This window comes from Lactuca saligna, chromosome 4 (assembly GCF_052625555.1).
Source record: "Lactuca saligna cultivar CGN05327 chromosome 4, ASM5262555v1, whole genome shotgun sequence".
Classification (NCBI taxonomy): Eukaryota; Viridiplantae; Streptophyta; class Magnoliopsida; order Asterales; family Asteraceae; genus Lactuca; species Lactuca saligna.
The window spans coordinates 129,841,961-129,914,049 of record NC_136420.1 but is presented as its reverse complement, the minus strand read 5'-3'; positions in this window follow the sequence as shown (position 1 = coordinate 129,914,049).

Genomic DNA, 72,089 nt, shown 5'->3' with positions numbered 1-72,089 from the left:
CATTTGGTTATTACATTGGTGTATTAGGCACTATAGTCTCATATATTTTGAATGACTCTTACAAAAACGATGTCTATAATTTGAATATAACGTAATATCTTATGATGTTTATTAAATGATATTATCTTCGATTGAGCACTTTTTAATTGAAATCAACTTTATTATAGTTAAAAATTTTGGCTCCATTTTTTTTTCATTAGTTCTAGAATATGATTTTTTATATTAACTTAAAATATGTCACTATCTTAAAATGGATTGAGAATTAGATTTTTTTTTTATTTACTTAAAATACAACACCATTTTCTATTCAATAGTAAAACTAACAAAAGTCGTTAAATATGTATTTTTATGAAGCTCAACATAAATAGACAACCACAAATGATAATCCATATCTAATCAATCATCAACTAATTAAATTAGATACTAATGTGTAAATAAAAATTACATTTAAAATTTTAAACTAATAGTAAAAAAAATTCATTATTTATTAATGATAAAAAAATCTGTAAATCAAAAAATATACATGCTATTTAATCACATACAGGTTTTATATATGGCTTATTCACAATACATTAAACCATATATAACCATATTAAACTACATAATTATCCCACTGCGCAACGCGCGAACATTCGCATAGTATAATTATATAATGAGTAAAATAATGATACGTCAATCCATTAAACTCTATTAATTTTAATGCATTGTGGATGCCCTTAAAGTGTAAAGTTTTTTCTCATTAATAATAGGAAATTATAGGTTACTTTTAACGAATGTTAATTATCTCAACATGACGTCCATAAAATGTTATTTTGTTATCTTTTTAGCAACGTGTTACTTCGCAGTCACGCAAACCATTGCCCGTCTATCATGTTTTCTTAGGGTTCATCCGAACGTGGCTTATAAGAAAGTCGACATTGTTAAGTTATTGGTTAGCCTTGTAGCCACTAGTCCATGAGGGTTAGCTTTTTTGTTTAAATATATATTTGACTTAATATTTGAAAGGATAGATTTTAGTTTAAAAGTTATTTTATAAATAAATTGCTTAAAAATAATTTGTGTAATTTGTAGGAATGATTCTTACGGTTTGGGATAATTTGCACGTTTAATCCCTAACTTAATTTTTTTTTAACTCGGAGGGTTCATACTGTTTGTTTTTGTTGCGTGTTTGATCATTTCTTACCTAAAAATATTACTACGCCATTGATCTTTTAATTTATTTAAATAAACACACACTTAACCCCACTTCCACATCACCTTACCTTACCTATCCATCTTATTTAAATAAATTAAAAAATCAAAGACAACATAGTTTGTTTAGGTAAGACATGGTCCAAACGCACAACAAAAATAAACTATAATGACCTTCCGAGTTAAAAACAGTAAGTTAGGAACCAAACATGAAAATTACCTCAAACTATAAGGACCATTCGTGTCACAATTTACTCAAATAATTTATCAAAAACATAATTTACACTTTAATTTATAAGATATGATAGGTGGTTTTTTTATTCAACAAACAATTAACTACAACAAATTCGAAAAATAAATTAGTATATACCACTAAATATAACCTAAAACCTAACTCACTAAACCCTAGAAACACCACACTGACTTGACCGTCAGAGCGTCTTTCCGGAAGCTCCTCCAAGGAAATGGTTGACAGCCTCTCTTGTTGTGACCACGCAGGATGATTGGGACATTCATCCCGGAGAACGATCAAGGAAGAGCTCGAGGTCACATCATATATATATATATATATATATATATATATATATATATATATATATATATATATATATATATATATATATAGGGAAAAGTGAATATATCCTTAAGGGTATGTAAGCTTAGATACCGAAACCCATCATAATTTGTTATTTTGTATCATATATTCATGATAATGCTCTTAAACTTCAATCCCTAACTTGATTTGCTTTCAAGATTTTTGAAATTTCACTATTATTTTCTTTTTACATCACATCTTTCTACCGAAGACCTTCCAGAGTATATATATTATAGTTGAAAATGAAAACTAGGTAAGTGGACGATAATGGTGAAATTTATAAGAATCTTTGGAAGTAAATCAAGTTAGGAGTTGAATTTGAAGAACTGTGGACGATTACAATGCATTATATGATACAAAATGACGTAGTATGATGACTTTGGGTACCTAAGGTTATATACCTTTAAGGGTATATTTACTTTGTCCATATATATATATATATATATATATATATATATATATATATATATATATATATATATATATATATATATATATATATATATGGAAAAGTGCATATACCCTTAAGGGTATATAAGCTTAGGTACCCAAACTCAATATACTACATTGTTTTGTATTATATATTTAAATTGTAATTGTCTAATTGTTTTTATAATTCAACTTATAACTTGATTACTTCTAAGATTTTTATAAATTTCACATTTATCTTCCTCTTACATACTTTTCATTTTCAACTATAATATATATAGCCTAGTAGGTGTTCGGCAAAAAGATGTGATATAAGAGGAAGATAATAGTGAAATTTCGAAAATCTTCAAAGTAAAGCAAGTTAGGGGTTGAAGTTTAAGAACATTATAATGAATATATATCTAACAAAACTACTAATTATGATGAGTTTGGGTACCTAAGCTTATATATCCTTAAGGGTATATTCACTTTTCGGGTATCTATCTATCTATCTATATATATATATATATATATATATATATATATATATATATATATATATATATAATAACATTGGGTATTTACAATATATTATAACACTGTTTGAAAATAAACTTATTAAGGTAATTAACTTTTCGGTTTGTTTACATCTGAATAATTATTTTTTTATTGTACACATCTACGTAACAGACTTTTTGAAAGTGTTCATATATGACCATTATGAACGACTGCAAAATGTTACATCCGGTCATAATGGTCATATGTAAACACTTCCAAAAACTTTGTTATCCAAATGCGTACAAAAAAAATAGTTATCTAGATGTGTACAAAAAAATAGTTACCTAGGTGTGAAAATAACTAAAAGGTAAGAGTAAATTACACGAATGGTCCATGTGGTTTGGGTAATTTTTGCGTTTGGTCCATAACTTATTTTTTAAGTCAAATAATCCCTACTGTTTATTTTTGTTGTGTGTTTGGTCCATGTCTTACCTAAAAAGTCTATTGTGCCCTTTTTAATTTATTTTTTAATTAATTTTCTTATTTTTTATTTAGTTTTTATATATTTAGAAAAAAATAATAGACTCTACATATATGTATCTCCTCACCCTGAACATAAAACCACGTTTGAGAAATTTAATTTGGGTTCCATCAGTCACCATCCCATATTTCATCCTCCTCAACTTCAATTTTCTTTCCATCTTTAGTGACATCGACATCTTCACCATCTCTTCTATTTCATCAACTATTTTTTTTTTTGAAGACATCGGTGTCACTGCAGACAGAAAGGAAATATAGAAAGTGTTCACATAAATAAGAAAATAAACAGTATAGATCATCCGAGTTAAGGGAGTAAATTAAAAAATAAATTAAAAATGGCACAATAGTCTTTTTAGGTAAGACAGAGACCAAACGTACAACAAAAATAAATAGTAGGGATCATCCGAGTTAAAAAAAAAAGTTATGGACCAAACACACAAATTACCTAAACCACAGGGACAATTCGTGTAATTTACTCTTACCTTTTCGGTATGTTCACATCTGGGAAACTATTTTTTTTGGTACACATCTGGGTATATCCAGTCATAACCAGTCATATGTGAGCACTTCCAAAAACTTTGTTACCTAGATGTGTAAAAAAACATGTAACTATATTTTTTTTATATACATCTAGGTAACAAACTTTTTAGAAGTGTTCACATATGATCATTATGATCAGTTATGACCGGATGTAAAGCCAGTCATATGTGAACACTTCGAAAAAGTTTGTTATCTAGATGTGTACAAAAAAAATAGTTACCATATGTGAACAAACCGAAAAGTTAATTACCTTAATAAGTCTACTTTCCTAACACTATTTTAGTGTTACTGTCACCTCACATGCCACATCACTTGTCGTGTCATAACACCAATTGAGAATATGATCGCAATGTTAACAAAATGTTATATCACTCATAAATTTCAATGTTATCATTTTATTTTTTGTATTTTTTTCAAGGTTATTTTATTAAACCAAAATACATATAATCAATCAAATCTTCTCGAAATTACATAATAGAACATAATATGTAAAAACTTAAAAATACATAACATTTAAATTGGACAAAACTGTGCAAATGGTCCTTGTGGCATGTCGAAAATTATCACTTTCGTTCAAAAAGGTCTGGACTAGCACCAGTGGTCCAAAACTTTCATTTTGTTGCGTCTTTAGTCTAATATGTTCTGATTTTTTTCAAAATGACAGATCTACCCATGTTAATATATTTTTATCTATTTTCTTATTTGTTTTCCTGATTTTCAGATTTAAAAAAAAAAACAATAAAAATAAAAATAAAAATAAATCTCTCTATCTCTCTCTAAAAAAACAAGAAAATAAATCTCTCTCTCTCTCTCTCCCTCTCTCTCTCTTCTCTTCCCAAATATTTCTCCTTCCCTCTTCGTTTATTCTTCATGGCTCTCAAGAACATTTCATAAAGCCTAGAAAACGGTGCCATTGTCGGAAACCAGTGTCACCGACGGAAGCACCGTCATCCAAAATCATTGTTGACGTCACCACCGTCTTTGTCGTTGGCGCCACCGCCTTCAGCCCCACCTTCAGCCCCCATCGTCTCTGTCACCAGCAACCTCCAACAAATCTGAAAGTCGCCATCACCTACAACAAATACTAATTGATTCCCACCACCGGGGACCCTTTTGTCACTTTCTGGGTTCGTCTTCTCCACCGAAAACCTTATCCATAACCCTGATTTTTGACAAAACCCATCACCAACTTCCGAAACTCTAGCGCTGCCACCTTATCTCATATGGATTTGGGTTTTCAGTGAAGAAAAAGGATGTCGGCGATCTAAAAACCTAACTTGTCGGATCGTAAAACCCTAACTGGTCGTCGGATTTGAGAGAGACGACACTCGTCAGAGAAGGATCGTTTCCAGACGAAGCTATCATTGACTTGTGAAGACAGGGACGTTTACAGAACTGGAACGTCATCAATCTTAAGGGTTTCTAGACGAAGCCACCTCCGAGAATCTGAAATGCATCCTTACAAAGCCTGAATCGACAGATCTGGTGGCGACGATTCAGATCCTCCTCCGCCCAGATCCTCCTCTGTCCAGATCTGGAAGCTAGTTTGTGGGATACCACCGTCAAAAGCAAACATATTGTCTCTCTCCGCCTTTCATCTTCTCCTCTGACTTCATTGTTCCTCAGCAAAACCTAACTCGAAGCAAACGTTCATTTGCAGATATTGTGACATCCCTAAAATTACGGTCAGAAAAGACTGGTTTAATTTATACTTTTAAAATAATTTCAGAGTAATCCTTTGATTAAAAGAGTTTCAGAATTTGTTCCCAAAACGAAATATGATAAAATAAGGTTTACCAAAGCAGTTCTTAAATAAATGTATTTTCGGTATATAACAAAACTCGGGATGTCATGTTCCGATACATACCAAAATCATAAACATTACAATACAGAGCTTATAACGGTTATTTAAAATAACAAGTCTATAATCCAAAATATCCTGATAAATCATCCAACTTATGCTCTGGTGCCACTACATGTAATACAAAGAAAACTGAGTGGGTCAGGCATGGGAGCCTGGTGAGCATATAGGGTTTTCAACCCATAATAAATAATTAATTTAATTTCATCAATCAACAGTAACCCAATTACCCATTCCCGTTATTCTCACTTTACACCCCTAAACACCTTTCACAAGGACCTAGTCTAAGAATATTCATCGGGGTGATAACACATGTTTCGGGGGTTTCCCAGTAATATATGTCAAATAAGGCAACCATGTAGGGGATGGATTATACAATTGAACACTAAGTTCACAAACATCTATAGGTGGAGAGTCTGCTAGCGTTCCACAGAACTGTCTAGAAAAGTCAGTGGTCGTCATCTAAACTCCGCTAGATGACTGAATCAGAATCAACGACGAGATCTCTCATCATTTTATCACACAACAACTTAACTCATCTACCAATATTATACCCAACATATATGTTGATTATATATATATATATATATATATATATATATATATATATATATATATATATATATATATATATATATATATATATATATATATATATATAAACATGTATAAAACATTATTTCAACATCATCTCAATTAAACAAAACAACATAACTACACATAATACGTATTTTTATAAAGAATACTTGTGTTTATAAGATAGAAGAAAAGAATATACACTCACTTCAAATAAGGGTTAATATCACAAAAGCCCTAAATTTTTAACCTGTAATTAGAAAAAAACCTTAATATTTTTTTTATTATTGTTATGGCTACAACTTTTTCACATAATTATTACTCTAGCCCACTTAACGAGTTTTATGGTTAACTTAGTTAATTTTTTTGCAAAATCAGTCCTAAAAGTTCATATTTGGTCCCTGAGGTTTGGAAAAAATTACACCATATTATTTTTTAACTTTATTTTTCATTTTTTGTATACTTTATCTATTTTCGTTTTTTTAATAAATATATATACATTCTTTATTTTCTTTTTCGTATATACTTTATTCATTTTCATTTTTTAACTTTATTTTTCATCAATTTGGTTTTTTTTTTTTTTAGCTTTTATACCTTTTGTTTTCTATTTTATAGTGCATATATATAGTATATTAGAGTTTTTTTTTTGTTTTTTTTTTTCATATTTCTTTTCGTATTATGTTTTAATTTTTTCATCTTTTTATTTTTTTTCTTATTTGTTTTCCAGTTAAGAAAAAAAATATAATCCTTGAGAAGCTTATCTTCATGTGCACTCCATGCACCTTTCTTCAATCCTAAACCATTACTATTGCTTGGTGTCATTTCTTTTGTGTTAATTATGCGAATGTTATCCGTGTGTGTGTGTGTATATATATATATATATATATATATATATATATATATATATATATATATATATATATATATATATATATATATATATATATATATATAAACGTGAAGTTCAAGTTGTGGTGAATATTTCTCTATTTACGCCTTAATAACGTACAAAACTTCATGCATAAAACCTAATATACCACCTCTTTAATGATTAAATTGGAAAACAAATAAGAAAAAATATAAAGATGAAAAAAATTAAAATATAATACGAAAAAAAATATGAAAAGAAACTATAAAAAAAAAAAAAAAACCTCTAATATACTCTATATATACACTATAAAATAGAAAACAAAAGGTATAAAAGGTAGTAAAAAAAATCAAATTGATGAAAAATAAAGTTAAAAAATGAAAATAAATAAAGTATATACAAAAAAGAAAATAAAAAATGTATATATATTTATAAAAAAACGAAAATAGATAAAGTATACAAAAAACAAAAAATAAAGTTAAAAAATCATGTGGTGTAATTTTTTCCAAACCTCAGGGACCAAATATAAACTTTTAGGACTGATTTTGCAAAAAATTTAACCAAGTTAACCATAAAACTCGTTAAGTTGGTTAGAGTAATAATTATGTGAAAAAGTTGTGGCCATGGCAATAATAAAAAATATATTAGGGTTTTTTCCAATTATGGGTTAAAAATTTAGGACTTTTATGATATTAACCCCTTCAAATAAACAACAATATATAAACACGTATCACATATTTCATAGAAAATAATTCGTATTTATATGTTAGAAGAAGGTAACTACACACTCACTTATTAAGATGATGCTCGGACAGCGCTACGGCTCTTCAAGTAATATTCTTCGATGAATCTGGGATATCTTCACACACCGGACTTCTCGCTGGCAGAGGTTCGGCTCGGAAACACTTTTCTTCTCGGGATTTTCGGAGATTCGGGACTCGCTTTGGGTCTCGGGATGATACTGGGGCTTTGGGGGCTTAAAATAGGGCTTAGAGAGAGTATTAGGAGTGGGAGAGTAAGAAAGTAGCAACCTAAATCGGCTGTCCTTCGATTTCTATTTATAGGGCCAATTTTCTGGGTTCATGTAGTGAGTTTCAAGTGCTCACTTCATGATCTCGATCTTTGCGTTCGTCGTCAAGCCACTTGGGTCTGCTAGCTCTGAAAGGGTCATATCTCTGGATTCACGTCATGAACACAATGTTCACGTGGTGAACCCTAACATAGAGTCGGGTTTCGTGCACCGAACTTTAGAAATTCATATCTTTTGCATACGATCTCCATTTTTGATGCTCTTTATATCCACACGTAGATGAGATTATGCTCTACAACTCTCGTTTAGACTCCGTTGGCTAATTTTGACTTTATTTTTAATATATTATTTTTAGTAGGCTGGAATAGGAAAACTTCGTTAGAAATTCATAACTTCTTCGTCTGATGCCCGTTTTCGTCTTTCTTTTTACCGTTGCACTACTATCAACGAGATATTCGATTCTCGTTTAGATTGTTTTGAATAGAACTCACTTGATCTTGAAATCGAACTTCAGGCTGCATACTACTAAGTCGAAACTTCGGAAAATCATAACTTCCTCATACGAAGTCAGATTTGGGCGTTCTTTTTATGCACGCTCTTGATTTAACATATTCTACGACTTTCGTTTAGATCACTAAGGTTAGATATCGCTCTATCTTAAACTCATATTTTACATCATTCAGCGTCGTGCCAGTTCTGTCGCGAAACTTCGACAAGTCATAACTTCTTCGTTATAACTCAGATTTCGGCATTCAATATATATTCGGAAACCTCGTCACAACCACTAAAACTTCTTTCATTGATATTGAGCTTATCTAACATTTCATTTTGACGCTTATTTTATCCTTAATTCAATTAAGTCACATAATTAAGCACAAAACACATAATATTCCAATAATACAATTTTATTATTTCGTGATGAGTTACAAGGTTAACCTAGACTATTACATCACCAATAATGCCTTGCTTGGAAATGCGGGCATTACAATTCTCTCCCCCTTAGGATGATTCTATCCCCAGAATCACACATCAACAAACAAATGCGGATAGCGACTTAACATGTCACTCTCCGTATCCTAGGTGAGATTTGGCCCACTCTTATGCTTCCAACGGACAAGCACTAATTCGACCATCTTGCATCACAATTTCTTAGTCTTTCGGTCAGCGATGGCCTCACGTTCTTTAAGTAACCTCTTGTTTTCATCCAATTTTAATTCAGAAATTGGAATTATCTCAGGAACTTCCCCCGTGAACTTCCTCAAATAACATACATGGAAAGTGTTATGAATACCTTCCAGTTCTTCGGGTAATTCAAGCTTGTAAGCTTGGTTCCCAATCCTCTGAAGAACTTTAAACGGTCCAATACACCTTGGACTCAACTTTTCCCTTTTACCAAATCTTATAAGCCCCTTCCACAGCGAGACTTTAAGCAAAACCGAATCTCCAACTTCAAAAGTCATCTGTCACACCCCAAAACCGGAACGACGGAAACGTTCGTAGGCGGAGGACATCATCTACAGTATCATAACAATGCAAATAGTAAACAAGAAACAACATCATCCACTGAATTAATAATATAATTTGATACAAGTGTGTTCTTTGATAGTAATAAGACACCAAAAATGAATAATCAAAATAAAAGATAAGTCTTGAACATTCTCTGTCTTCTCAAAACCTGGTCATCTGTACCTGTCTACTGGTGACCTGAGAATACAAGTTATTTTGAAAGCGTAGATAAGCATTTAAGCTGGTGAGTTCATAAGTAATTAGTGTCAATGTTTGTGTAACTTTGAAGAAAACGTTTGTAAATGTTCAATGTAAATGTTTGTATCTGTTTGAAAACTCCTAGAAAATCCTATATTATCTACTAGTATAAAAGGTAGTCTTCTACCAAGACCCTACTGTTTTGTATGTTTGTTTCTCTGTAAAAGTGGATGTTTTTCCCAATTATGACTATCATTACCAAAATATAGTTTTATATTACCCTTTATTTGAGAAGATCACAATTTGAATATAATGGGAAAGTGTATGTGTACTGCAGCATTATTTGTATTAACTACTGTAGTAATAACTATCTTAAAACCAATGGTTTAATTAAGGAAAAATGCGATAAGACTGTTACCATACTAATACGACTATAACACGACGATGAAAGACGTCGGAAGAAATGATATTTAGCACCCGTAGACTTGCAAGTCCCACTGTAGCGAATAACAAAGGTGTAGGATAGTCAATCCAGTATAGATCTATACGCAAATTCACGCTCTCCCTCCAGGAGATTTTGGTTAGAAAACGTGACACAATGAAATGGTTGTTGTGTCATGAAGTAGTATCTCACGTTGTGTTATATCTGAGCCTTGTTATAGTATACTTGTTATAGTAATAGTATTCTATGTATAGTATTCTCTGTATAGTATCCTTTGTATAGTATTCTCTGTTATAGTATTCTCTGTTATAATATTCTCTGTTATAGTATTCTCTGTTATAGTATTTGTGTATGATAGTATTCTCCTAAACTATACCTATTATAGTTTACAAGTGATTTCTGTAATTGAATAAATGAATGAATGTATACCTTTGCTACCCAAAGGTACTGAACTGATTGATAGTACTTTTATATCTACATATGTATACATAATATATATCTAATATTTAGACGACCTTCGGACAAAATAACCGATACCCTAAGTCCACATCCAAACAAGGAAAAGAAAATAAGGCAAGTTAGCAGTCCTATGTCCTTTAAGCACTATTTATATAACTATATATATATATATATATATATATATATATATATATATATATATAGATATGCTTTTGACAATATATAAGTTTAAAAAAGATTTAATAATACATTTAAAGAGTTCTAACAATAAATAATAACGACTTGATGTCAGTTTATAAAATGATTTAAAAGCAGTTTGTTTGATAAGACAGTTTGAAGTATATGAAATCCTTTGTTTGAAACACTGTTTGATGTATGTGAAATCCTTTGTTTGAAACATACTTATAAATCACATGTGATTGATTATATAACTAACATGTTTTCTACTTGTATTCCCCCCCCCCCCCCCCCCCAATAAAAGCATTTAAAATCTTTTAGAAGATAAGTTAAGGAATATGAACTCACCTGTAGTGAGTGATGCGAATGAAAGATCGGTATAGGATGCTAAGTGTCAAGTGAAGACTTGAACACACACGGATCCTATTTAGCATATAATGACACATATATGCATCTAATTAGTGTTTATAACATCTAATCATGAAATGGAACAACCCTAGGGACTAGGAAACACTTGTTATGAAGTGTTAAACCACTTAAGGTTGCATATAAGGGGTGTAGGGCCTTACATAGGAGTTTACGACCCAAATGGTAAAACCCCCATGAGTTTACGGCCCATGGGTTTATGACCCAATGATTTTACGGCCGTAAACTCATGGTATTGTGTACCATATTGTGTGTTAAGGTCTTATGGTATTCCTTGAAGTGTTCTAGACTCAAGTCCAAGGCTTAGGAAGGAGTGGTGGCACAATTGCACACTTAATTAGGGTTTACGACCAAGGGAGATGCTTTTGGCCTTAAACACCTTTTGTTCTTGATTTCCTGATGTTTTCAAGGTGTTTAACATGTGATTCAAGCATATATCAAGCTAAGGAAAGAGTACTTGCGATATGGAAGCTTGATAGGGTGATTAAGTTCCAAAAACACTAGTGTGTGTTCTTGGTGAAATGATGAACACTTGAAGATCTACCCAAAAGAAGAGATTTCATGGATGAAATCAATGATCCATACTAGATAGTGAAAGGAATCAATAATTCAAGGGAAGAAACACTTACAATCTTGCAGATCTAAGAAAAAATCGGATGGTACTTGAGAGAGAATGAGTTCTTTGGCTTGAAATGGTAAAAGTGAGAAAAAAATGACTAAGTGTCAAATATATACTATAGAGTTTAAGGCCTTAAACTCCAATCCTTGTAGTTTTCTGGCTTGAATGTTGCACAGTGAACTCTAGAGTATACTTCCTAACATTACCTCTTAAAGGTACTAGGCTTAGAACACTCAAACAGACTCTAAAAAGTGCTAAAGATAGCAAAAACAAGTCTGAATTTGATTGAATTGAATGGTTGTACAAGATAGCAATTTCGGATTGTCACATCATCGGTCTTTGCTTTTTGTCAGCATAGCTGTTTTGATGATCCTGAGCGGCTAACATTCTTTCCCTGATTATTTTTATCTTTTCAGCGGTCTGATGGACCATCTCGGGTCCCATAAATTGCTTTTCTCTAGCTTCAAGCCAACAAGACGGCGTACGACACTTCTGTCCATACAAAGCTTGATAATGTGTCATCTTTATGCTCGAGTCGAAACTATTATTGTAGGAAAATTATACCAGAGGTAAATGTTCATCCTTATTACCTAGGAATTCCAGGGTACATGCTCTCAGCATATCTTCAAGTGTTTGTATCGTTCTTTCACTCTGAGCATCAGTCTGCAGATGCTAAGTCGTACGTAAACACAACTTGGTACCCATTTCCTCTTGTAGACTTTTCCAAAATCTTGAGGTGAAACGGCTATCACGGTCCGATACAATCGTTAACGGAACACCGTGAAGCCTCATAGTTTCCTTCACATAAGAATTCGCAAGCTTTTCAATAGACCATTCCTCATTGGCTGCTATGAAGTGCACACTCTTAGTGAAGCGATCAACGACCACCCAAATCATGTCGTGACCGTTCTTTGTTCTAGGCAATTTAGTGACAAAATCCATGGCAATGTCTTCCCATTTACCCATGGGTACAGTTAATGGTTCTAAACTCCCATATGGTTTCTGATGTTGTGCCTTAACTCTAACACATGTCACACACTCGGCCACATACTTTGCAATATCAAGCTTCATCTTCGGCCACCAGTAATAGGGTTTCAGGTACCTATACATTTTAGTGTTGCGTGGATGAATCGAGTACATGGCTTTGTGAGCTTCTTCCATCAGAATATTTCTTATTCCTCCTGTCTTAGGTATCCAAATCCGAACTTGGAACACCTTCAGTCCATGAATTTTTATACCGAACACTAACGTTTTACCCAAACGTTCCTCCTTTCGGTCATTCTTTTCTGAAGCTTCTTCTTGAGCCTTCTTCATACTTTCCACAATTGTTGAGACAACTTCTATTCTCAATTCTCTTGGCCTCTTTCTCTCAAGATTGACGTTCCGACTAAGCGCATCAGCGACAACATTTGCTTTACCAGGGTGGTAAAGTATCTCACAATTGTATTCCTTAAGTAACTCTAGCCAGCGTCATTTCCTTATATTCAATTCTTTCTGATTAAGGAGATATTGGAGACTCTTATGATCAGTAAAAAGCTTGCCCTTCGTGCCATAAAGGTAATGCCTCCATATTTTACCGCTGTGACAACCGTCAAATTTCGGTCAAGTCAAAGTCAACCGAAGTCAACAAGTCAAACCCTTTGACTCAATTTGCCCGTGAGTACTAGAATTTACATTATGAAACTTCTACATAACTCTCTATTCTAATGAGAAATCATAAAGCAAAAAGTGCGAACACCTAGATCTCCTTAACCTAAAACTGTGGTACGTGGCGAGCCCAAACCGATAAAACAATGTTGCATACTCATCGGGAGTGTGTAAGATCCTTAAACAAGGCTTAACAGGGTTTACGAACCATGCATTGCGATGCCGGACACTCACAATTGTCACACATGGAACCTCTCTCAATCGTTTTCACTCTATCTCTCTCTATGTCAAATCTCTCCAAGTATGTGAAGTATCTCTCAAATATCTCTCTGTATGAGAAATCTCTCCAAGAATGTCAAATCTCTCCCAAATCTCTCCAAGTATGTGAAATCTCTCTCAAATATCTCTCTGTATGAGAAATCTCTCCAAGAATGTCAAATCTCTCCCAAATCTCTCCAAGTATGTGAAATCTCTCTCAAATATCTCTCTGTATGAGAAATCTCTCCAATAATGTCAAATCTCTCCCAAATCTCTCCAAGTATGTGAAACCTCTCTCAAATATCTCTTTGTATGAGGAATCTCTCCAAGAATGTCAAATCTCTCCCAAATCTCTCCAAGTATGAGAAATCTCTCCCAAATCTCCCTCAAATAGTTCCCGTAACTTTTTAGAATCATTCGGGTCATTCCGACCCTTAACCGGGTCAAAAACGGCTTAAAACGGGGCGAAAACGAGAAAAATAGGCTTTAGGAACCGAAACCAAGAAGAGAGGCCTCTTAGGACCAGAACCGCGCCTCTGTTGGCTGAGGCATGCGAGACCGAGCCTCGGTCTCTGCTCTCTCTTCCCTCCTCTCGGTCTCTGCTCCTTCTCTCCTCTCTGTCTCTACCCGCCTCTCGGTCTCTGCTCTCTCTTCCCTCCTCTCGGTCTCTGCTCCTTCTCTCCTCTCTGCCTCTACCCGCCTCTCTGTTCTCTTCTTCCCTCTCGGTTCCTCTCCTCTCTCTTCTCCACTCTCGGTTCCTGCTCTCTCCCTTCTCCCCTCTCGGTTTCTACCCTCCCTCCTCTCGGTTTCAGCATCAGAAGGCCGAACCTCGGCCAGATTTCGGAAATTTGTCACTTTTAGCCCCTTTTTGATATTTTTAACATTTTAAGCCCGTTTTTCGTGATTTTAAAGCGGGATTTTCTCCAGAAATTATATTTTAACATAATAAACCCTAAATATTCATAATTTAAACATATTTTGATGAAAATCATTATCTAAATAATAAAAAATCAAATGGGTGAATTATTAAAGGTGGAGTGTTGACTTTCCCTTATCCAATGTCACAAGCAACCACCCCACACCCACTCTATGACCAGCCATACCTCCCCACCTTACCTAAGTCACATCAATGCCCATTGCACTCATTTTCCACCCATTCCCATGTTTTTAGAGCTGGAACAAACATCCTCTCTCCTCATTTCTCTCATTTTCTCTCATTTCACTAAGTATCAAACACCACTTTTCTCTCAAACTTTTTCTCCACCAAACTCGAGATTCAAGGCTGATTATCAAGTGTTCTTCCACATTTGGTAAGCATAATCCATTCTCCTTATGATTATCTCACTTATTTCCACTCAAATCATGGATATCTTACACAAACTCCATCATATTTGTGTTAGAGCTTCGAATCTTCAAGTGATTCTTCAAGTGTTCTTGGCTTGAACACTTCTCTTCTTCAACATTTATCTACTGAAATCACTCAAGGTGAGTTCATACCCCTACATTTTCATGTTTTCTCAAGTTTTCAGGGGGGGAATACAAGTTAAAACACTAAGAACATAACTAAAATTTTCTAACAGCCTTCATCAGAAAAGGTCAACTCCATTCACGGACTGTTTTTGGCATCTTAAACATTTTTGTTTACAAAACTGTACAAGGTGCAAATAGTTCAAGTTTTTAGCTTTAAAATGACTACTTTCACATCTCCATACGATTTTTCTACAATTTATGGTGATTTTTACAAAACTGCCTATCATTTCAAACAACAACCCGGACCAGTATGTGATTATGGACTTTTTCACCCAAGTTGGAGGTCCTTAAAAATCGTGTGAAAAATTATGAGTAAACTAGACACATTTTGTGAACTTTCAGAATTTACGGATCTAGTTTTTGACTTCGTATGATTTTTCTATGATTTTTCCAAAACAGGGCAGAATGGCTAAAGTTAGCCAACAGCATGTAAATATCATAACACTTTGTATTATGTTGAGCAAAGTGTATAATCATAAGTTCTAATTATTGAATGTGTTTCTTTGTTAGTTTATCATCATGAACTGAAACTAAGTCATTCATAATAAATATTATTCATTCATTTTAGAACACGTATATTAAACTATAAAAAGTATAGTTTGATAAATTCATAACACTAATACATTTCCATAAAAGAGTTCATACATATTACATACATTTTAGATAAACTATAATAGGTATAGTTTATGATACATCACTCAACACACTCGTACAGGAAGGGTACATTCATACAGAAAAGATTTATATTCACACACATTTCACGTAAACTTGTTAACCTATATTGTGAGACTCTCTCTCTCTCTCTCTCTCCCCGTACGTCCAAGTGCGGGATATAATTCCTGGTAGTTATAATCAGAATCTCCTTGAGGGAGAACGTGATACTTGTATATAGATCTATATTGGGTTTGACACCCTACACCTTGCTGCTAGCTACAGTGGGACCTGCAGGTCTACGGGTGACAAATGTCATTTCAGTTTTCGCGACGCCTGAGAACGTCGTGGCAGGTTCACATAGTCATAGTATGATTATAGCGACTCACATAGGATATAACAATCCATAAGTTTACGGGATTTTATTTTTAAAACCTAAATGAGTTTTATGTCGATTTAAAATCACTTTTTATCTCTATGAGTACAGATTTTACTGTACACTTTTGGTTTTGGTAGTTACGACTACACATCATTTGAAACCACATTTATACCTTTAAGTATGGTCAATACTTGGTATTACTCGGTCCTCTAATTTAGGACTACATATATATAATGTATTAACAAACATGAGAACGTACAGAAATTTCATTTAATTCAAAAGCGTCCATGTCCATTTAAATACATAACATTTTCTATTAATAAGAAAGGTTACTTATACATTTTGGTCTCCAGTCATAAGACTACATTACACAGATTTTAAAGAAAATATCGGATTTTCTGGATACATATTCTAACGCTTTTACAAGGAAAACGATTTACTTTTCTAACGAAATCTCTTATGAACTCACCAACCTTTGTGTTGACACTTTTCAAAACTACTTGTATTCTCAAGAATTCAGTGAAAACAGGAAATCAACAACGTTTTGAGGATGGGACGATAAATCGTCAAACAGGTCATTTTGTATCATAATGTAATTGATGTGAATCATGTAAACATGTGCTTTGATGTAACGTTTTCAATTATATTTGTGTTGGTTGTATTTACTTTGAGCACTATTATACTCATTGTTGTGATACTCTACATGAAGTCATCCACCCCCGGACGTTTCCGCCATCCTTGGTTTGGGGGTGTGACAGATTGGTATCAGAGCATTGTTTATAGTGAACTCAGTATATCAAACCACATAAGATATACAAACTATAAATGCATTGGGACTAAGTCTCTGATTTAAAGTTTCAAAACAACTATACTTTTAGAAATAAATAGTTTCTTATTAAAGGTATACATGCATACATACATATTAAGGTCAGCACCACTCTAGAATAAAACAAAAGTAATGATTGTTGAATATCACAGGTAAACTCAGGGATGTATGGTCAGTCTTGGGAATGGCATAGCCTGATCAACTATGCTGGTCCGAGGAGTGATTAGCACATGCCCAAGAATAGTTGTGATATGGCAACAAGTCTAAAACTTACCAACACTACCACAATGAGAACATTAGAACAGAACATGAGTTTAAAATACTATAGGAGTATTTTGTGATATCATAACTTATATGAAAACTAAATAGATCCTTAATAATAGGTTTATAGTCCCTAAGTGGATACTTTAAGGTTATATATAACCTAGAAATTATAGACTTAGAATTTGTGGTCATTACTTTACTTCCTTTTCCTTGTTTGGATGTGGACCTAGAGTGGGATCACTTATTCAAAGGTCTATCGTATCTTGTTATATGTAATTAGTATGCACTATGTCATTATAGAAGTAACTAATAAGTATTACCCCCTATAAGTAATTGAGAATAGGGATATACGCATAGTACTTATCTCCTCCACTTCTATTCTCGCAAATACGGCATAGCAAAAATCCTACTTATCGGACGACCCTTACTTTCCTAATCCGAACTCGAGGAATGGTGAATGGTTATGAGAAGAATCATAAGCGGGACCGGAGGTAATCAATCCTCCATGCATAGCAAGGGTTCCGCGAACCGTTTCGACTATATCGAACCTGTACCCTTTTGGAAAATCGTGATCGAGGGTTGAATGTCGACAACAATGACAACAACCACCATGAGGAGACCAACGAGGGTGCTATGACCTCAACCACGGGGGACTGACGGACAGAGCCCTCCCGGCAAAGACCCGGCGGATCGCGATCATCGGGGATTAAAACAGGAAGACCACAATCTGAGTCCAGAAAACTGCGCGCTACTATAAACCCCACCATCTCATGTACCGGTGACTCAGAATTATACTATTATTCCCGATACCAACTCTCTTTTTAGGACCTTATCGCCACTCGTGAAGAGGAAAGAGAGTAAAAAGGTAGGACACACAGCATTCAAAGAAAGGATGATTGTAGCCAAGCGTTGATTGGCAAAGCTACAAAACTACATCGACCTTGCCTCAGGTATCACAAGGGATGGATCATCGTAAGTAGAGTTCATACCGCTCACCAGACCTGGTAAATTAGCTTTATAAGTATGCGCTGGTGCTACTCTATTGTAGGTAAAATCACGACACTACAAACTAAGTGGTCATACTAATCGAGAAATCTATCTACTATCAAAGCCCGCCCATGCACAAATGTGAAGTAGACCTGCATCGAGGTCAAAATTTTCACTGAAACCATGATTTCTAGAGTCATATTAACAAGATGGGCTTAGGATGTACCTATCCGACTCGAATGTCTATCTAGCCTTAATTATATAACTAAGCATACATCAATAGGTCGTGATAAGGACCTAGCTTGGGTCAAGTATAAGGTTTCACTTGGATACAGAGCTACTAAAATACATGAGTTTATTATACAAAGAATCTCGTTATAAATTGTTTTCAGAACACCCTAAACAACCGAACTTTGATACAAATCGATATGAGATAAACTTAGTTAGAAAACTCGCGACATATAGCCATTCTAAAAAAAAACTCATTATCGTCTCACCTTTAAAAATTTTGTTGAGAAGTTTCTTCTTCATAGACCTATGGGTGCACTCATACCAGCACTAATGCACCGGATCCCATCAAAATTCCTCAGCCAAGTGTGTTCGGGCAAACATGATTCTAAGAGGAGTAAAGCTTAACGTCCATATGAAACCTACTCCTACCTACTGCCATAACTCCATCTCGGGAGCGTTAGCAGAAACACTAAGAATAGTACAGTAATGTGCAAAAATTTATATGCGTAAATATAAATTGTAAGGATGCACTTAAGACAATCATTTCCACTAACGAAGTCGTTTTTCAACATGAAACAGAACTATGTCTTCACCAAGAGGCAACAAACCCACTAGCAAGGCGCCAACACTGCAGATAGACGCTGCTACTTTTCAGGCTGCAGTCACGGCAGCCATGGCAGCCGTCATGGCGCAATTCAATACTAACAACGTCAGCAAGGGTGGAAGCGGTACTAACAATACAAATTGTGGTAATAATCAGGGACACCAATGGGTACCTACCAACAAAAATACCTTAGGCCACGAATCTACGAACAAGAAGAAAAAGTTTTGGGACATGAAAGAGCGCCACCAATCTAAAGGATACACTAAAAGACAACAACCTAGGGCCTCCCCTACCATTACAACAGCAGTCATGACGCATGCCTCGACAAAGTGCAACAAATGTGGCTTTCATCACCATGGGGCTTGTCGAGAGATGCACTGTAAAAACTGCAACAGGAAAGGGCATACCGTCCGTTTCTGTAGGGCCTCGGCCCATCACCTCCCTTCAATCAACTGCACCAAGGTAGGCCCAGTATGCTACCTATGTGGTGAAATGGGACACTTCAAGAGAGAATGTCCAACTGAGAAGAATGACGAAGGAACAGGAGGAATGTGATGAACACCCCAACAGGAGCAGCAAGGGAACCATGTTAGGACTTTTTTAATGTTCCCAACGATAAAACGTTTAAGTATTATATGTTTGTAATGAATTTGGTACGCTTATTAAAGTAACCTTCCTTCTAAAAAGTAGCTAAAATATTTTCTCTCTCATACAAATCAAACCAAAGACATTCATATGTGACCTTAGGAGCATTACCTGTAAGTTGTGATGACCTTGTCCATACATCGGGGTTAATTAAAAATCAAAATACTAAAGTCTTGAAACAGATAATTCCATCCTGACTCCGATTCTATGTCTAGTATTAGGGGTTGAGTGGGGTCACCCACTCGACGATTGCACGATATCAATTTACATACGACGATCATATACCGCTCGATCATGAGGAGACCTGTCAGGAATCATGATATCAAGTATCATTACTGGCTATCGAAAACACACCCACTACCAGTGCTAGACACTGTGGTATGAATCATCTGCAATAATCATAACATTTAACAAAACGGAACACACAGAAAAGAAATACAGGACACTCTATCACTCTAGTGATCTCTTCCTTCGAATACAACTTATCTCATGTTATCTAAAAAGATAGTGTTGTCGTTATTCAGTTTTGATTGATATAGCCCTCGTCTTCCCGATTTAACGACTACAAAAGGGCCCTTCGCCTAACCCCCCGAATATCGAAACTATCGTCTCTCATAAACATCCAGCACGGACCTTTGGGTCATCTCTCGCTGTGGAACTCCAAAACACGCACCAGAGGAGTGTTATACTTCCCAAAGCCCTATCACAAGTATTTACAGGAGACCTTTCGGGAAGGTCATGCATACAACAGACAAGGTTAAAGCAAGGAAGCTTGGGATGGATACAACCAGGTGCGAATCTTGCCATGAACTTCAGGCCAAGGTTGCCCAGAATGACTAGTAAATGTCCTACCATTCAAAAAGGCCTAGTCGCGTAAACCAAACCCACATACTTCCTACCGAGCTACAAGAGCTGTCAGGTCAAACCTGTCGAACTACTCAACAATGAAATTGAAGAACCAAGCTTCTCACCCTGAAAAGCTCCGGTCTTATTCTTCAAATTAGAAAGACAAATTGCTCATAATTCCATCGATTTCAGAGGCCCCGACAACATCTCTAATAGAAACCTTTACTATCTGCCTCGCATAGACGAATAGGCCGACCAACCTCAAGGGACGAGGTACCCTTCAGGATTTGGACTTGAGATCAGAATATCACCAGTCACGAGTATTGAAGAAGGATGTCCGAGAACAATCCTCTAATTTCGATGCAGACGCTGAAAGTTCGTAGTGATAACCCTCGGATAGGACCAAACCCACTCGTTGGATTCATGAACGTAATAAATAGGATATACCATTCTTGCTAGGATCAGTTCATCATCGTCATTACAAATGACTTATTTATCTACCCTCGTAGTAAGAAGGAAACCAAGGAGAGCAGCTACAACAAACCACGGAAGAAATACGATCAGAGAAGTATTACCCGAAGTTCTCTAGATACGAGTTTTGGAATTGAGGAGTTCAATTCGCAAGACACATCGTTACCAAGGTGGAAATTCATAAGGACCCTTTCAATTGATCAAAACCGTTGAGAAACAGTCAGCACTGAAGGCGTTAGCATAAATACGCCAAAATTCTGGGTCTCGCTGATCTACCGTCTTAGTTCCTTTGGAACTTCTCGAAAAATACGGACCCCCTCCCAACTTTGACCCTAAAGGGAGCAACCCTTGACAGGAAGAGAAGCAAGAGGAAGAAACCTTTAGAACTCCAGTATAACCGACCAAATTCCTCTAGAAACACTCACTCTGGGAAGGCTTAGTACGCTTCGAAAAGCATGGAAAGCCAATACCCCAAATAATTGTGTCTTTCGAGATTCTTGTCAGGATCAGCCCTGTAACTCGCTACTTCAATCTACTCCCGCGAGCTTGGTAAAGTACACCCTACCCAACACGTCCCAAATTTACAAGAAGAATCTATCCGACGAGACTCTTGCAATTCCCCATGACGAGATCGAGTTCCACAAGAGCCTCACCTTCTTGGAAGAACCATGGTGACCATGGACCGAGGTCAAGCGGATGAAACAACGCCACTTCCTATTAGTGAAAGTTCGTTGGAATACTAACCAAGGACCTAGAGTCACATGGGAGCGCGTGAGTCAGTCGATTAGGAAGTATCCTCACTTCTCAGCTTGACTATTCATGCCTACTCATTGCCTAAATTCAAATTTCGGGACGAAATTCCATCTAACGGGGGGATGATATGACAACCGTCAAATTTCGGTCAAGTCAAAGTCAACCGAAGTCAACAAGTCAAACTGTTTGACTCAATTTGCCCGTGAGTACTAGAATTTACATTATGAAACTTCTACATAACTCTCTATTCTAATGAGAAATCATAAAGCAAAAAGTGCGAACACCTAAATCTCCTTAACCTAAAACTGTGGTACGTGGCGAGCCCAAACCGATAAAACAATGTTGCATACTCATCGGGATTGTGTAAGATCCTTAAACAAGGCTTAACAGGGTTTACGAACCATGCATTGCGATGCCGGACACTCACAATTGTCACACATGGAACCTCTCTCAATCGTTTTCACTCTATCTCTCTATGTCAAATCTCTCCCAAATCTCTCCAAGTATGTGAAGTATCTCTCAAATATCTCTCTGTATGAGAAATCTCTCCAAGAATGTCAAATCTCTCCCAAATCTCTCCAAGTATGTGAAATCTCTCTCAAATATCTCTCTGTATGAGAAATCTCTCCAAGAATGTCAAATCTCTCCCAAATCTCTCCAAGTATGTGAAATCTCTCTCAAATATCTCTCTGTATGAGAAATCTCTCCAAGAATGTCAAATCTCTCCCAAATCTCTCCAAGTATGTGAAACCTCTCTCAAATATCTCTTTGTATGAGGAATCTCTCCAAGAATGTCAAATCTCTCCCAAATCTCTCCAAGTATGAGAAATCTCGCCCGAATCTCCCTCAAATAGTTCCCGTAACTTTTTAGAATCATTCGGGTCATTCCGACCCTTAACCGGGTCAAAAACGGCTTAAAACGGGGCGAAAACGAGAAAAATAGGCTTTAGGAACCGAAACCAAGAAGAGAGGCCTCTTAGGACCAGAACCGCGCCTCTGTTGGCTGAGGCATGCGAGACCGAGCCTCGGTCTCTGCTCTCTCTTCCCTCCTCTCGGTCTCTGCTCCTTCTCTCCTCTCTGTCTCTACCCGCCTCTCGGTCTCTGCTCTCTCTTCCCTCCTCTCGGTCTCTGCTCCTTTTCTCCTCTCTGCCTCTACCCGCCTCTCTGTTCTCTTCTTCCCTCTCGGTTCCTCTCCTCTCTCTTCTCCACTCTCGGTTCCTGCTCTCTCCCTTCTCCCCTCTCGGTTTCTACCCTCCCTCCTCTCGGTTTCAGCATCAGAAGGCCGAACCTCGGCCAGATTTCGGAAATTTGTCACTTTTAGCCCCTTTTTGATATTTTTAACATTTTAAGCCCGTTTTTCGTGATTTTAAAGCGGGATTTTCTCCAGAAATTATATTTTAACATAATAAACCCTAAATATTCATAATTTAAACATATTTTGATGAAAATCATTATCTAAATAATAAAAAATCAAATGGGTGAATTATTAAAGGTGGAGTGTTGACTTTCCCTTATCCAATGTCACAAGCAACCACCCCACACCCACTCTATGACCAACCATACCTCCCCACCTTACCTAAGTCACATCAATGCCCATTGCACTCATTTTCCACCCATTCCCATGTTTTTAGAGCTGGAACAAACATCCTCTCTCCTCATTTCTCTCATTTTCTCTCATTTCACTAAGTATCAAACACCACTTTTCTCTCAAACTTTTTCTCCACCAAACTCGAGATTCAAGGCTGATTATCAAGTGTTCTTCCACATTTGGTAAGCATAATCCATTCTCCTTATGATTATCTCACTTATTTCCACTCAAATCATGGATATCTTACACAAACTCCATCATATTTGTGTTAGAGCTTCGAATCTTCAAGTGATTCTTCAAGTGTTCTTGGCTTGAACATTTCTCTTCTTCAACACTTATCTACTGAAATCACTCAAGGTGAGTTCATACCCCTGCATTTTCATGTTTTCTCAAGTTTTTAGGGGGGGAATACAAGTTAAAACACTAAGAACATAACTAAAATTTTCTAACAGCCTTCATCAGAAAAGGTCAACTCCATTCACGGACTGTTTTTGGCATCTTAACCATTTTTGTTTACAAAACTGTACAAGGTGAAAATAGTTCAAGTTTTTAGCTTTAAAATGACTACTTTCACATCTCCATACGATTTTTCTACAATTTATGGTGATTTTTACAAAACTGCCTATCATTTCAAACAACAACCCGGACCAGTCTGTGATTATGGACTTTTTCACCCAAGTTGGAGGTCATTAAAAATCGTGTGAAAAATTATGAGTAAACTAGACACATTTTGTGAACTTTCAGACTTTACGGATCTAGTTTTCGACTTTGTATGATTTTTCTATGATTTTTCCAAAACAGGGCAGAATGGCTAAAGTTAGCCAACAGCATGTAAATATCATAACACTTTGTATTATGTTGAGCAAAGTGTATAATCATAAGTTCTAATTATTGAATGTGTTTCTTTGTTAGTTTATCATCATGAACTGAAACTAAGTCATTCATAATAAATATTATTCATTCATTTTAGAACACGTATATTAAACTATAAAAAGTATAGTTTGATAAATTCATAACACTAATACATTTCCATAAAAGAGTTCATACATATTACATACATTTTAGATAAACTATAATAGGTATAGTTTATGATACATCACTCAACACACTCGTACAGGAAGGGTACATTCATACAGAAAAGATTTATATTCACACACATTTCATGTAAACTTGTTAACCTATATTGTGAGACTCTCTCTCTCTCTCTCCCCGTACGTCCGAGTGTGGGATATAATTCCTGGTAGTTATAATCAGAATCTCCTTGAGGGAGAACATGATACTTGTATATAGATCTATATTGGATTTGACACCCCACACTTTGCTGCTAGCTACAGTGGGACCTGCAGGTCTACGGGTGACAAATGTCATTTCAGTTTTCGGGACGCCTGAGAACGTCGTGGCAGGTTCACATAGTCATAGTATGATTATAGCGACTCACATAGGATATAACAATCCATAAGTTTACGGGATTTTATTTTTAAAACCTAAATGAGTTTTATGTCGATTTAAAATCACTTTTTATCTCTATGAGTACAGATTTTACTGTACACTTTTGGTTTTGATAGTTACGACTACACATCATTTGAAACCACATTTATACCTTTAAGTATGGTCAATACTTGTTATTACTCGGTCCTCTAATTTAGAACTACATATATATAATGTATTAACAAACATGAGAACGTACAGAAATTTCATTTAATTCAAAAGCGTCCATGTCCATTTAAATACATAACATTTTATATTAATAAGAAATGTTACTTATACATTTTGATCTTCAGTCATAAGACTACATTACACAGATTTTAAAGAAAATATCGGATTTTCTGGATACATATTCTAACGCTTTTACAAGGAAAACGATTTACTTTTCTAACGAAATCTCTTATGAACTCACCAACCTTTGTGTTGACACTTTTCAAAACTACTTGTATTCTCAGGAATTCAGTGAAAACAGGAAATCAACAACGTTTTGAGGATGGGACGATAAATCATCAAACAGTTCATTTTGTATCATAATGTAATTGATGTGAATCATGTAAACATGTGCTTTGATGTAACGTTTTCAATTATATTTGTGTTGGTTGTATTTACTTTGAGCACTATTATACTCATTGTTGTGATACTCTACATGAAGTCATCCACCCCCGGACGTTTCCGCCATCCTTGGTTTGGGGGTGTGACAACCGCTGCCAACTCCAAATCATGAGTGGGGTAGTTCTTCTCATGATCCTTCATCTGTTGAGATGCATATGCTATCACCTTTTCCCTTTGGGTCAAAACACAACCCAACCCAACACCAGATGCATCTCTATAGACAGCGAAGTCCTCAAATTCATCGTGTAGAGAAAGGATCGGTGCTTCACATAGCTTCATCTTTAGCTTCTTGAATGCTTCCTTATGTTTCTCACTCCAAGTATAAGTAGCTCCCTTGTGGGTCAAAGTTGTTAATGGAGTAGCGATCGAAGAAAAGCCTTAGATAAACCTTCGGTAATATCTGGCTAATCCCAAAAAGCTTCGGATCTCCGTGGGACTTTTCGGTTGTTCCCACTTCATCACAGCTTCAACCGTTGTTGGATCAACTATTATCCCTTCCTGGTTGACCACGTAACCCAAGAATTGGACTTCTCGAATCCAAAAATCACATTTGGAGAACTTTGCATACAACTTCTCCTTCTTCAAAACTTTTAACACTTCTCGCAAGTGTCTGCTATGCTCCTCTTGGCTTTTCGAGTAAATCAGAATTTCATTTATGAACACTATCATGGATTTATCAAGGAATGGTTTACAAACCCTATTCATTAAATCCATGAATGCTGCTGGAGCATTGGTTAGTCCAAACGACATAACCAAGAACTCATAGTGTCCATATCTTGTTCTGAAAGCAGTCTTCTTGATATCTTGTTCTCTTACCTTTAGCTGATGATATCCTGACCTAAGATCGATCATCGAGAAATAGATCGAACCTTGAAATTTATCAAACAGGTCATCAATCCTTGGCAATGGGTATCTATTCTTTATTTTTGCCTTATTCAGCTCTCTGTAATCTATACACATTCTCATGCTCCCATCCTTTTTCTTTACGAATAACATCGGAGCTCCCCAGGGTGATGAACTAGTTCTAATGAAACCTTTGTCCAATAACTCCTGAAGTTGCATCATCATCTCCTTCATCTCCGTTGGTGCTAATCGATACGGTGCTTTTGCTATTGGCGTGGTTCTTGGTAACAAGTCTATTATGAACTCCACTTGTCTATTAGTTGGTAATCCAGGAAGATCTTCAGGAAATACTTCTGGATAATCACACACCACTGGAATACTCTGCATCTCCTTCTTTTCCTTCTTAACATCAATTACAAATAATAGATATGATGTACATCCCTTGGCCAAACATTTTCTGGATTTCATTAGGGAAATGATTCCAGAATTCACTCTACGTTTATCCCAATACACCATAAATGACTCTTTCCCTGGCGGATTTACTTTTGCTATCTTCTTTCTGCATAATATTTTGGCATCATTGGCGCTAAACCAATCCATCCCCAGAACGATGTCGAAACCATTAAGTTCTATATGAAATAACTCCTCGTGGAACTTATTCCCATTCAAGTCAATGAAGATGTTTTTCATGTGATGGCTAACAGGTACAAACTTGCCACTAGCAACTTCGACTAATAAAGCATTATCTAGTCTAGCAATAGGAAAAGCTAGTTTTCTACCAAATTCATGTGAAATAAAGGAGTAGTTGGCTCCAGAATCAAAAAAAATTTGAGCAGGCAATTCGTTTACGAGAAAGTTACCTGAAGCGACATCAGCTTCCTCTTTCGCAGCTTCCAGTGTCATCTGGAAGGCTCTTTCTTTCGGCTTTGGGGGAGTGTTGGGTTTTGCTACACCCTCCTTCTTCGGGAAATCCTTCAAAATGTGCCCTTTTTCATGGCATCCATAGTACAACCTTTTGTTGGTTTTGCACTTGCTGGCGTAGTGCCCTGGCTTTCCACATTTAAAACAAGTGACCTCCTCGCCACATTTTCCAACATGTTTCTTCTTACACTTATCACACCATTTCGCTTCAACTCCTCCTCCAAACTTCTTCGAAGTAGACTTCGAAAATTTACTTTTCTTACTCGAACCTGAAGTTCCTTCAAACTTTATCTTATCACCAACTTCAACCTTGCTGGCGGTTCTCCCCTTGATCATATTCTCAACAGACTTGGCACCCCATATAGTTGCCTCTAGAGTAGATGCCTGACATACTGGCACCTCGTACTCCCATGGAAGTCCCTTAGCGTACTTGTCGATTTTGGTCAACTCATCCAGGACAAGACGCAAGGCAAATTCTATCTTGTCTGTAAAGGCATTGATGTATTCATCAACTGACATGCTGTCTTTCGTCAATGTCAGAAAGTTGTTCTCCAACTCTAGCAGATTTTCAGATGAGCGGAACTTGTGCTTGAATTGCACCAAAAATTCTACCCAAGCCAGTTGCAATGGCTAGTTGGGGCTTAGAGTCTTCCCTAGGGTGTTCCACCAATGAACAGCTCTACCTCTGAACTGACACACTACAAAGGTAGTCTGTAACTTGCCTCTGTAACCACACATCATAAAGGCTAATTCCATCTCTGAGATCCAATCCATGACTCCGATCGAATCCTGCTTTCCAATGAAGGTCGATGGTTTGCAAGTCAGAAAATCCTTGTACTTGCATCCCATTCCATCATTCCCTCCATCTTGGTTGTTTTGTCTGACTATCGGTGGGTTGGCTTGACCAACAATCCCACTGAAGTTTCCTCCTTCCAAATGTCCTTCATTCAATTCGGGTTGTTCAACATGCATAGAAGGTTCTTCACGATTCTGCTGAAGCAAATGCCTTGTCTCCTCCATTTGACGATCCAACATCATTTGAATCATCAATTGCACACCAGCCATTGTCATTGACTTAGGTGTTGTTGTTGCAACAACTACTTGTTCAATCACAGGCGGTTGATTCCTGTTTTCGTTAACGTCTTAAGCTTCGATTCTTGTTCTTTCCATTCTTGATCTATACACCGAATAAGGTGAAATTAGATCCTCATTCACGATAGATATTACAATCCTCCATATCACTCCGAAACGTTTACATGCTAGTTCTAATACCGTAGAAGTACGCTTAGAATCCTACACACATAAGGTATCCCGATCCGGTCGGCAACAGACCATAGATCCGAACAAATAATATAATATATATGGCAAACATATGACATTTAGCACATAAAAGCATATTAGGCAGTTTTCCTAATATAAACTAGTACATGTGTCTAAAATATAACAGACACATATCTCACAATCTTTACTTAGCATTCTAAGTTTAAGTCTAGAAATCCTACAAATTCTTAGTTCACTTAAACTAATGCTCTGATACCAACTGTGACATCCCCAAAATCACGGCCAGAAAATACCAGTTTAATTTATGCTTTTAAAATAATTTCAGAGTAATCCTTTGATTATAAGAGTTGCAGAATTTGTTCCCAAAATGAAATATGATAAAATAAGATTTACCAAAACATTTCTTAAAGAAATTTATTTTCATTATATAACAAAACTCGGGATGTCATGTTCCGATATAGACCAAAAGCATAAAAATTACAAACAGACCTTACAACAATTATTTACAACAACAGGTTTATAGTCCAAAATATCCTGACAAATCATCCAACTTATGTTCTGGTGCCACTACCTGTAATACAAAGAAAACTGAGTGGGTCGGGCTTGGGAGCCTGGTAAGCATATAGGGGTTTCAACCCACAATAAGTAATTAATTTAATTTCATCAATCAATAATAACCCAATTACACATTCCTATTATTCTCACTTTACGTCCCTAAACACCTTTCATAAGGGACCTAGTCTAAGAATATTCATCGGGGTAACAACACATGCTTCGGGGGTTTCCCAGCAATATATGTCAAATAAGGCAACCATGTGGGGGATGGAGTATACAATTGAACACTAAGTTCACAAACACCTACAGGTTGTGAACTTGCTAGCGTTCCTCAGCACTGTCTAGAAAAATCTGTGGTCGTCATCTAAACTCCGCTAGATGACTGAATCAGAAACAATGACTAGATCTCTCATCATTTTTATCACACAACAACTTCATTCATCTACCCATGTTATACCCAACATATATGTAGATTATATATATATATATATATATATATATATATATATATATATAAAATCATTATAAACATGTTTAAAACATTCTGTCAACATCATCTCAATTATACAAAACAACACAACTACACATAACACGTATTTTTATAGAGAATACTTGTATTTATGAGATAGAAGAAAGGAATATACACTCACTTCAAATAAACAACAATATATAAACACGTATCACGTATTTCATAGTAAATACTTCGTATTTATGTGTTAGAAAAAGGTAACTACACACTCACTTGTTAAGACGATGCTTGGATAATGCTAAGACTCTTCAAGTAGTATTCTTCGATGAATCTGGGATATCTTCACACACCGGACTTCTCGCAGGCAGAGCTTCGACTCAGAAAGTCTTTTCTTCTTGGGATCTTCGGAGCTTCGGGACTCGCTTCGGGTCTCGGGATGATATCGGGGCTTCGGGGGCTTAAAATAGGGCTTAGAGAGAGTATCGAGAGTGGGAGAGTAAAAAAGTAGCAACGTAAATCGATTGTCCTTTGATTTCTATTTATAGGGCAAATTTTTTGGGTTCGCGTCGTGAGTTTCAAGTGCTCACGTCGTGAGCTCGATCGTCACTGCGTTCATCATCAAGCCACTTGAGTCTACTAGCTCCAGAAGGGTCAAATCTCTGGATTCACGTCGTGAACACAGTGTTCACATCGTGAACCCTGACACACGATCGAGTTTCGTGCCCTGAACTTTAGAAATTCATATCTTTTGAATACGAGCTCCGTTTTTGATGTTCTTTATATCCACGCGTAGGTGAGATTATGCTCTAGAACTCTCGTTTAGACTCCGTTGTCTAATTCTAACTTTATTTTTAATATATTATTTTTAGTAGGCTGAGACAGGAAAACTCCGTTAGAAATTCATAACTTCTTCGTCTGATGTCCGTTTTCATTTGTCTTTTTACCGTTTCACTACTATCAATGAGATCTTCGATTCTCGTTTAGATTGTTTCGGCTAGAACTCACTTGATCTCAAAATCGAACTTCAGGCTTCATACTGCTAAGTCGAAACTTCGGAAAATCATAACTTTCTCATATGAAGTCAGATTTGGGCGTTTGTTTTATGCACGCTCTTGGTTTAACATATTCTATGACTTTCGTTTAGATCACTAAGGCTAGATATCACTCTATCTTAAACTCATATTTTACGTCATTCAGCGTCATGCCAGTTTTGTCGCGAAACTTCAATAGGTCATAACTTCTTCGTTATAACTCGGATTTCGGCATTCTATATATATCCGGAAACCTCGTCACAACCACTAAAACATCCTTCATAGATATTGAGCTTATCTAACATTTCATTTTGACACTTATTTTATCCTTAATTCAATTAAGTCACACAATTAAGCACAAAACACATAATAGTCCAATAATACAATTTTATTATTTCAGGATGAGTTATAAGGTTAACCTAGACTATTACATCACCAATAATTCCTAGCCTGGAAAGCGGGCGTTACAATTATGTTTTCATTGTCGGAGAGAAAAAAGAGCATGTTGGTGAGGGTTGAGATCAGAGGTGTTCCAACGAGAGAGAGAGAGAGAGAGAGAGAGAGAGAGAGAGAGAGAGAAAGAGAGAGAGAGAGAGAGAGAGAGAGAGAGAGGGAGGAGATGGTGATCGGTGTTGGTGGCATCGTTTATCGGAGGGACGACTGAAAACAAATTTCTTTTTTTCTTTTTTGTTTAATTTAAATCAGAAATATAACTAAATAAAAAAATAGAAAATGAAATTAAAAGAGGGCAAACTTGTCATTTTAAAAAAAATTCAAAGTAAATTGGACCAAACTCGCAACAAAATCAAACTTTTAGACCACTGGTGCTAGCCCAAACATTTTTGGACCAAAGTGACAATTTTCGACAAACCACAAGGACCATTTGTGCAGTTTAGTCTTTAAATTACATATAACATCCAAAATTAAAAAAAAAAAAGAAATAAAGAAATAAAGAAACTACAAGATAAAAAAACATAATTTATTTTTCTTAAACAACACTATTCATCATCTTTACCATCGAAGATATAATCAATCAAGTATTCTCGAAATTGTTTTTGTTTATTTGCATCTTATATATCAACCACTCATTGTAAATATTTTGTTGTTTCTGGTTGAAACTGACTGTGTGTGTCCTCTGTTGGGATATATAGTGTGCAATATTTTGTCATTTATCTTCTACTACCATGTTATGCATTATAATACATGCATACATAAGATATCATAGAGTTTTTAAGTCCAATGGTAGTGTCGCATGTTCAACGATGTGCCACTTCGACTATAGAACTCTACAAACACGTTCCACATCCTTGCATGCTCATTTTTGTCTTCTCTTGAATAATTTATCTCTTGCTTCACCTGGATTTAAGAATTCCTTCTCGAATTTCGAATACGCATGATATATTCATCCATAAGGTAATGTCCGAACTTGTATTCGTTTTCATTCACTGTGAAAAGAGCATTCCATGCATTTCCTATCAAAAGATTGTGGAATATTGGTGACTGATCAAGAACGTTGACGTTGTTTTTGGAACTCGCAACCCCAAAAAATTCATGCAAAAACCATAAATCTTAGGAAGCAACAACCTCTAGTACCAACGAAGACGGTCCATGATGCCCACTTACATACTGCCATTTCTATGTTACTAGACAATTTTTCCATTTTCAATGTGTACAATCAATGCTTCCAAGCATTCCGGGAAATCATTGTCTTTCTCTACATGTGTTGCATATAGTTCTTGCATATAATGCAACGAAGGTTACCGCAAATATACGTCTTCGAATGTTTCAGCAAACACCTTTTGAAAATCTATACAAACTTTCCTTCGTAGTTTTTTCAGACATTCGGATATAATCGTCTATAGTATCGGGTGACTCTCCCATAACTATCACACAAATGGTCGCAACACATTTCTATATTGTTGTGAATCATCGCCTACCTCGAGGATCATATCTCAATTGAAAAAATATATACCTAAACATATAATAATTATGTATTAAAATTATAGTAAATTTGTATTAAAAATATGTTTTAAAAATGTAGTAAATTTCTATTAAAAATATGTGTTAAAAATGTAGTAAATTTGTATTAAAAATATAATAAACATGTATTAAAATTAAATAAATTCCTACCCAAACAAAATCTTATTTTAAACTCCTTTGACCCGTATACACTATTTTCTGCAACGTAATCGCAATGTAGACATTCGTGTCCTTCCTCACGATTTCTATTTAACATAGTACGTCTTGTTAGTAAAGTGGTTGTGTCTAGTTGTAGTAACTCGTTAGTGCAATACTAGTATATCATAGTGATGAATATATCATCACTATCATCATCGGACTCGACGAAAGGATCAGTAAATTTTTTTGAAAAGTTTTGAAATTAAATAAAATATAGAGAAAAGAGAAGAATTGTATGAATTGAAAAACAGAGGGTGTTCCTTGCGTTAAGACGACATTTTAGCCACCATGTCAACAATAAAGACGGCTTAACCCCATACCTCATGCTCTAACAAAGAAAATAAAATAAAATATTTTTATAAAACATAATGTTTGTTTTCTGGATTGAATTTTATATAAAAATTTATATTTTTTAATTAAAACTTTGTTTTTTAATATAATATCCTTTTATCAATTTCAGTTTGTCATTTCATACTTAAAAGAGATATATTTAAAATATGTATTTTTTGGAAAACTAAAATAAATCTATAATATAATAATCATCCATTTCATTAACCTATTTTTTATCTTATGGGATAATGAGTAATTTAAATATTTTTAGTGTACTTTAAAAAAATAACAAATTTAATTATTTTTTGCAAAATAATTATTGTATTTGGAATGAGCTATTTCGGAGTTAGTTTTAGACTTTGTAGCGAGCTGGGTCTTTCGGACTACTTGTAATTCATTTTCTAGATTATATTCTGATACACTTGATTTACAAACGCATTCCGACATTTATTCCGATCTCAGACATATCTGAACACAATCAAGATGATGTGGATGTTTTACGGTAAGTTCTTACTCTTTTAGTAGTTTAGTTTTAAGATTCTTGTTTTTAGAACATTAATCTAGAATGAACAGAACACGTACCAAAGTAGAATGAACAGAACACATACCAAAGTGATTAACACGTACCAGTGTAGCAACACATGTTGACGATGTAGGACCGACCCAAAAAAAATTTACTTATTTATATTAGGGTATTACACATCAAAAATTAATATTTTAGAAAAAAAATACCATTACGAAATGAGAAGAACTTGTCAGGAATGCGAAGAACGTGTCACACCCCCAAACCAGAACGACGAAAACGTTCGGGGGTGGATGACTTCATGTATAGTATCATAACAACGAGTATAATAGTGAAGAAAGCAAATACAACCATCATCAATATAATTGAAAGAGTTACATCATAGAGTAAGTTTACATGTTTCAAAATCAATTACATCATGATGACAAAATAAGTTTTGAATTTAACGCCTTAGCGCCCCGTCCTCGAAAGCAGTTGATTACCTGTTTAGTGATTTCCTGAGAATACAAGTTGTTTGAAAAAATGTCAACACAATGGTTGGTGAGTTCATAAGAGTTTTAATTGAGAAATAAATTGTTTTCCTTGTAAAAGCGGTAAAGGGATTCCAGAAAATCCAATATTTTCCTTGAAAAGTGAGTTGTAAGTTTCTGTGTTATGAAATTTTGCATCCTGGAATTCCCAATAATTTCCTTCCATAATCTCCAAGTGTATATAAGTTATATAAAATTAAAGTTAAATAAACCGTCGAATGTAATGGGTCTACCCTAGGCCCACAACCAAACAAGGAATAGGAAATAAAGCGGACCCACCAATTTTAAGTCGATCACGACTAAATTCTATATAACTCTAGCATATACACTTGGAAATTATAGCTGAAAACTAACAATTCTAGATAGACTGTAGTCTTAAAACCAAAGACTGAAACCAAATCCTAGTGGTAGTGGTAGTGAACATGAACTATGCATATTATAGCTTATCAAAAGTGATGGTGATGGTGAACATAAACTATACATATCACAGTTCATCAAATAGCGATAGTGGTAGTGAACATGAACCATGCATATTATAGCTTATCAAAAGTGGTGGTGATGGTGAAATCCCTTCTTGTAATAAGTTTGTAGTGTAGATGAAACATAAACTGTACTTATTATAGTTTATCATATTGTTTGTAATGTATATGCATCCTAATTATACCGATTATAATTAGCGTACTTACTTGTGGGGGTGTAATAGACTTAACTATACTTATTATAGTTTATCATAGTTATTCGTAATAGTAATAACCCCTTTTGTATATGTAATACCTTTAGTAATGTGTTTATTATGTAAATGGATCATAAACTATACATATTATAGTTTATCAAAAATAAGGGTAGTTGTAGTATTCATAAACTATATTTGTCATAGCTTACCAAATGTTTGTATGTAATGGATGTGAATTTGTTTATAGCAATTTATCATTTACCATGCTTAATATAGAAAAAATCCATTTGTTAACTGATGTATGTCTATATAGCGAGACAAAATGACATACATGGTAATAACATATCATCACATGAAGGTACACATCCTGCTCAACAAGTTACAAGGTGTAAATGAAATTGAAAACGTTTATCTAGTATTACCATTTCTATTATGATTTTAGAAAATTCATAGAAAAATCATTAAAAGTCCAAATCAGAATCCGTAAATTCTGAGAGTTTGTAAAATGAGTCTAGTTTGTTCATAAATTTTCTCATGATTTTTAGTAACCTCCAACTTGGGTGAAATAGTCCATAATCAAAGACTGGTCCGGATGTTTTCTTGAAATGATAGGCAGTTTTGTAAAAATCACCATAAATTGTAGAGAAATCGTATGGAGATGTGCAAGTAGCTATTTTAACCCGAACTACTTGCACCTAATACATTTTTGAAAGCTAAAATGTTTAAGTTGACCAAAACAGTCCGTGAATGGAGTTAAACTTTCCTAATGAAAGTTGTTGGAAAAAAGTTTAGTTGTGTTCTTGGTGTTTAACTTGTATCCCCCCCCCCCCCCCTTTAAAACTTAAGAAAACATGAAAATATAGGGGTATGAACTCACCTTATGTGATTTCAGTGGATGAATGTTGAAGAAGAGAAATTTTCAACTCAAGAACACTTAGAAGGTTGCCTTGAAGATTCAAGAATCTAACACCAAAATGATGGAATTTATGTAAGCAATCCATGATTGGAGTAGAAGGAAGTGTAATAATCATAAGGATGATGAAGATACTTACCAAAAGTAGAAGGAAAGCCTTGGAAAATGCCTCGGAAATCTCGAAATTTAGAGAGAAGAGTTGAGAGAAAAGTGTTTGATCTTTTGGTGGAAATGAGAGAAATGAGTGAGAAAGAGGAGAGAGGGTGAGTTTTCCAGCTCTTAGAACGTGAGTATGGATGGGAAATGAGTGGGAAAGGACTATGAAGTGACTAGGGATGGTGGGAAGGGGTGTGGGTTGGTCATGGAGTGGGTATGAATGGTTGCTTGTGTCATAAACTAAAGAAAAGTCAACACTCCACCTCTAGTACTCCACCCACTCTTCTTGGATAAGATTTATCCCAAAATGTGATTAATTAATAAATATGGGGCCTTATATGTTAAAATGAAGTTTTGGGTGAAAATCCTGCGTTAAAATAATTAAAAACGGGCCTAAAATGAAAAACTAGTCGAAAACCGGGAAGAAAAGGCTTTTCTGTGAGGCCTCTCGCATAAGGGACCGAAAGTGACCAGGTTCGGTCCTTAGAGGCTGGAACTGAAGGCGAAGGTGGGCTAGGAAGCGAAATGGACCAAATGGATCAGAAGCGAAACGACATGTAAGGTTCGGGCCCGAAAGGAGGTTCGGTTCGAGAGAGAAGGTTCGGGTTCGGTCCATTAGGGTTTCGGGTTCGGTTCCTTGGTTCGTAGGGGCTTCGGGTCAGCAGGGTTCGGTCCCTATAGGTGACTTTCGGCTCTAAGAGGCTTCGGCCCAAAAGGATGGGTTTCGGGTCCTTAAGCCTATTTTACTCATTTTTACCCCGTTTTAAGTAGTTTTTGACCCGGTTAAGGGTCGGGATGACCCGATTGATTATAAAAAGTTACGAGAACTTTTGAGAGAGATTTGGAAGAGATTTTTAAATAGAGAGAGATATAGTGATAGAGATTGAGAGAGGCTTCGTTTGTGACATTTTTGAGTGTCCGGCTTCACAACGCAAGGTCTGTAAACCCCGTTAAGCCATGTTTAAGGGTCTTACACACTCCCGATGAGGGTGCATTAGTATCTCATCGTTTTGGTTCATTATTTACCATAATTTAGGCTATGGAAATTCAAACACATGAACTTTCCAATTGATAATTTCTTATTAAAATGGTGACTCGTACAATAATTACATAATGTAAACCCTAATATACTCGGGTTAATTGAGTTGATCGGTTTTGACTTGTTGACTTTATCTGACTTTGGTTTGACCGGAACTTGACGATTGTCACAGAATGTGTCCGTAATGTTAATCACTTGTCGCAAACTATTGATGAATTTTTTTGAGTTATAAGGATAAATTTTATTTGAATATTGTATTATTTTTTTAAAACAAATTTAATTTTGAGGTATAAGGATAAAGTTTATTCGAATATTGTATTATTATTTAAAACAAATTTAAGCTTATGTATTTATTACTTTTTGTAGTAGATTTTAACACTTCATGCACTTTTACAATTGCAATATAGATTTCATAAAAACAAATATTATACAAAAACAATAAACAAAAAAATTAACAGAAAACCCATTATACGGAAAAAAAAAAAAAAAAGACTTTTCGGGAACGTTTGTCCAGATCCTATTCCGGTATCCCGATGATCTCTCTGGGTGAACTATTCCGGACAAAGTGATTATTTAAAAAAAAATAGGTTACTTTTTTTTCTTCGAAGACTTCATTTATAAGGGTTAAATTACTCAATTTCACTTATTTTATTGTTTAATAATTTCATTTCATTGTGTATGCTGTAATATTTTCAGTCAAATGTTGTCAAGATCATATCACTGCATACTAACAAAGAGGTTCAAGCCCAGCGATATCATGGTGACCTTCTTTTTTGATATTGAACTTTAAGTCTTGTCGTGGACAAATATGAAATTATGTAACATCCAAAATCATGATATTTTTTTTTCATTTTTAAATCAAGAGGAATCATTATTTTCAGAAAAAATCCAAATCAAAACCAAACATTTACAAAACATTGTTCTCAAAAGTAGAAATCATATATCAAAATGTCCCAAATCAGTACTATCAAAACTAATAGGATGTACACGATCACGCCTTTGCTTTCCTAGGGTCATATGAAGTACTTAAAACGTTAACTGAAAAATGTAAGCCAAAGCTTTGTAAGTTCCCCCAAAGTACCACATACAACCATACAGATAACAACATGCACACATGAGCCTTCATCCTGACTGGATCGCTACGCCGGGCCTGCATCATATCTGGATTGCTCTCGGAGCCTTCAGTATAACTGGTCCGCCGTACTGGGCCTACAGTCTATTAGATTTTCTCTTTGGGCCTTCAGCCTGACGGGACCGCCTCATAGGCCTTTAGTCTATCCGGACCGTCCTGGGTGTCTTGGTCTTCAGCACTAAGCAGGACCGCCTCAACCCAACAAACCACAACATATCGACATATATAATAACATTCAACAACCAACAACACATATAAGCATACAGATCTACTAGTTTAACACATATTCCGTGAACACATGTAATTATATATATATATATATATATCTACCAATCTAATACATACTCAACATAACATCAATCCAATATATCAGGATACATAATCTAGTGGACTGACATTGGTGCCTTCGACCCATAAGTACAGTGAGGAAAACTCACCTCTTAGTCTTAATAGATAGTTGAATAGGACACCGCTGTTTAGGTATTTTGAGTGGTAATTGAGATTGCACACTATTTGATGTATAGGCTTAGGGTTTGCATAAGTCGAATATGAGGTTGGAGGCTGGTGAATGAAGGTAGCGTTGAGAATTAAGGATAAATAAATAGTGCATAAAACCTAAATATTAGGGTTTTAGGTCCAGGCCACGGACGCCTGATGTACGCTTGGGTATGCCCAACATACGCAAGTAGTTACAAAAATGCTATGTGGGACCAAATTTGTATGCAATACTCATACCAATGATCAATATATAAAATACCTGAAATTGATATGTTACAATTAGGTGTTAACTTAGGAGTAAATTAGATTTTTCGGTTCGAAAAAATATCATTATATACTAATGGATTAAATGAAATGAATACACAGTTTGCAATTATATTTAGGGATATATACACTAAAGTTTCAATATTTTCAATAGTTTGACAAGAAAGTCTTAAACTGTATTTTTATTTTTTATAGTAAAGTCCTAACTACTGACAGTTTTTGACACGCTTACCCTTTTTTTCCGGTTGGACGGTATTTTGGACTTTATTGTAAAAAAAAGTTTAAGACTTTCTTGTTAAATCGTGAATTAGGATTTTATTGTCAAAAAAATAAAGTTTAGAACTTTTTTATCAAATTGTTGAAAAATATTGGGACTTAATGTATATCTCTCTTCTTTTTTTTGTTAGAAATGGGATGATATTATTTAAGTATAATAGTTATTGGAATTTTCTCTAATCAGCTAGATCTTATTGAAATCCTTAATGTGTGTTTCTTGTTAAATAGTTTTTTTTTTTTTTTTTTTTTTTTTTTTTTTTTTTTTTTTTTTTTTTAAATCCCAACAAATCGACATTGAAAAAAAATGAAGATAATCAAGAAAGAAAGAAAGAACCAGGGTTGTGTTGACTTTTTTCAATTTTAAAAATGGAAAATTAAGAAATCAAAAAGACGAAACTGTGATTCTTACCTTTCTCCACATTTACACATTTTTGACTAAGCATGTAGTGCTTGTGTTTGTACAATCTATCATCTCTTTTCAGTTCAAAATTTGGCGGCTAACCAAGAAAAAAGTTTTACAAGCCTTCTCACCTTCTATTGCTCTCTCTTTTGCATTTGTTTCCCTAATCGTTATTGTAGCAGAATAAAAATAATGATAGTAAGAAAAATAGTGATGTTGTGACAAAAATCACAATTAAAAGTTTTTGGGATACGAATTAGTCTCACGAGGCTGATAAAAATATTTCTTTTTAGGGAAACCAAGAGTATACACTAAAATCTCAATATTTTCAACGATTTAATAAAAAAATCCTAACTGGCAAAAAAGTATATGTGTGTCAAAAACTATGATAGTTAGGATTTTACTGTCAAAAAAACAAAGTTTAGAACTTTTTTATCAAATTGTTAAAAATATTAAAACTTTAGTGTGTATACCCCTCATATTTTTACATTACATTAGTTATAAAAAAACACTAAGACATACTTAACATTTTAAATTATATTAAATACTAAAAAGTACACAGTTGGACGTTAATCTCTTTTGATCCGTTAAGACCGTTATCACGTCAAGTAGAAGATAAGTGGTCCTAAATTTTATTTTTATACACCAAATGACGTGTGTGTTTTATTATCATGTATAATGCTCGGGAATGGGCCGATTATCTCGCACATTGTTATGGCAACATATCGATTGAATGAATCAAAATGGATATTAAAACATGCTTTTTTACGTTTAATTTTTTCTTATATCTATCGATTTATGTTTTATAAATATTGAAAATCACGTTGAGAAACATCGGTTGCTCAAACTTTTAACTAGTAATTAAATAACTCTTTTCAAAGTTCATATAAAAATTAATAGAATTAAATGATAAGGTATGATGTTGGTTAACAATAAAGTCTAGATATGTGGTTTTTTTTTTTTTTTTTCAATTATATGATGGGTTGTGTTTATATATAAACTTTTATGTTGATTACAATCCATTGTTTTAACTACAAATTTTATTCTAAAGGTAACAAAAGATTAGTGAAAGACAAACATTTAGATCTCTTAACCAAATTATTTAATCAACACATTTTTTTTAGAAAACTACAAAAGAAAATTATATGATTGAGGCAGGATATAGTGAAAAGTTGCTTCTTATTTTGAAAAGACCAAATTGGACATTGAACCATAAAAACAACCGCAACAAAATTTTCTTTTTATTCGTAGTAAACTATAAATCAAATCTTTAGCCATCTCAAAAGATAGAACTTTGAATATTCTACCATCAAACAATTAGGCATCATAAGTTCATCTTCAATGGAAGTTGAATGAAGAGTTGAATCCTATTAAACTTAAAATCATAAGTTCATCTCCAATGGAAGTTGAATGGAGAGTTGAATCCTATTAAACTGAAAATCCTCATTGTGGGTTAATAACATGTCATTCAATAGAATAGAGAGTTCAATCCCCATTGAACTCTATACTCTCTATCCTTACACACATATAATGAATGAAATCCATGTATCAATCAATTGAACTTATATGAGTTTAATGAAGTACTAGTTGTAAGACTCATGTATTACATGAATCAATTTAAGAAAAAAAAAAGTTAAATATAAATGTCAAATTATTTAAGAGCTTTGAATTTATAAGAAAATAAGAAAAATAATGAATTATTATAATGTAAATGTTTTTATCTTTTAAATTTAAACAAATAATTTAAATAAACAAAAAAAACTAATGAGCTTTAATTTTAGAAAATTTAAAATTAAAAGTTAAGTTTATTAATGAAATTGATATCCATTTATTACTACATTTATTGCAATTATTACATTAAAATATTATATTAAATTTAATAAAATCGAAAAACACATAAAATAACATGTGAAAAAAAAATTAATTCAAAATAACCACAAAATGATATTTGACAAATTAAATGAGAGTCTGACAAATAGTAAAAAAAAACCTTCAATTATTAAAGAGAATAGAGTTTAATATATAACATTATATGTGTCAATCCATTGAACTCAGAAATAATCTAATTCATCATCTCACAGCACCCAAACAAGTGAACAACCATCTCATAGATGCTTTTACTAAAAAGACAAAAATATAATCTATATCAATACTTCTCGTGTCCAAATTAACCTTCGTAGCAATTCGATCAAGCAAAGTGCGCCAACAAAACATATTTACATTTGTTGCGTGCATTTATTTTCTTAGTGTAGTCAAACCATCAATATCCATGTATACATGCCAATAAAAATCATTGTTGGAAGATACTATAAATTGTGGCGAATCAACAAGCTTCCAAATCCCATACTCTAGATTAGGTTTGCACAAAAAAACCAGTTAAGGATCCGAAACCGGTCACTGAACCGGTAAACCGATTCACAATGAACCGGTCCACTGTGAACCGAACCGATTCAAGAACCGAATCATCGGTTTATACCCGTTCAATATTTTAGATATTGAAACCGGTTTAAAACCGGTTTAATAACCGTGAATCAGTTAAGAATCGATAGTCAAACCTATCAAATCGGTTTAGAACCGATTGAACCGGTGTAACCGGTTTAGATAGGTTCGAGTTTTTCTATGACGGAACCGGTTTGAACCGAACCGGTTTAAGGTTGCCGGTTTTATTATTTACTAATCGGAACCGAACCGGTTTTCTGAACCGGTTTGGTTTGAAAAAAAAAAAACCGGTTTGCTCACCCTTACTCTAGATGGGAAGAAAAAACAAATTTGGAAAAAAGTTCCGGTAAAACCCAAAATTGAGCACACCCAAATGTTATTGAGATCAGCCCACTTGGTAGATGTGAAAACCTTTTAGATTGGAGGTTCCGAAGTCAAACATAAACAAATTAATTAACTTGGTGAATTTAATTTCTAACCACTAACCAACCGTTCTAAAAAAACTAAAAAAAAAAAAAAAAACCCAAATGTTATTAAGACAATTGATTGGTCACAAAACCTTACCCTCTTTATTCTATGTTTAAAAAAGAAAAAAGATAAAAAAGAACGCAAATGCTAGTAAACAAACCTTACACTCTTTATTCTAAGTTAAAACATAGTTGATTAAATATTTTCGATAAAGGTAAACCTCCCAACAAAATATCATTCAAAATTTGAATATCGTCACCACTACCAACCTCCAATCGATGTTTTAAGATTGAGGACTTTTCAAAGAATCAACAAACCCACATGCGAACTATGAATCACCCCAATTACTTTGTTCAAAATCCCATTATGTTCATTTGAAAATGTCCATCTCCCTTTAACAAAACCGTATCAAAGACATGTAAAGTACCAACATCCAATCCACCTTTTTTCTTTTTGAAGTCATAATCGATATACCGACGACTTCAATTTCTTTTTTCAAAAGGGATATCAACTCCTAGGAGTGAGTAAAAACCGAACCGCAAACCGAAAAAACTGAAAAAACCGATACCGAAAAACCGAAACCGAAATGAAAACCGACAATGCGGTTTTTAGTTTTTCAAAAACCGAATTTGTTCGATGCGGTACGGTTTCTAGTTTTGTAAAAACCGCAAAAAACCGAACCGCACCGTGTGTGTGTGTGTGTATATATATATATATATATATATATATATATATATATATATATATATAGTATTGATATTTATATGAACGAAGAACTCATGACAATTAAAACTTCTATAAATATAAATATCTATCTTATCATAGAATGATTGTATATTTTTAAAGATACGTATAGTGATATTTACAAGAACAAATAATGTTTACATTTTTTAACATTTAAACATAAATAATACTAGTGATGATAGTACCATTTTTTTGAATATATTAATTGATATTATCGCATGTATTTGTGAAACAGTATTTAATTTGTATTATATTCAAGCATTAGAAACATTTGGATGAATGGTTATATCATTTGATTTCAAACCAAGAGGTGGTGATATCAGTTCATCTCCAAGATATCATTTGGGCTTTAATTTTACCAGCCTTATAAGAATATACCCGATCACCTTTCAGATAAAACATTCATCTTTCTCACCTTTCATATAAGAGAGTCAATTTGGCGCTCCTCATCTTTATATAAAGTTTTTCAAGAAATGATTAACACTCTTCATCCGAGTCAAAATAACTTGTTGAGTTACTGAGTTTTAGTAAAAAGACAAAACAAAAGCCAAATAAAAAAATTGACAAAAATACCGCAAAAAAAAACAAACCGAAAAAAAAAACCCCGAAAAAACCGAACCGCATAAAACCGAACGGTGTGGTTTCTAAACTTCAAAAACCGAAGTTGCGGTTTTTGGTTCGGTTTTGACCATAAACCGCACCAAACTGCACCATGCTCACCCTATGAACTCCAAATAACTTAACTTTTATTAAGATTATTTTCCTACCTCAATAAGAAAAAAAATATAAAATTCTAACGATATTATTAGCATTTGTATTGATATTTTAAAAAAACTTCTAGAACATGTATTTTCCCTATTAGTTAAACTACCTAATATTAATTATATAAAAGTGAAACGAAAAAGAGAATATATAACATATAATACCAAGGATTAGATCATTAAATGCAAAACACAAAAATGAACAAGCCAACCATGAGGGATCCCCAATCATGATGATAAAATCTTTCTTTGGATGACCGAACTCTTTTTTAGCTTTATCCTTTTCTTTTATATCTCCTTTCGTTTTCTTCACTTTATTTAAACCAAATTTATTAATTCCTCTACTCTGTTTAATTTTTTGGGGTTATCATCAAACAGACCAAAGGATTTAAAAGACCATATTGGTTTAGGGGATACAAGGAAATAACTTACATCCTGCATTTTATACAAATAATCACCATTTTAGAAAATCTAAAATTTACGAACTAAACAATCATTTTGGACTATTTTTTCTGAAAAGTATGTCCTAAAATTTTAGAACAGTTCAAAAAAATTATATTTTCAAACTAGTAATTTATTGTCTTTTTAGTTAGATGTTTAGAACTTAAATACGAATTAAGCGTGCTACATAACACTCTAATCATGGGCTTCAATTAGGTAAGGGCAAATGGTTTTGTCTTTGAGCATTGAGTATCAATAACTAGTTATAAGATTTTTGGTAACAATGTTATAACATCAACCGAGGAAATGATCACTATGCTAAAAGCATATTATAACACCATTTTTTTTATTTCATAATTCTTTTTATTTTTTTTCGAGTTTTTTTATTAAAACAAATATATTTTAAATAAAACATAATGTTTGAAAAATAAACATAACGTCACATTTAAATTACACATAGCATCCAAATTATAATAATAATAATAATAATAATAATAATAATAATAATAAACCTTACAAGACAAAAAAAAAATACATAATTTATTTTTCCTAAACAACACTATTCGACATCATTACTGTTGAAGATATAACCCGCCAAGTCTTCTCGAAGTTGCTTGTGTTTATTTGCGTCCTGGATGTCAACAATTCTATGCAAATGTTTTGTTGTTTTTGGTTGAAATTGAATATTTCTAGGCTCCGTTGCAATATAGTGTGAAATATTTTGTCCTTTATCTTCTACTACTATGTTATGCATTAAGATACACACATACATGATATACCGTAGAGTTTCTAAGTCCAATGGTCGTGCCGCATGTTCAACTATGTGTCATTTCGACTTTAGAACTCCAAAAACATGTTCCACATAATTATGTGCTTATTCCTGTCTTATCTTAAATAATTTATCTCTTTCTTCAACCGGGTGTCGAAATGCCTTTACAAACGTGGAATACTTAGGATATATTCCATCTGTAAGGTAATACCTAACTTGTATTCGTTTTCATTCACTGTGAAAGGAGCATCCAAGGCCTTTCCATTCAAAATATTATCGGGTATTGGCGACTGATCAAGAATGTTGATGTCGTTGTTGGAACCTGTAACCCCGAAAAATGCAAGCCAAATCCAAAAATTTTGGGAAGCAATAACCTCTAAAACTACTGAAGGCGATCTGATCAAGAATATTGGCGACTGATCAACAATGTTGATGTCGTTGGAACCCGTAACCCTGAAAAATGCATGTTAAATCCACAAATCTTGGAAAGCAATAACCTCTAAAACTATCGAAGGCGAACCATGTTGATCACTTGTATACTATCTTTTCCATGCTATTGGACAATATTTCCATTTCCAGTGCATGCAATCAATGTTTCTAATCATTCCAAGAAACCCATGTCTTTCTTCATGTGCTGCATAAAGTTCTTGCGTATCATGCAACTAAGGTTTCTGCAAATATGCCGGATGTTTCCACAACACCTTTTGACAATTTATACAAACTTTCTCATGCAGTTCTTTCAGACATTCTCATATAATCGTCCATTGTGTCGGGTGACTCCTCCACAACTATCAAACGAATGGCTGCATCATATTTTTGCAACGTTGTGAATCCTCGCCTACGTCTCGCATCATATCTCAACTGGAAATATATATACCTAAACATATATAAATTATGTTTAAAAAATAGTACATTTGTATTAAAATTAAAGAAACATATAGTAAATTTGTACTAAAAAATATATTGTACATGTAGTAAATTTGTATTTATATTTTATAAAAATATGGCAAATATGTATTAAAATTAAAGAAACGATACCAATTTTCCAAGACGTTGGCGATCCGTAGGAATCCATTCCTACTCAAACGAAATCTTCTTTTAAACTCCTTCCATCCGTATACACAGTTATCCGCAAAGTAATCACGATATAGACGTTTGTGTCATGCCTCGTGATTTCTATTTAACATATCACATCTTGTTAGTAGAGGGGTTTGGTATGATTGTAGTAGCTCGTTGGTACAATACTAATACATCATAGTGATAAATATTAGGGGTGTCCGCGGTGTAGTTTAGTGTGGTTTAGAGTTGAAACCGCAAACCGCACCGCACATGCGGTTTAAGTTTTTTGGAAACCGCAAACCGCACTGCGAAATCTCTAAACCGCATTATGTGGTGCGGTTTCATGCGGGCAGTTTGTGCGATTTATGCGGTATGATAAATTGTTCCAATTTATAACTTTGTTGTTATTCATTCCATTTAAACACTTTCAAAATTTATTATTTATATTGCATACCCTTTAAAAAGCATAGATATTGCAAACAAAAATACCACAAAATGTTTTGCTAAGTTGTTGTGACTTATGAAATTTGATATCTTAGTCTTTTAAGTCTTTAATTCTTATATTTCACCATCGTGATATAGAAAAAGGTTATTCAACTGTATAAAGTATTTGGTGATTGGAATATATATATATATATATATATATATATATATATATATATATATATATATATATATATAATTTTTATTAATACGATGCGGTGCGTTTTGAACTGAGGTTTGGTAACTATAAACCACAAACCGCACTGCAGAATTCTAAACCGCATTATGCGGTGCGGTGTGGGCGGTTTATGCGGTTTTTTGCACATCCCTAATGAATATATAATCACCGTCATCGTTGAACGATTCAAAATGATCCAACTTTTTTTGAAAAGTTTTGAAATAGTAAAGAATATTGAGAAAGAGGGGCATTGTGTGAATTGAAAAATGTACTTGTTATAAATTTATAGGTAAAAGAATAATTTAATTTTTTTCATATCGCTTCAAACCCCAATGGTCAAACCCAATTGATAAAAAACGATCAACCAATCAAAGTCATTGTTTCAGCTCGTTGTCGTTATAACCGAATGCTCCATAATGAGAAGTCGGGTCGGTGTTCTTCTCGTTAAGATGTCATTGTGGTCAACCACGTTAGGTAATAACGGCGTTTTAAAAGCCCATATCTGATGATCTAAGCTAGGTTGCAAATACGAATTAAATGTCCAAGATGACACTCTAATCATGGGTAGAGATGTTATTTGGTTGGTTTAGTCGGTATTAGATTTAATTAGTTCGGTTTTGTTCATGTTTTAACATTTCAAAACTAATCATAACCAAACCAAATCAAGTTCAGATTAATCGGTTTTGGGTTATTTGGTTTCGGTTTACCAGTTAAATCGAATAAAATTTCAATTGTGCAACATATTAAAATTTACCTTGTTACTATTTATTTGATAAAGTTTATGCTTTAATAAAACCATATAAAAAACAACTTATTACAATTTTTCAAGTAAGAGAAATATTCTACCTCTTGGTACTATTAAAACAATACCCTACCCTCTATGCGGTGCATCCTTAAATGCTTAAGTTCATTTTCACCATGTCATCAAAAGTTTTTTTACAACTCCTTAAGTAGCAACAGTATGAAAAACATAACTTAAAATATAAGATACTAGTTTATAACTCGTGGGCATTACGGATTAGCAAGGTAAAAATAATTTTAATTAAATTATAAGGTAATTATTGAGCAATGATAAAAAAAATTAATAATTTAATAAATTAGGCAATAGATATTACAAATAAATTTTTTGTTGACGTGTTTGATATGTGTAAAATGGAGGAGTAAATTAATGAAAATTTAATTAATGAGGAAAAACCTTAGAATGATAAGTGACAAATAATTAATATGAAGCTCTAATTGATTGACACGTGGCAAATGCGCTACTCTTTTATTAGGTAGGGAGACTTTTTGTTGACATGTTTGATATGTGTAAAATGGAGGAGTGAATTAATGGAAATTTAATTAATGAGGAAAAACCTTAGAATGACAAGTGACAAATAATTAATGTGAAGCTCTAATTGATTGACATGTGACAAATGTGCTACTCTTTTATTAAGTAGGGAGATTACCTTCACTTGATGTTGAAGACAAGGGGTTTAAGATTTTAGCAGCATGTTAATAAAATATACACACATACAGTATTATAAATAAAATACACACAGATACAAACTCCCTAGTTTCTCTTAATGTTTTAAATGTGTAATTATATAATACAATACATAAATATGTTAATTACAAAGATAAGTTAAAATAAAAACTTTGGCAATTAATCTATAAATGCAACATTACAATATTAATTTATAATATATATATATATATATATATATATATATATATATATATATATATATATATATATATATATATATATATATATATATATGGAACAGTGAATATACCCTTAAGGGTATATAAGCTTAGGTACCCAAACTCACTATACTACATCGTTTTGTATCATATATAGACATTGTAATTGTTCAACACTACTAGAAAAAAGGCTTTTTACGACGCTCATTGCGCGTCGTAAAACGCTCAGACGACGCGCAAATGCGTGTCAAGGAAGGCCCTGTCATAAAGAGAGACGACGTGCATTTACGACGCGCGGTTATAACATGTAATGCGTATCAAGGAAGGCCATGTCATAAAGGAAGACGACACGCATTTGCGTGTCGTAACCTTACGACGCGCATGTTTATGACACGCAATGCGTATCAAGGAAGCCCTCTGTCAAGAAAGGCCATGTCATAAATGAAGATGACACACATTTTTACGTATCATGGAAGCCCTTGTCCTAATGGAAGACGACACGCATTTTGCGTGTCATAATTTTAAATATTTTTAAAATTATATATTTTTTGATAGGTTTACTAATTTTCAAATTAAATAACACATTAAAAGTCTAATAATACAAAATAAAATACCATAAACACTAAGAATAATTCATTGCACTAATATATCAAATACAAATAATCATTCCAATATTAAGTAAATGTAACACATTGCTAATATTTCATAATATTTATTATACAAGAAATATGAAAAAATTGAAATCCCTGAGATTAAAAGTACTAATAGAAGCTTCACGTGAGATACATACAGTTGGACTAGTAAGCAAGGATGTTCCCGAATCCATAATAACAGCACAAGAACACGTATGCGATATCTTCTGCTAGAAGTTGTCAATCCAAAACTATTGTTGAAGGTTGGCATGATAGCTATTAAGATTTGAGCATAACAAGAAACCAATCAATGTTAGGAACTCAAAATTTACTGCCACCATTATCATGTATACTCTGGACAAAAAAAATAAATATAAAATTGAAATGAGTCAAAAGTTTAACTGTTTGGGCTATTTTTGCGTTTTTTTTTACAATTTAATATCACCTTGATGGCATTCTTAATTTCTGCAAGAACTAATGGTATTCTTTTTACAACTTGGGCATATGAATACTTATTGGCAAACGCATCAACAATGTCATTTTGGCCAATGTCAATCATATAAAGTGCTCGTTGAAACCCATCATCATTTATCATCTTTTGTAAACTTGAATATATCACCTTAAAAAACTAAATTTACAAATCCCAAAATTGAAATTTTTAGGTAAGATAAATTGCATGATATAAAAATCAATTTATAAATGGCTTTTTATGGTAGGAAGGGCATAACCGTCATTCGGACATTCCTATGATAAACCTATAAAGTTCACATGAAAGCTCTCTCAAGGCTGTGGGCAAGTTTAGTTTAGGCTTAGAAGTAGGAATATCCAAATTTGGAATATCCCACTGTCAGATCCAAGAAAAAAGAAAATCAATTATTGAAAATTTTAAAATCATATTTCACAAGGAGTGTTAATACTTAAAGAACACAAAAGGGTACCTTGGGCGCAAAATCTTTGGAAACTAATCTTGCATACCTCTATGAAAAGGTAAAAGCTTTCAAGTGTATGTGTCACACATGAAACAAAACAGATAAAGGAATGTGTATATATAACATGGCTTTCAAAATTCACTTGATATTTACTCACTTGAAGATCTGCAAACACTTCAAATGGAATGTTGGATCATTTTCACTGTTACATAAATTATGCTTTGTAGAATTACTTGTGCACATGACAAGTTAGCACATGAAATTTGTGAATTTTCGGGCTAGTTTGCACTCTTGTACTAAGCTGAACTTTTGTGATTGGAATTAAGTTAAGCCCTTGGTAAGGATGAAAATAGACTTCCATACCTGATTATAGGCTTTTACCTCATGGCATTTGGAGCCTTTATGAATTTATTATGAATTTTCGAAGTTGATTGATGCAAACAGTGGGCTGCATGGACCAGTTTGCAAAGATTGGTACTTATACCCTTAAAGGAATTGGAATTAGGAAAAGTGGTCCAAAGTTCAGTGAAACTAGATACACTAACCTTTCCAGAAAACTATACTTCATGATTTTTGGACAATCTGATGGCCTTGTATGATTTTTATAAGATAAGGACAGATTGCAGCAACGTGCTGTAACATTTCATGACAACATCAAACAAAATGGGATAAACAACTCACATAAAATCAGAATCAGGATAGGAAAACAAAGAAAAAATGTAGTAGACATTCATACCTTTCCACAATGAAAACCCCATTAAAATTCTCAACCTAACACCATTGCCCTTTCTATGGCATGAATTACCATTCTGCCCTTCTCTTCTTCCTCATTTTCTGCTACATTTTCAGAAAGAAAAAAAAATGTGTGGTAAAGATGGTGAAAATCATGGTACTTAAGTGCTTCAGAAAATGATGCAAGAAAAATCACTCTAACAGAATACCAATTGAGAGTCATTCCATTCCATCAAAATCCTTTAAAAATAATGTTTGTTGGGATTTCTGCAATATTTCTGTAATTGCTTCATTCAAATATTCCCTAAAAATCATGTAGCTAATATCAATACATCCTCTGGAAACAAGTCATCTTGTTCAAAGCTGTGAACTTCTTCAATCTCTAACTTTCCTATAGAGGAAAATAAGATGATAAAAACAGTTGGTGGATATAATCAGCAAAAATGGACATGTGAAAGATAGATGATGGTTTATGGTTTTGAAACCTTTATTGCTTATTACTTCAAACAAGTGAGGTTCACGGATGATTTCCTGTGTTACTTTGCTACTTGAGTAGCTTTGTTTTCCACCAAGTGCAAGCCAGAAAGCTAAGCTCTCTTTTCCTTCTCTAGAGAATTTTACAGGTACTCCAGACTAAAGATATAAGAAAAAAGAGTTGAATAAATTATCAAGGATTGGAAAGGGGTATAAAAGTAAATAAAGATGTAAGATCAATAATATTTCAAAACTAAATTTATATATAATCAGCAGTGCAACAAGTAAAAAAAGCTATTATATTTATGGTACCTGAATAGGTTTGCATTTCATAGAGTTGAACATTGAAGTAGTTTGTTGAACAACTGTTTTTTGGTCCTCCTGTGATCAGACAACATAACAAGTCTTCATCCCAAATACACAATTAAAGATTTTTTTTTCTTAAAAAAAAAAAGAAAAGAAATAATATGGTTTTAGTTTACCTGGATGCTATCCTTCCCAATCCAACAGCACAGGTAGTGATCTTCTTTCTTTTCATCAGAATGGTAGGAGTAAAGACAAATATAGCAATCTCCACTGTAAAATTTTCCAATATCCTCCTTGGGTAATTCCGTCTTTTCTTCACCATCAATACGCCATACCTAAAGCGCCCACAATTATTTTATCTTTCTACATTAAATCTAAATGTAGCAACAAGTTTATGATCTGAAACCTCAATTTTTCCATTTTCTCCAAGCAAAGGTGGAACTTCCTCCTCTACAGGAGCCGTTTTTGTCTGACCTTTGGCAAAAGCACCTTGTTGCTTCAGCAGAGCTAGTCATTAGAACAAGAGTAGAACTTAGGGTAAGTTTTAGAAAAAGTTAAAAATAGCCCTAGAAAACTCAAACACCCATGTCCCATGTAACAAATTTATATATAAGATATAGAATGAATCTACCTACTACTTTTCCTCTAGTTTCCTCAGGAGGTCAACTTAGTGTTCAAGAATGAATCTATGCCCACAGAGTAAATAATCCAACTCACTTGTAGAAAATATTTGTAAACTTGAAGCCTAAAAAACCTGATAGTAATAAGATAAAATATTAGCTTAAAAAAATTATTTTGTATATTTTCTAATTCCATAAACAATTTAGAATATTAGAATGTTGGAAAAAGATGATGACCTGGTTAAAGCAAGCTTAAATGCTTCCAATTGCCTTGTGATACAGAGAATCAAACTTACTTCTTGTTTCTCCTCCCACGTTTAGGTCCCCATCCTTCAAGCTTTGCAACAGGGCAACCCACATATGAAGTTCATATGTGGTGGAACTTGTTAAATAAAAGAAAAAGAGAGAATTGAATGCGTTCATCTTAATCGGTCACTTCAATCAAGAATTAGTGCCCTAAATCTTCAACTACATATGTCTTAATAATTGCACATAAATAATTATAAAGGATTGTTACAATTATCTGAAATTTCAGATCTAGGGATGACGTACCTGGAGCCCTTGGTCGTTCAAAGATGATTTTCTCGGTAGAAACCATGGTGAGTTTGACGCCGATGTCCTCTTGAACGGCATCACCGAACTTAGGCCAAGAACGCCTCTCCATGGCGCGCTTGCTCAGCCGAGCATTAGCGATTTTATGGATGCGTGTGGTGGTGGTAATCTTAACCCGATTACCTTCGTCGTTGAATTTGTACTTTCAACCCGTGTTCATCGAGTCCAATAACCTGTTTCGGTGGCAACAAATAGTCATAATCACCGCCATCAGCTTCTTCCTCCAATTCGCCCCATCTAGGTTTTTGAGCCATGTCTGCGAAGCTGCTAGAATTGTTGCTGAGGGAAAATTAGGGTAGGAGATTCGAAGTGGTAATGTGAATAAGATGAAGATGTAATGAAGTTGGTTGTTGTGATTCTTTACACTTCAAAATTGATAGATTTTTTTTCGATTCTTTCAAGTTTTAATAAGAAAATGAGAAAGAGTTAGGGAAATCAAGAGTGCAATGCTCGTCCTTGTTAGGTTGAAGATGAAAGATAGATAGAAGATAGAAAAAAAAGGCGGGTTTTCAAAATTTTGGGGATTTCATTTCCCCCCTTGTCTACTAAAAGCGCGTTTCATTAAAATTATAAAGCGACAGGTACAGACGACGTGCGTTTAAGATAAAGCGCCCTCCGTGTTTTTAATTTTTTTTTCTTGAGACACTAAATTAAGGGCACGTAATAAAGCGTGACGTAAATCCTTCAATTTTTTGGAGAGATGACACTATTTTAAGGGCACGTCCTTTTGCGTATCGTTAATTATCGCGTGTCATAAAAAGCGCGTCATTAAAGGTCTTTTTTCTAGTAGTGCAATGTTCTTATAATTCATCTTCTAACTTGAATTACTTCAAAAAAATTTATAAATTTCATATTTATCGTCTTCTTACATAATTGTCATTTTCAACAACAATATATATAGCCTAGTAAGTGTTCGACAAAAAGATGTGATGTAAGAGGAAGATAATAGTGAAAATTTAAAAATATTGAATATAAATCAAGTTAAGGATTGAAGTTTAACAATAGTATAATAATATATCAAACGAAACGACATATTATTATGAGTTTGGGTACCTAAGCTTATATACGCTTAAGGGTATATTCAATTTTCCCATATATATATATATATATATATATATATATATATATATATATATATATATATATATATAGTTAGTTAGTTAGGTTATTTTAACATCCGGTTTTGAAGTATGTTTTATTTTAGTTTAAGATTAGAATTTGGGGAGTCGTCACGACGTGGGAAGGATGGCCACGATGTGGCGAGGTATTTTCTTGTCGTGGGTCTTTTGGACTCGCCATGGCATGGCAAGGAAGGCCATGATGTGGCCGTTGTTGATGTCTTAAACCCTAATTTTTCGAGGTTTACACATATTTAAAGGAATGAGGAGGCTAAGGTTTGCTCACCTTCAGCCTCCACCACCCTCTTAAACTCAGAAGAAACCTTAACTCTTTTTCCTCTATTGTTGAAGCTTTCTTGAGTGTTTTTGAGAGGTCTTCAAGGAAGAAGCTAGAAAGAGTAAGCCAATGATCAGCAAAAGAGTCCCTATCTCTCTTTGTAGCTTAATTTTGGACCCTTGTAAGTGTTGAAGGTTCCACCTTTGTGATTATAGAGTGTTAGATCTTGTATTTTGTCCTATTTTCTTCTTGATGTTGTTAGATGGGGTGGTGAGATTTCATAAAGGTTGCAACTTTATGAATCTATGGGACATTTGGAGTAGTTCATGATTTTGATTTGAAGTTTGGTGGGTTGTTTGAGGCATGCATAAGATTTTGGTCATAAACCCCCATTTGAACTAATTTGAGTCCAAGACATGCATGTCTAAAAAGCACTAATCTTTAGGATGGTTTTAGTGTCATAAGCTCTTTTATAGCAAATGGGCTTGAGACTTAAGGGATTAAGTGCTTCTTGATTAAGTCCATGTTATAGTTATGCTTTATATACTTAAGACTTGATATCTAGACCTCTTGGAGGGTCTCAAGGGATAAAGTTAAAAACTCTATCCAGTTAAACCATAATAATGATCAGATCTAGACCTTGGAACCTCTGGGATTGGATGATTCATCTTAACCCTTTAAGACACTTTGAACCTAGTGCCCATGACGTGGCCTAGGTTGCCACAACGTGATAACTAGGGAAAACACAACTGTTTTGTTGTTTGAAAGCCACAACATGGTTAGGGATGACCACGACGTGGAGGGTCAACCTTGACTATTGACTTTGACTTTTGGTCCAACCCTTAGTTTTAGAATGGAAGCAAAGGTTGTACATTGTATGGTTGTATAGGTGGTTTGTAGCATATGTATTCGTGGAAATAGGAGCAATAGCAGTTGATCATCGTTTGTTAGGTAAGTCTCTTTACTATACTCGTGGGTCTGTGGCAGCAATGTCAGTCCATTCAATTATGGTTGTAAGATGATAATGCCTTTGTGATAATTGTTGATATGCTTGTATATGCTTGTTATCTTTATGACTTTTGCTGATATGATTGTATGCTTATATGTAGGGATTGAAATAGACTCAGTACCAGTTTAAAGATACCAAAGGGGTGAAATAGACCCAATACCGACTGAAAGATACCGAAGGAGATGAAATAGACCCGGTACCAATTGAAAAATACAGAAAAGGGGTGAAATAGACCCAATTTTAGTTTTGAGATATTATGTATGTTTGGTATGGAATATTTTAGGGGAACTCACTAATCTTTGTGCTTATAGTTTTATGTTTATGGTTTCAGGTACTTCCAGTTCGAAAGGGAAGGGTTCGACATGATCGCACCGCACCCACTAGCATTCTACATTTTATGTCATGATTTATACTATGATAACTATTTTATACATTATTACATTTTAATAGATTTGCAATGAATGAATGATGCTTTTGTTGGTTTTAAAATGAAATTTTTACATAGTAATTTTTGAGATGTTATAAGTTGGTATCATAGCCTTGGTTTGAGGGATTTGGGCACTCTCTCGGGTGTGTATGAACTCAAACCGAGGAATTAGTAATCTTTTTGAAAGAAAATGAATTTTCTAAATAGAATTTTATAAAGAAAAGGGGTGTGATGCATGCAATCAGCTCAGCTCAAGTAAGTCGTATTTCCCAAAATACTCATACATGTTTATAGTTTCAATATGTATATGTGTATAGCATGCTAGATTAGGGCTAAGGGTATGCTCGTAATTGCATGGTAGCATGTTAGGAGAGATGCCTTGTATGCAAGTTGTATAAGCCTTTAGAACTATATGCTAGTATAGATTTCAGATGAATATATAGAATGTCCTGATTAGGCAGTGCATTGGTTTAGAACCTAATGCTTGAATGTTGCTTACTTTGTGCTTCCAGGGACTCCATTAGTGTCGGTTAATTATTAAGCGCAATTACATGTTATGGGGATAAGATAATTTTTAAAGGTCGGATTTGTTGGATTAGGTGTCTAAGCCATTAACTATAATTGTTATAAATTTGAATTGATGGTAGTATAGTCCTTTTGAGTTGCCCTCAAACCTTGCAATTGAATAGGATAGTTTTTAGAGAGAGCGAGAGACTGATTTATTAATTTACTATATAGTTAATAAATTAATTAGAAATCAAAATAAATAATTTATTAATATATTATAAGAATAATATATTAATTAGAAGTTTTTGACCATAATAGGGTGATTGAAGAAAATATTTACCATTTTAGTGTACTTTCAAAAATATTTACCATATTAGTATTTTATTTCTTTTCATTTATTTTTTACTTTTTGGCTTTTCTTATAAATTTTTATTTTAAATATCCATCTTTTTCATTTTCTCTTTTGTTTTACCTTTTTACTGTTTTGTTATTTTTTTTAAATAATAGTTTTTTTTTTCCTTTTTCTGCTGTTTTTTTTTCCTTTTACTTTTTTTAAATAGCAATTTTTCTTTATCCTTTTTATTTCTATTTATTTTATTTTAAATATCCCTTTTTCTTATACAAACCATGGACCATGGAATTTTAGCCATCATAAGTTAAACATACAATATATTTTAAGATGCAAAAACTTCAAAATTACACATACAATGTTTTCAAGATAAAAAAACTCAACATTGTTGTTAAAAAATATCACAATTAAAAAAAAACTCACATTGTTTGTTACAGAAAGAAAAATATCACAATTAGCTTGAACATGAACTGGTATCAAATATTTACCTGTAAAAATAATAATAATAATAATAATAAGAGAATAGTCAGGACAATGCCTTTAAAATATTGTCTTTTTAATTATTTTGGCTTAGACGGACATCGTTTTCGATTATGATCTGATTGCCTACAAATTCCACAAAGCTTGACATTTCTTCTTTCTTTAATATCCATACCATTTTTTTAGTCTTGTTGAAGGAGGACGACCTTTTTTATTCTGTAATAAATATTGACATTTCTTCCGTAGTAACTATATAATCTGGTTGGATATTAAAGAAGGAAGAAATGTCAATCTTTAGAACTATTATGGAATATCATCCTCATTCAACAATACAAAAAAACGGTATGGATATTAAAAGAAGGAAGAAACGTCAATTTTTGTGGAATCTATAGGCAACTGGGTCATAATCAAAAGCCAAAGTAATTAAAAGTCAATATTTTTTATGGTATTGCTGTGGCTATTATTATTATTATTATTATTATTATTATTATTATTATTATTATTATTATTATTATTATTATTTACAGGTAAAGATTTGGTATAGATTCAAGTTGAAGCTAATTGTGATTTTTTTTTTCTTTTTATAACAAATAATGTTGGACTTTTTTTTAATTGTATTGTTTTTTTGTAATAAAGAATGTTGAGTTTCTTTACCTTAAAAACATTGTATGTATAATGTTGGAGTTTTTGCACCTTAAAATATATTGTATGTTTAATTTATGATTGCAAAAACTTGATGATCAAAGGTTTATATAAAAAACGGATATTTAAAATAAAAAATAGAAATAAAAAATATAAAAATTTTGTTATTTAAATAAAAAGTAAAAAAAGGAAAGAAAATTGAAATAAAAATTGCTATTTTAAAAAAAATAATAAACAGTAAAAAGGTAAAATAAAAGAGAAATGGAAAAAAATCGGATATTTAAAATAAAAAAATATTAAGAAAAGCTGAAAAGTAATAAAAAAAATGAAAAGAAATACTAAAATGATAAATCTTTTTCCAAGTACACTAAAATGATAAATATTTGTGATTCTAGGGACTCCACTGGTGTCGGTTAATTATTAAGCTGAATTACATGTTATACGGATAAGATAATTTATTGAAGGTTAGATTTGTTATGTTAGGTGTCTAATCCATTAACTATAATTGGTATACACTTGAATTGATGATAACATTGTCCTTTGATATTGCCCTCAAACCTAGCAATTGAATAGAATAACTTTTAGAAAGATAGAGGAAGGGAGAGAGACTGATTTATTAATTTATTATACGATTAATAAATTAATTAGAAATCAAAATAAATAATTTGTTAATATATTATGAGAATAATATATTAATTAGAAATAGTAATATTTAACTAATAACTAATAAGAAATTAATTGAAATTAATTTTGGGATTAACTAGATTAATTTAATATTTATTGAAAGTTAAGGAAAGGATCACATGGACCTTAATGGATGAAGTGGACAAAAATCACTTGGGCAAGCCCAAGGAATTTCGTCCAAGCCCCTTGAAAGAGGGGAACATGCTGCTTGGTCACCAAGCAAAGGGATTAGGGTTTCCTCCTTAAACCCTAGCATTGACACCAAACTACCTCAACTATATAAAGCACCATAATCCCTAATAATTTCGTGACTCCTTCCCTTAAGAAGATCTCGATGAAAATCCTATTCTTCTCATCTCTCTCTCTCTCTCTCTTTCTCTTTCTCTGTCTCTCTCAGTCTCTCTCTCTCTCTCTCTCTCTCCCCCCAAGTTCCTTGGTTGCTAAGGTTTGTGTGTGAACCATCAGAGGCACGATACTTGTGGTTTTTGTTGCCAAAAGTTTTATAGATGGAATTCAAAATTGTTTGCTATAACGATCATCAAGTTAAGTTTCTTGTTTTTATGAATTAGTTTTTCATAGGAAAGATTTTGTAGGTTGATAGTTCATAGTATGTTGCATATATGTGAAAGACATAGATCTTATTAGATTGCATGTGCCCTAATCATTTAATTATTTAAATGTTTTTTTCCTGCTTACAACATTATAGTTGTAACCCTAGTAAGCTATCAATAGTATCAGAGTCTATGGCATTCTTTAATGTATTTTCACATTGGTGAATCGAAAAAGAAACCTGGGTTTTATTTTGTTGCAACTCACGATGCGAGAAAAGAGGCTCACGACGTGAGCTCGGTACAGATCCGTAAATCCGGAACTTATCTGCCTAATCTGCTTTTATGTGATAATTACCTGCTATATTTATCCTCCAAATTCGATTTTGATGTATCTATGATGATAAAATAAAAGTCTATAAGTTAGAAGATAAATCTTTGACGTGATTAATTATTTTGTTGATTAATATGATTGATTTTTAATTTTATAAATAAGTGCTTCGGATATTAATTAAAGTTAATGATTAATGTCAAATGTTAATTTGAATATTTGGTTTATCTTTATGGATGTTGTTATTAGTTTAATTAAGTGATTAATTAAAAGATAATTCATAAAGTCATAAAATGGTTTAAATTTAATTAAATTAAAAGTTTAATTTATTAAACGATCAAAACCCTTGCTATTTGAAAATGTTTTAAAATACACCTTATACTATGTATATATAATTAAAAGTTTAATATATATTATATGTATAAGAATAGTCAGTCAAATCACTAGTAAGCCTCATTCACGAAACCATGCTATAAAGAGGGTATATGGAAGCGGCCTATAAAATGGTCATTGAATGATTGTCCACTCTCACCCACCGCTCTCATGTCTGGTGGAGGATCGTTAGCCAAATGAATTTAATAGGGCCTAATCTCATTAATAAGTATATTGACATAAAGTAACTAAACTATTTTCTAAAATCAAATCTTAGTTGCTTTAGGAAAAATGTGAACTTGTATGCTAATCCATGAAATTGCACATTACATTTTATAAGTCGTTAGTGGAGTGTGTGTGGTTAATAAACACACTAGTGGGGGACTAATAAAGAGTAATGGGTGTCTCAAAAATTATCGTTGATTAATGGGGCACATGTGGCTAACCGACACATTAAAACGAGATGATAAATGACATCGAGAGTACCAAGCCAATTTGCATGGTTATTCACATTTTGTTCGTGATCTTCGGCATCCCCGTCATAAAAGTGAGAGCATAATATGAGATTAAACATGTCAATGTTTAGATTCATTGAGTCTCAAATGATCTAGGAGTTTCATAAGATTGAAACTGGTAAAAGCCTTACCTACTTAAAATAGATTTGAATTTGATTACGACATCCCTCTTTAAAGTTCGAATAAAAAATATGGATCCTAGCCTTAATTTAAATTTATGGGTTAATAATTAAAGATTAAGATCAACCAACTTGAATTCTCTTTTCACCCTTTATAGATGTCAAGTCAAGAAAATAATGATCTTCTTTGTTATTTTGGAAATAGTTTTCCTCTTCCTCCAAAAGATGATATTCCACTTTCTAATCAATGTGAAAATGTTTTTTCTTGTTTGGGGAATGGAAGAACTAGACACCATGCTTCTCCAATTATTCCTCCTCCACCTCCAATGACTCTCGCCACATCACGTTTTCCTCGAGTCGAAAGATACGAAACTATTGAAGCCCTACTGGCACGTAAATATCAAGATGGAAATTCTGTGTGTACACATGTTCTAAAAATGAAATTTGTCACACCCCAAACTAGAACGGCGGAAACGTATGGGGGTGGATGGAGTGACTTCATGTATAGTATCATAACAATTGAATAGTAATGAAACATAGCAACAAAAACATTCATACATTGAAATTCCAAGTATTACATTGTTTACAAAACTCAGTTGTTCAAAAGTTGAATATAAATAACTGAAAAGTAGGAAAAACATGAAACGATGATACCGACCCTCAAGAAGGGTTGAGTACCTATCTGCTGGTTTCCTGAGAATACAAGTCGTTTTGAAAAGCATCAACTAAAAAGTTGGTGAGTTCATAAACATTTTTGTATAAAACGGTTTTGCACATGTTTAGAACTGTTCTCGTAGTACTTTCAGAAAATCCGATATTTTCTATGAAAAAGGTTTGTAAGTCTTGTTCTAAAATCGTGAATATATACATGCATGTCCTTTGTTTTCTTTTGTTTATATTTGTAAAGAGTGTGCTCCCAGAAAATCCAATATTTTCATTAATATGAACTAAAATCGAAAGTAATTCCTTGGTATATTTTCCTCATAATGTAATAATGTATATTTCCAGAAAATGCAGTGTTTTCTTAAAGGTGGAACTGTGGTCTTAAACCCTAAGACCATGATGGAAGTGAATATCATACATAAGATAGTTTATAGTTTCATTTCTTTCCATAAAACTAATGAAGTATAAGCTTCCTGTAAACCAAAATCATTTTGTTATTCTCTATGTTAGTCGCTACAACCATGATTGATATGACTGATATGCATGACATGACGTTCTTTAGGCGTCGGTTTCGGTAATATATTTGTCACCCTAGACTGGCCCCGTCTAGCTGTAGCGAACAACTCAAGTGTGGGGGTGTCAACCCCGTATAGATCTATACACAATTACCTTGCTCTCCCTCTAGGAGACTCTGGTTATAACTACAGGACCTACGGTATATGCTAGGTAGGTATGGTGAAGGAAATCTTACAAGAGCCTTAATAGATTTATGTGAATTTCGAGTCCCTTTGTGAATAAATAAATAACTTTTCTAATTGCAAACTTGTGACAGATGTTTTATGGAACGCGGTTGGCAGGTTCATATTATTCATATTATGACACACGTTTTACAGATGTCATGACATGGAGATTATTATCCATTCCTTAAGAGTTTCTATGACACACAGTTTATGACACACCACTGTTTCTGTCATGAACTGTTTTGTACACCTTTTTGGTAAACCTATTTATAACACTTTATAAAAATAGTCATCATTAAAGGTGTCTAGCTGTAACATTTGGTGTAAAAATAACATAATATCTTGGGTTTTAACCCACCAAAATCGTAATTACAAGTTTATGACCATTTTACAAATGTAATTATTTTTAGTAAAATATCAAACCACGTATTTACGTTTTGCACCATGTTACTGGTTTGAAAGTTTTGAGTCAAAATATTTTCATGTTGATTTTTATGAAGATACATAGTATAAAATTTCTTTTTCACAAATAGTTGTTCCATTTTCAACACAATATTTGAGATGCATGAAATTACCCAAAGGTTAAACATATAACACATAGGTGCATGTAAATATCCAATGGTTAAACGAGATTCGACTTGTATCCTCCCCCCGAAAACAATGAAAACCACAAATAGATGGGGGTATGAAGCTCACCTTGGTTTGGTTTGGTGGATGATTTGAAGTGGTGAAGTGAAGATTTCACACCTAAAACACTTGAAGTGTTTGATGCACTCTTTGAAGCTTATGATACCCTAAGGATGTTAACACATAATATTATGTGTAAATAGGATGGAATTAACATAATAATGTGTAGATTCACTATTAAATATCGAAAATACTTACAAGGATCTAGGTACCAAGCTTAGAGAATGGTTGAACTTGGAATATTGTAACTTTCTTTTTGAGAGGGTTTAGAATGATGGTTAAAGGAGAGGAAAGGTGAGGTTCTGGAATGGGTTTACTACCGTGAGCAAAAATATGTTGGTGTGTTAGGATGTTCACTAGATTATATAGGGGAAATATTAACTTCGTTATTCGTGGGATAATTCATGGATACATGTTGGTTAATTACGTACGAACCTGTGAATTGCATGGGGAAATAGGAATGGACATCACATCCTAAAGCCATCCTTATCTATTGGGAGCATTCTTCGGGAAATCACTTTAGTTTGCGGTCATAAAGAAGGTGGTGACCAAAATCCCTTGGTGCATGATCCCACATGTTAATTTCGGCCAAATATTGCTCTATGAAGGTAGTTTTCGGCCAAACATTGATCTACTAAGGTAGTTTTCAGCCAAGATGTGGCCTATTAAGGGTGATTTCAGTTCTAGCCTCTCTTTTAGCTTGTTTTTACGGCCTTAGTGCTTAATGAGAAGGTGATTTCAGTTTTGATGATTTATGGGAGGTGATTGTGGTGTTGGGGTGTTCTAGGGTGGGTGGGATACTAGGCTAAATACTAAGAAACAATATTTTAAATCCATGGTTCCTATTCCAATTTATTTGCCTAGTTTTGTCTTGATAAACTTGTTTACTTTCAAGAGGTTATCTTATATATGATTTCCAAAGTGTGTACATGTAACACCGTAAATTTCAAAACAAATTTTTCGATTTTCTTATAAAACATAATTCGATTAATATTCATCAAACAACCATATTAATTATCCAATATAGGTTAATACAAAATCCCAAGATCACAATGTAAAAACTCCGAGTGTGTGTACGGATCAAGCCGGCGCCTTCCCGCGGTCGTCACTAGTACCTGAAACAATAACATCAAACACTGTAAGCACAAGGCTTAGTGAGTTCCCCAAAATACCACATATAACACATATTAGCCACTCGAGGCTATAACTCTGTGGGTCCGTGCACCCAAACTCTGTGAACCCTCAGGTTCTAGCTCTGATAAACATGCACTACATAAATCACATAGAAATAATGCAGTACAACACATAACATACATAGCATACAAATATTCTATCACATAACTCTGGTTACCTACTCAAGGTAATATAGTATAGTGAGAAGACTCACCTGGCGTATCTCGGTATCTCACGAATCCTGGAAATCCCTCGTGCTCGATCCTCCGAGCTCTAATCCTCCTATAACATGATTTGTTTCTAATTAACACTTTATATCTCTAAGGTTGAGTATCTATAAGAAGTCAACACAGGTCAACTCTGGTCAACGGTCAACTCTGACCGGACTCAGCGAGTACCAAGGCGACTCGGCGAGTCTAGACGTTTTCACCAACCCTCTGAAATCCTCTTACTACACGTCGAGTATCCCCCCCCCTTTACTCGACGAGTTTCACCTGAATGAATCGCGGGGCCACCCCGACTCAACTCGCCGAGTCTCAAGGACAACTCGGCGAGTCCAAGTTTGACTCAGTCCACTCGTCATCCCTCTCCAACTCACCCTGACTCACTGAGTCTACCCAAGACTCGATTGGACCACTCGCTGAGCAGTCCCAATGCAATCTTCAAGCTACTCGCCGAGTCGGATGAACAGACTCGGCGAGTCCATGCCATGCAACCACTCCAACTCGCTTCTAAGGTCAGATATGCTTCCAAAAACTATAGCTCTGGCCTCCCTCGACTGATTCATCACGTAAAGCTCCTATCTTGGTGCTCATAACACACCTTATAGCTCAATAATGGAGTTTTTGACCTAAGGCATGAGGATTCCAATCCAAAGCCTCCATTGATTCCCAAAAAGCTTGGGTAAAGGGACACTCTGGACCTCTAAGGGTCCAGATCTATGGTTCCAACCTCATAAGGGACCAAAAGGACACTAAATCTTGCCATAAAAGGGTTCAACAAACCCTAAATCTAGATAAACAACAACAAACAAGAAGGTAACTCGGATTTATTACCACAAAAGTGATGCTCTGGACTTCAAACCCATATAAGTGGCTCCTTCTTGCTTCCCTTGGCTAGCTCTTCTCCTTCCTTGCAACAATGGCACCTCCAAGGTCAAAAATGGCCTCCTACTTAGCTCCAAATGCTCACAGTCGATTAGGGTTTCACTCAAGGGGCTGGTGAGCACAAATGACGGCCATTAGGTCCTTTAAATAAGTCTCAAACCCGAGAAATTAGGGTTTCATTACACAGCGCTGACTCGCCGAGTCCATATCCTGGACTCGTCGAGTCCAGGCGCGATCCCGCGTCCAAATCCGCGTCCCTACTCGGCGAGTCTGAGCTCCAACTCGCTGAGTCCCCCTCACAAATCAACAAAATACAATAAACAAGATACCTGATAAAATCCGGCTGTTACAGTACACCTGTAGACATGCATTTATGCCCTTTTGGTTTTCAAGAGGTTTATTACATAAGATGCATGGTGAATTCTCTTGCTTATGACTACTATCTAGACCTTGCTCTATCCAAAAATTTTGGGTTGTCACAGAACTCGACGAGTTGCATGGCGAACTCGACGAGTTGAGTCGGATGTTCCTGCTTTCTGGATTCTGATTGTACTCGATGAGTTGATGAGCTAACTCGATGAGTTATTTAGGGATTTTCTCCACTTTATGAGTTCTGAAGGAACTCGACTAGTTTGTAAGCTAAACTCGACGAGTTGGGTCAACATGGACTGTTGAACTTGACTGTTGACTAGCACTTTGATCATAGTTGACCTAGTTTGACTTTTAAGGGTATTTTGGTAAATTGGGAATTTATGGAAGTGGATTGTTAGTGGTTGTAGGTGTTGGTGCTTGGAGCTGTGTTTCGTGAGTTTGATATTTCAGTTTCAATCGACATTGTGAGGTGAGTTGTCCTCACTATACTAACAGGCTCGAAGGCACCAATGTCACCCCTTATTGGATTGTTATCCTGGTTATTGCATGATGATAAGTTTAGTGACCTGTTAGGTCGGTATCCTGGTATATAGGATGATATGTTAGTGACCTATTAGGTCGATATCCTGGTATATAGGATGATGCTATGATCAGTGATCTGTTAGACCGGTATGATTGTTTGTACATGCTAACTAGCTTATGATATCTATGTGTTGATTGGTATATGGGGTTTTCTTGAGGCAGACTTGCTTTGTGATGAATGCCAACAAACCCAGGGCAGAACGGATAGAGTGCAGACACTTTAGGGCATATCAGTTAGGCCGCAGGCCCGGAGAACGGTCCATACAGGCTGAAGACCCGGATGGGAAGACCAGACATGCTTAAGGTTCTAAGAGTGGGCCAGTTAAACTGCAGTCTTGGTAGGGGCAATCCAGTCTTACTGTAGACTATATGCAAGCTGTTACCTACTATGATATGGTTATGATTTGTATGGCGTTGGTATTTTGGGGGAACTTACTAAGCTTTCGGCTTATAGTTTTTGAATTTGTTTCAGGTACTTTAGATGATCGTGGGAAGGCGAAGGCGTGATCGTGCACCTCCTCACATTTTTATGATTTTGTCTCTGGGATACTCTGATATGAAACTATTTTGAAAACATTTGTAATAAATATTGGTTTTTGAATACTTGAAAAAGTTTTTTTATTTTTATGAATTTTATGGATGTTACATCACACCTATTCGTATGTGTCCCAAGTATTTCCTCAAAGTCCCACACAAGACCACTATCAACCTCAGATACCCATGCCACCATAGCCATACACTACTTCTTTTCCTAGACTCTCCCTATAGGATTCTTCTATACATGAGCACACACTAGAACACTCTTTTAGGAACTCTACCACTACCAAGTGTACCATCACACTTATATTCTTAGAAAAACCACCACAAACTGCCTAATTCCTAACTTAGACTTCCTCATATACAAGTCCTCACACTAGCACACTCTTTTACTCTCCCAAGGTCACTGGGAATATTAACCCCCACCCAACTATCATCTGCCTAAGAGAGTTTTTGGCCCACGTAAGAGGTTTTCGACCCAATTAAACCCAAAATAGGAGGTCTCGGCGCAACTAAGACCCAAGTATGGGTTTTCGGCCTAAAGAGAGGCCCACTAGAAGCTCTCGGCCCAAAAAGGCCCTATAGAGGAGTTTTCAGCCCAAAATAATGTTTAATAAAAGTTTTCGGCCCATTAAGGGATTTGGACCGACAATTCTTGGGCTAAGGCCCAAATGATTTGATTTGGCTTATTGGATCGAGTTTTGGGCTAATACGTGGTTGTTTCGACTTGAATGACGATGAATGAAAGTATGAACTTAATAGAATTGAAGTTTGAATTTCACTAAATGAAGTGTTGCAAGATTACATAAGGAGATTATATTGTACAAGGGTCAACATCCTAACCCTAATTTTCTAGTTTTGACATCATCCCTTTGTTAGAGGGAATTTCATCCCGAAATTTGTTCTAATGTGGAATTCATTAAGTAGAGAAGAGGTATGGATACTTTTCCATCATTTGGTCCTCGTGCACCCATGTGAACTCCGGTCCTCTTTTGGCGTTCCACCGAATCTTCACAATGGGTATGTGGCTTTGTTTTGTTCGTTTCACTTACCTATCCATAACTTGCACGGGTTCTTCAAAAAAATGAAGGTTCTAATTTATTTCTATCTCATTAAGCGTAACAACAAGAGTTTTTTTTCTCCAGATAATCAATTCTTCAAGTTTGACATGTCAAAAATAGGGTGTACGTTGCTAAGTTCTGGTGGTAACTACAACTTATAAGCCACCAGATCGATCTTGGCAAGGATCTCGAAGGGTCCGATGTATCCTGAATTTAAATTTCCCCGTTTTCCAAAGCGTATCAACCCCTTCCAAGGAGAGACATTTAGTAATACGCGATTGCCGACTTGAAATTCCAGAGGTTTTCGTCGTTTGTCAGCGTAGCTTTTCTGTCGATCTTTGGACACCTTGAGTCTTTCTCTAATCTGGAAAATCTTCTAAGTGGTTTCCCTGATGATCTCATGTCCTGTAAGAGTGCTATTTGGTAACTGTCCCTTTTCCAATTGGGTGTCTCCTACCTCTACCCAACAGAGAGGTGATCGACATTTTCATCCATAAAGGGCCTCAAAAGGAGCGACTTTGATACTCATGTGATAGCTATTGTTGTACGAGGATTCCACCAGTAGCAAGTGGGCATCCCAAGCCTTGCCGAAATCTAGCAAGTGGGTTTCCCTTGATCAATACTAATTAAATAATCTTATTAATACATTAGTCTCTCCATTTTATACGTTTCCTTTATTGGCAGGAAATGGGCAGATTTAGTCAACCGATCGACAATCACCCAAATTGCATCCAGTCCGTTTGCCAACTTAGGCAATTTGGTTATAAAATCCATTGTTATTCGTTCCCATTTCCACTTGGCTATTACTGGTTGTTGTAATAAACCCAAGGGCTTCTAATATTCTACCTTAACCTTAGCGCAAGTCAGGCGCTTACTCACGTAGGTAGCAATTTTTGCTTTCATACTTAGCCACCAATAATGTTGTTTAAGATCCAAGTACATTTTCTCTGAGTTGGGATTGATGGATTACCTTGTCTTTTGTTCTTCATTCATAATCACGTCCCTGAATCCACCGAACTTCGGTGTCCAGATCCGTTCCATAAGGTAGTAAGCCCCATCCTCTCTGGTGGTTAGATTCTTATCCATTCTACGCAAGCCTTCATTTGCGACATTTTCTGGTTTCAAGGCTTCTATCTGATCCAATCTGATTTGCGAAAACATGTGGGAATGAATGGTTATCGTTAGTGTTTTCACTCGACGACCCGAGTATTCCTTCCTACTTAGGGCATTGGCCACCATATTAGCCTTGCCCATATGGTACCAGATCTCGCATTCATAATCATTCAGAAGCTTGACCCATCATCATTGCCTCATGTTTAGTTCTTTCTAGTTTAGGATATGCTGGAGGCTTTTGTGGTCTGTGAAAATGGTGCACTTCATTCGTAGAGGTAGTGCCTCCAAATATTTAGGGCGAATACCACGGCTCCCAGCTCAAGATTATGAGTGGTATAGTTTATTTCATGGGTCTTTAGTTTTTTTGATGCATTAGCTATAATCTCCCCGCACTACATGAGCACACAACCTAACCATTGGTTCAATGCATCGCAATATACGACAAAATCATCCGTTCCCTCTAGAATAGACAATACCAGAGTGCTGTAGAGGGCTTGCTTCAAAGTTTGAAAAGCAACTTCTTGTTTCGCACCCCAGGTGAAATGCACACCCTTCTGGGTTAGAGCGGTGAGTGGCTTGGCGATCTTGGAGAAATTCTGAATGAACCTCCTGTAATAACCAGCAAGGCCTAAGAATTGCTTGATCTTCGTTGGTGTTCTTGTTGGATTAATGTCTAAGTCCATAACTATAATTGGTGAGACTTGACCCGACCTAACATCGTCCATTTGGGTTGCATGGCATCATGCATTTGGATAGACTATAATGAGAGAAATAACACTTAAGGTTTCTTAATATATTATAAGTTCTAATATATTAATAAGATTATTTAATTAGTATTGATCAAGAATTAATCTAGGATTAATTAAGTGATCAAAAGAAGACTAATTAAATATATGGGTTGATTGTGTAAATCATCCATACTTGTATAGCGGGCTAATGCTCCATGGATTATCAAGTTGGGCTAAAACCCATAGGATGCTCCATGGATGCTCCAAGGTGTATTTGAACCCATGGATCCAAGGAAATGGAAAGCCAAGATAATTAGGGTTTACCCTAATTGTGACACTATATAAAGATCATATTCTTGGGAAATATCGGCCATGATGGGTGATAGAAAGGGCTAGCCGATTTTCATGAAGTGTGTATGTTCTCTCAATCTATTCCAAGTGTAATTGGTGTTGTGTGAACCATTTGAGGTGTCACACTTGGGGCACTAGGCACTCAAGCTTCACGAAGACAATCTATATCAAAGAGGTATGTAATTCTAACTTGATATATTCATTTGAATCAATGTTATTATGCTAGTTAGGATAAATACCTTGGAAAGTTCATATTTGCATGTATAATAGAGAAAACATAGATCCAAGGTATTTAGGGTTGCATGTACACTTAGGAGTGTTAGAATGCTCAAAACCCAACAATGGTATCAGAGCCTAGGCTTGTTTTCGTGTTATACTTGCAAAATTGGCTGAAAAATCAAAGTTTGGAGTTGTCTGCATAGCAGACTCGCCGAGTCCATAAAGGGACTCGACGATTCCAAGGCAAAAAGCATCCAACTCGCCGAGTTGGTTCATGCACTCGACGAGTTGGACCCCCTGACAGCATATATTCGATTCTTTTGGCTAGAAATGGACTAGGAACATTACCCTAAGCTATTTTTGGACTTATAAACTTGTTTTTGATGTGGTAATATTCATGCTAATCTAATTTCAAAGATAATTGTCAATAGATTCATGTTTTGTATTAGTTTAGTGATTAGGCTAATTACATGAAAATTTTTGATTTGAATTATCTTGTTCTTATGAGTTGCTTAGATGAATAGAAAAGTTAATTGATTATGTGTTTTCAATCCATTTTAATCTAAGAGTTGATTCTAAAATGTGTTTTTGTAACTTGTCCTCAAGTTATATGAAAAATCACATTTAAGTTTCATAAAACTCATAAAAGTTGGCAATGGTTACAAAAAATGAAGAGTCTTGTCCTCAAGTTATGGAGGTTCAAGAGTCACTTCATTAAGTATCAAAATGTGTAACCTTAATTAATTCCATAAGTTAAAAAATAAAGAAAAGTTACATTCTTTTATTAGTTTAAAGTCTTCCAAAACTGGAATTAATTAAAACTACTTTAAACTCATAAGTTATTGAATTAATTAGTTTTGAATAGTTTCAAAACTTGCCCTCAAGTTTTGGAATTTGAAAAGTTTTCACTTATGAATACTTTAATTCCAAGTTAGCCCTTAGAATTTTAAAAGTTTAAATTCAACCTTTATACTTTATAATATTATAAGTTAATAATACTTATATTTATGTATAAGAGTAAAGTCAGTCTTACCGTTAGTAGGCCTCATTCACAAAGTCGGTCCATAAGGGGGGTATAAGGTTACTGCATATAAAATGGCAATTTAATGGGTGTCCACTCTCACCCACCGCTTCCTTGACAGGTGGAGGGTCATTAGCCGAACGGGTAGGACAAGGACTAGAATTCTCCCTTCATTAAAAGTATTAATGATAAATACTAAGTATTAATGATAAATACTTAGGAAAAAGTGAATAAGGTGCTAATCCATGAAATTACACTTTGCACTTTTTTTAAGTCAGTTAGTGGAGCGTGTGTGGTTAACCGGCAGACTAACTCGTATTTAACAAGGTAGGCAAAGGGTAACTTAATGTTTATCATATCATAGTATCGTTGGAGCGTGTGTGGTTAACCGGCACATTGATTAAGGGGTAAACACTTAAGGGCACCAAGTAATTTGCATGGTTACTTCACACCTTATTTTGTGATCCTCGGCATCCGAGTCACAAAACCTGAAGGGCACACTCGAGATTGAAACATGCCATTGAAAAGTTCAATGAATCTCAAAGATCTAGGAGTTTCAAATCCAATTAAAACCTAATAATACATTTCGTTTATCTTGGTGGAAATTGGTGAATCAGCATTCACCTACCTTCAAATATTTTATCGCTTGGATTACGGCATCCCTCTTCCAAGTTATAAAAGTATTGTGTTGGGTCCTAGCCTTAATATTTCATATTGGGTGTTATATTAAGGACTTTAAATCATCTATCTTGAATATCTCCCAAAAGATGTCTAGTTTAGACATATATGATCTTCCCAAATCTCTTGAAACAAGTTTTCCTAAATGAAGATGATACCCCATGGAAATCATACTTCTTTCACCTCCTCCAATTATTCTCCCTAACCCACAAGTTCTTGAAAAAATTTAAGATCACTCAAGCCCTATTGGCAAGAAAAGGTCCATGTGTGATCAGATCTTGGAAACGTAGTCACATATTGAAAAGCTGGGAGAATTGGGTGTCAAAGTCTTGAGAAAGTTGGTGGCCCAACTACTTTCTAAGTCACATAGTGAGTTACTTTGGGACTCCTATGAAACATACTATGACAAGACCCTTAATGATCCTATCTCTTTGCTAAGATCAACTTCCAAAACTTTATGGACATTGATAATAATGACATTGGATATCCAGTAAAGCTCTCTCTTCCCGATGGAAAGGGATCGGCCATAGTCAACCCGGTTGACCAAATGGTAAAGAGAAAGCTAAGTCTGTGATAGTCCCATGTTCCATTACCAAAGTGTCCATATGTTAAATTGCCAAAGGA